This window comes from Terrapene carolina, unplaced genomic scaffold (assembly GCF_002925995.2).
Source record: "Terrapene carolina triunguis isolate 2854851 unplaced genomic scaffold, T_m_triunguis-2.0 Scaffold96, whole genome shotgun sequence".
NCBI classification, from domain to species: Eukaryota; Metazoa; Chordata; order Testudines; family Emydidae; genus Terrapene; species Terrapene triunguis.
Window position 1 is genome coordinate 27,467,726 of NW_020664447.1, and position 72,089 is coordinate 27,539,814.

At 44.7% G+C, this 72,089-nt stretch overlaps 1 protein-coding gene across 1 annotated transcript; it reads left to right on the forward strand.

The window, feature by feature from the left end:
- The first annotated feature begins 2,455 nt into the window (after nucleotides 1-2,455).
- Nucleotides 2,456-52,105, forward strand: ALKBH3 (alkB homolog 3, alpha-ketoglutaratedependent dioxygenase). The gene is made up of 9 exons (XM_029911507.1): nucleotides 2,456-2,572; nucleotides 4,780-4,892; nucleotides 6,411-6,445; nucleotides 9,382-9,429; nucleotides 12,386-12,489; nucleotides 19,851-19,939; nucleotides 23,014-23,223; nucleotides 47,727-47,825; nucleotides 51,637-52,105. The coding sequence occupies exons 1-9, from the start codon at nucleotides 2,494-2,496 to the stop codon at nucleotides 51,727-51,729; spliced, it is 870 nt and encodes a 289-aa protein (XP_029767367.1). The 5' UTR covers nucleotides 2,456-2,493; the 3' UTR covers nucleotides 51,730-52,105.
- The last annotated feature ends 19,984 nt before the right edge of the window (nucleotides 52,106-72,089 follow it).

A 72,089-nucleotide genomic window follows, 5' to 3' on the forward strand; every position in this document is an offset into this window, starting at 1 on the left:
CCTCTTTTTATCCTCCTTTTACGGGGATAGAGGCTAATAACTTGTTCAAGGCTGTAGCTAGTCTAAACTTAAAACTAGCTGCAGTACCCCCCAACTGCACCCCTTCGTGGAAAACATAAATAGCTTATCTAGCCGAGGTAGCAATGGGAAAGGAAATACACGAGCAGCCCTGAAACAACTTCTAGCTCTGGACTTTTGAAATGGGTTACTGAGGCCACAAGCCCCCATGCTCACTGCCCTCTGGAAATAATCATTGGCATGTAGTAGCCAGCAGCGTGATTACTGCTGTACAAACAGCAAGAGCTGCCCTGGCCTGAGGTTGTGAGCCTCCAGCATAGCTCAAATACACTAATTAGCTGCTCGGACTTTGCGGGCTACGCTCCCAGTTCAGTGGGCGATGGGGGTAGGGTGTGCCTGGCTGGACACGCGAGAGCCGCGCCGGCCCTGGGGGGGGCCGAGCCGCCGCCGTTTAAGGCCGGGCCCTGGGCAGGACGGAACCGGCGTGTGGGGAAGCGGAGCCGGGTGGCTCAGGAAGCGGCAGCAGCAACTTCCGGGCGGAGCGGGGCTAGTGCAGGCCCGGACGGTGCACTCGGATCCCCGCGCAGCTGGGCAGGGTGAGGCGCCGCCGTGCTAACCCCGCGCTGCCCCCCAGCAGAGCCCCGCCGGCCGCGGGCGCTGTCCCCAGTGGGGGCGGGCACACAGATGCCGCCCGTCGGAGGGCGCGGACTTGGGGCATCTCCCTGCGGGAAACCGCAAAACCCTGAAGGGAGCAAACGCGGGTGGAGCTGGGGCCCGGCCCGACCCTCAGCCAGGGCTTGGCGGGCCTCGCTACTCCAGCGTTACTCCGCGCTCATCCCGCGCTGCGCTTCCAAAACTTGTGATGACAGACCTGTAACCTTCTCCACCCCCACCCTCCTCTGCACCCTTCACCACCACCACTGCACGCACCCTCTCCTCTGCACCCCCACACATCGCCTCCTCTGCTGCCCCATGCACAAACTCAGCTGCACACCCTCCCTGCCACCCTATGCCCACTCTCCTCTGCAACCCTCAGACACCTCCTTTCACACTCCTGCCCCATTTCCCTCCACACACAATTCCCTTCATTTTGCTCCTTCTCACCCTCCCCCTGCCACACACAGGGGTGCTGGTACTGGGGGTGTGGCAGCACCCCCTGGCTTGAAGTGGTTTCCATCATACACAGGGTTTATAGTTTTTTTTTTTTTATGACTTTCAGCAGCCCCACTATACAAATTGTTCTAGCACCACTGCCCACACATGCTCTCACACTTTCACCAGTATTTATTCCTTCTTCTGTGCCCTCTCATGCACAAACACATACATAAACTCCTCTTTGCTCCCAATAGGCACACAACTACTCCTCCTTCCCAACACTCCCCTCCACCAACCACCACTCCCTTGCACCTGTGCGTGCACACACGCACACACTGTCCTCCTCCATGCACACGCGAGCAAACACTCTCCTACACATGCACAGATGTGCCCACTTAGCTTCTCTGGTGCTCTGGGTGCTGTATAGTAAAACTAGGGTAAGTTAAGTAAAACTTAACTGCAGTTAAGCACAGGCACAGCCTATTGCCCAGCCATTTGTTGGTTTGTTTTATTTAGCATCGTGTATTCATTCCCTCCTTCCATCTGTTAGTCTTTAAGGTTCCACTGGACTCCTTGTTGTTTTCATTCCCTCCCCATATTTCTTTTTCCTCTCTGAGGAGGTACCCTAGTTACTATGGCAACATAGATGTCATTAGACTAGGCGATGCTAAGGAACATCCGCAAGGCCAGCATAAATTCTGTTTATAGGATATTCTTACACAGCTAGCAGGTTTGCGAAATGTACTAACCTAAAGGAAGGCTTTCATGGTCACATGTTTGAAACAGGTGCCTGGCTGTCTGTCTAGAAAAGATGTGGAATGTTTGGACATGCATAGTACAATACTCAGATATAAAATCCCCCTCCCCCGTTGGGGGAGATGTGTAGGTCATCTCCCTGTAGAGTTTATGGATTAGAAAGCAGGGCTAGGTTAAGAGTGTAAGAAAAGGAATAAATAGTGAGGAAAGGGACATTATAGGAAATCAGAATTACTTACTAAGGTCTGCCTGGGCAGGTTTTGTTGGGAGGTAAGCAGTGCCTAATTTGTAATGAAAGAGGTACCAGGGCTCAAGAAAATTATGTGCCAGGGCTCAAGCAATTTTTTTACATTCATAACTGATGCAGCAAGCCCAGAGGTGCTGGGGCTATGAACTTTCAAGCCTAGAGGTTCAGGGGCTCAGCCCTGGAACAAATTAAACAGTGGGGGTAAGGCAAGTGACGAAGTCAATAATGTGTAATGCACCAGCTCACTAGAAAAGTGTTTCCATAAACTCTGTTGATATTTTAATACTGTACTTGGCTCTAAATTACCTAACCAGCTTGTTTATGTTTGAAACACAGGGAGGGAATTAGACCAGTGCTGGAAGATGCTGTGAAAAATCATGGAAGATAAAAGACGGAGAGCCAGAGTACAGGGTGGCTGGGCTGGACCAGTTAAGAGCAGAACAGCTTCATATGCAGGCAAGATATTGTGTATTTCTTTGTGTGTTCCTGGTTATGTTAATCTTTTTTCTCCTGTCTTTTTTTTTTAATAATTTTAATTATTTAAGTTTTTCCTAATATTTTATAGAGCTGTTCTAATCCTGAATGAATTTGATTTCTTGTGTGATCCTGGACACATCATTTGATTCAAATAGCCCCGCTGGAATATTGGAGAAAGTATCAATCCTCATGGAAATTATAGCTATAGTTTAGCTGAGTTGAGCTGCCTTGAGGAAATGAATTATATAAAGACTTACTGCTCATCTGTGACCCAGACATTTAGTATTCTAGGGGGAGCTGGTAGGAACACCTGTAGTTGGGCTGTCTAATGCTTTGCATTAGAAGCCCATGTTTTTTCTAGCATATAACTTTGCCACCTTGTAACATGAAGATTTGAAACTTTCCATGCTTGCCCTCTGCCTCGTGCAGATTTATTTATTTACTTATCTGTTTTTAAATTTCAGAAAAATAGATGATCCATTCTGAGAAAGAAGTTAGGGAAAACCAGGTAGGGTAGTTTTGCCAGTGTTCATTTTTCCCCAGCCATTTATTTGAGGAGCTCTAGTATTTTCATGCTTTGAATAAGAACTTGAAATTTGGTAAGGTAATAGTCCTGAGGGGTGAGAGAGCTTTTTGCTGCCCCTGTAGAAATGTACTGAAATTTGCAGACTTAGAAGGGAAAGTCTCCATTTGCACATGTAGGACTTGTTATAGACTTTCTTTTAAAATCTCTATACATTCTGTCTGCACTGAGGCTGCTCCCTACCTCCACTGAGCCTTGTGCATACTAAGCATAGAGCTAGCGATCCTGCCTTGGTGGACAATGCTGCAGCAGAAACAAAATACCGTTTGGCCTAGGGGAAGGTGTGCAGGAGGAGACCTTCCACTGACTCTAGTGTTAATAATTCCATGCTCTTCACACTCATTATTATCAAGAAGGTCCTTGTATCTTTCTTATCAAGCAGACAAATCTAATTCCCAAGATTCAAGATGGGATGACTGAGAGGTTGCACAAGGGCACTTCAGAGCTGGGAGTAGAATTCAGGTTTCCAAAATGGTAGACCCAGGTCTACTCCACAGCCTCTTTGCCTTTTAGAATGTTGTGCCAAATCTGTGTTTGGCTGTGCTCTCCATAAGTGTTGTCCATACTCCTCTGCAGAGCCAGAAATAGAATCCAGGATGCCTGATTCCCAGTATTCCTATGCTTGCAAAAAACTAATCATGTAAGTCACCCCAATGTATATTGTCTCCCACTAGTGGTTGATTCATACGGAGGATCACAGCTTATTACCAGTTTCTCCTGCAGCACAAATTGTAGTGGTCTGTGCTGGGTATCCGGGTTCCAGTCTTGCTGATGACCAATACCAGAGTGGGGGTGCTCAGTATGTTTCCACATGAAATGTGGGAACATGTGTAATTCTGTGGGCCAGTTAATGATAGAAAGGTAAGGGAGGTGTCATTTGATTGGTAAAAATCTACAGAATCAAAATGACACCTCCCTTACCTTGCTGTCATTAACTTGCCCACAAAATGAGATTTTACTACATTATGCTCCCAGACTGTGATGGAATTCTCTTTTTTTAGTTTTTTTTTTTTTTAACTTAGAAAATTACGCACGCAAAACTGTTAAAAGAGCATTGCAAACTGAAGTGCTCAGAAGGTAGGAAATGCTGGAATTAAAGTTGCCTGTATCACCTTAATTCAGCCCCCTGGTGTGTAGATTTTTTGGGTATGTAATAAACACATTTCCTAAATATCTTTTGAGTAGAACCATAATATTCCCTGAAGCCACGCCACTCTCATATTTTCAGCACCATAGGGGGATGAGCTCCTTGATGGAAAGCCTCTACTACCTTTAACTTACCATAGTCTAACATAAACAATGGCCACTATGATTTTAAATGGCTCACCTTTGTCAATTGGGTTACATTTTTATTTACTTCAGTTTATAAATTAGTTAAAAATGCTCCTGTCCTAGATTTTAGGTGCTTTTAATGATTATTAAAAACACGTCTGACTCTTCCCTTGCTCTTTTTTAAAACTTGGATGTAAGGGGGAAATCCTTGAAAACTGAACAGTGATTCCATTAGTTGTCCCTTAAAGGAATATTGGGTTTTCCACATAGTGAGATGTTCATTTCTCTGATCCCACTAGTTTGCTTGAGCCTGTTCTTTTCTTTGCCTTAGCTCCAGGGGCTTCTGCGGCCAGGAATCTTGTGTCAGTGGGCACTGATCAGACCTGGATGAGAAGAGAGCAGCTTCCACCCAAAAGACAATTTGTGTTTAAAGAACCAGCAGAGGTAAAAATGTAAATGGGTGTCCTGTCATCTCATCTTTTTGTTGATAAGTGGAAGAACAATTTATTTTTAAAATTAGTTGGCCTTACGAGGTGTAGTTCAAGAATACAGATATCTCAGTCCAAGCTTTTTGGGCCTCTATAACACACACTTTACAAACGTATTGCATGTGTGGCTTACAGGAAGCTAGGATCATCTTAACCGACCACAAATATTTTGATTTTCATTTGCTACCAGTGCCACTTTGTTCAGCAGAAGCAAATAAAATATTCTGGTCTAAAGCCAGAAAAATGAGCTCTGCCTATTGCTCCTTCTGCTGGGAATGCTTCATTGGCAGCATAGTCAACCTCTGATTTCTGGTGGGCGGAGGAGAGTAAGATCCAAGTTTCAACCCTTACCCCTTGGTCTGCCAGGGGATTACAGGGTAATGTGCTCATTCCCGTGGGAAGTGAGTTTCTTGCATGGAATTGGAGATTGGTTGCTTAGCCCTGTAAGACTGAAAAGGCAGTGCCTCACTTTTTTCTTGTAACTGTGCCAACATGCTCTCTGAATGGGACTACATCCTGCTTTCCTCACATGGAAGGAGGTTTACTATGATGAGGCAAACTGAAAATGGTATAGTTGAATGGGCCCTCCAAGAGTGACATTTACTTGAGGGAGAGAAGCTGGTATCACTGAGATAACTGGAATGATTATCAGGACAGCATGGTTGCTGATGACTTCCATTCTAGACTGAAGCCCTACTATGTAGGTGCAGACTGCGTGGGTGCTCTGGGGCTTAAGCCCCCACGGAAAAAAAATAGGGGGTGCTCAGTACCCACGAGCCACCAGTAGGTGGCAGGAGAATGTACATGGCTCACAGTGAAACCAGAAGATGGAAAGCATCCACGGGCAAAAACAAAAGTTAGTGCCTGTTCTCCCCCCCCCACCCTTCCTTTCTGTTGCAGTGGTAAAGATTAAACCACTTCTGGCTTTCACAGGAGACAACCATCCCAAGCTATGCAGGGGATTTTAGACTAGTAGCTCTTGCTGCCTAGTCTCTCTTTATATTTTTTGCTGCTTGTCTGAAACTAGAGAATTGCTCAGCCCCTTCCTCCAGGGAGTCGCTTCTGATTTTTCATCTGTGAAGGCAGGGAAAGCGATTCTCCAGTCTCAGCTGGTGTCCAGCAGCTATATGAGCAAACCAGTTCTCCTCTAGCTAGCCATACTTGCTGTAATTAGCACGTGATTCCAAAGAAGTACTAGCTGCTGGTGGGTGTTTCAGTGTGATAATGTCACCATTCCAAAACTGCCAGAGAATGTGTGTGTGTATGTTGATTAGCATTTCAGTACTGAGGGGCAGGCAGGTGTTGAAATCCCAAATCCATTCTACTGGAGGTGGGGCTGGGACTAGGATCAAAGTCCCTGTGAAGGTTTTGGTATCTACACAGTCACCACAGGGCTAGGAGTTCAGCCCTGTATAGCTGAGGCATGTCAGCCCATTGGTGTACTTACTTATCTGGTTTTCTTGTTGCCTGTCAGGTGGAACGCAAAGCTCCAGAGCCAAGAGTGATAGAGTGAGTATAATACTGGCTTCGCTACCCTCACTGTGTTACTTTCTCCTCCCGCAGCCCATGGTGGGATGGGCTAGATGGGTCTTCTGCATTTCTAATTGCTATATCTGTGGAAAGAATTTTCAGTACAAAATATGAGGTCCAGACTCAACTCTTTGATCCCAAACAGATTTTATATTCAGTAAAGTCCAAATCTTTTTTCACTTGTTTTAATTGTTTTGTTGGGTTTGTACAAACCAGTAGGAAAGAACAGTGGGGCTTTGTAATAAATTGGTCAGTTATACATAATGGTTTTGGATGTGTGCAAAGGTGGTAGGATCAACACACACAGCTTTCTCCCATCCTCTTTATTCTTGTGCCATGACAATGTTGTTTCTATGCTTCGGGTTTGTAACGTGGGGATAAGGTGTTAGGTTGGGTGTATTTGGAGGTTTGTAATCCAAAACTAGTGTGTGTTCGGGGGGGGGGTCTCCACACTGAAGAATTTTTCTGCTTTTCTATTCAGAACAGGAGCAGAATCAAGTAAACTGTTAGGTATATTTTTAATACTTTGGTCAGTGCGTTAATGGTGATGATGAAGGTCCCTAGATTTAAAACCTGTTTTTCCTTCCCAACAAAGTTAGGTTGCTGTGTGTGTATGTATTATCAATTCTCCCTTGTTAACATATTTATCTGGAATGATCCGTAATATAAACTGTTTTGGAAGTTACACTTGAAATCCCAAACTTCTTGATGTAAGGGCAGGTCCAGATGCAGTCAAAATTCCAGGCTACATCTGTCCCATGTTTAGTGCAAATATCCGGGATGGCAGATCAAACACTTTTTACCATGAGGGCTGAAGAATTGTAGCTGTTCGTAGGTGTCACCGTCAGACTGATAGTGGGGCTGTGTATTCAAGTGCTTCAGGCCATTGATGATCTTCCAGTGTGACATGGAGAGCTCATTCCCAGGATACGCTTATTCCTTGTGTGTCTGCATGTGTCATCCAATCATTAAATTACAGACTTTGGAATGGAGATTTGTTTGGGGTTAGAGGAGTTTCCTTAATGGGCAGTTCCTCAGAGTTGGGTTGTAGAGCTAACTCTTAATCTACTGTGCCAGTCATTTATTATTTCTTTCAAAAATTGTAAATATTTTTCCTTTTTGGAATTTTACATCTGCAGTTCAAGTAGTAGACTAGATAGCTATTGGTTACAGAAAACTAATCCAGGTGAAACACCCACGTGCCCAGCACTGGTGTGGTTGCGGAAATAGTTCCTCTTAATGTACTCTTGTTATGGGACGTGCAGAGAGTTTTCTGTCCTGATTCACTGAGAAATCATTGCTTTAGGATGTTACCAAATAGCATTTCACTAGAGGCACTTAGAGAAGCTGTGAAAGTAGCTGACCTTTCAGTCTATTTATTAAAGCTTCACAGTTCCCATTTCAGAGTGAGTGATAGAATAATAACAGAAAGGAAAGAAAGTACAGCTGTATCCAGATAACTTAATAAATACATAATTTTAAGAAATACATTGAAGGCCCACTGGCCCTTTTCAGTTGTTCTACTTCTGTTTAAGGGGGGTCAGGGTGGGGGAGACCGCAGCTGCCATTATGAAAATCTGGCAAGCAGGATAGAGTTCATATAATGCCCTTTTCTTCACTAAGTCGCTGAACATTATTGCACAGGTCTTTCGGGATTACTGCTTCGGCAATCCTCATAAACACCTCATGATGTGCAATACATGGTTCATTAAATATCACTTTTCTCACCATTATATAAGTTAGCCTCTGTGGGCATGCAAATGTGCACAGTGCTGTACAGTAAATAATTGTGCAGCACAGATCAGAGTTCCTGCTCCAAAGAACATACATTCTAAAGCAAGAGTGTGATGTAGTTGATAGAGCAGAAGACTGAATCAGGAGAGGTGAATTATATTGCTTGTTCTACCACTGACTTGCTCTATAGCCTTGGGCAAGTCGCTTTAACTCTCTGTACTTCATTTTCTCCTTTGTAAAATGAGGATGATGATATGTACCTCACAGGCAGCATAATTAATGATCTACGCTTTTAGATTCTTCGACAGAAGTGATGTACAAGTGCAAAGTCTTGTTTATTAATAAAGTCATTACAAAACATCATATATGGATTGGTGTGGATGCGAAACCAAATGTATGTGGAGGAAATGCTTCAGAGTACCATACATTTACTACAGTTCTCTGAGGGTGGGGAGGAGGTGGGTAATGGTGGTTAGTAGGCTGTTCAGGCGTATGGGAGAGCATGATGTTTGGAGCTAGTGAAAGAAACAATGGAAGTAGTTGAGAGACAAGCTCAGGCAGACCATTTGTAGACCAATATCTGCACTTCACAGCAATGCAGCAGGTAGCTGATAGAACAACTATTTTACCTCATGCAGCAGTTAAAATGTCATTTTCAAATCTGTCACTTGGTTTATATGTGGCACGTAGCACTTCCCACAGCATATTTATTTTGCTGGGCTAGGTAAAATGAGGGTAACTCTTCTAACTGAAGTTCCTGAGTGTGGTCTCCTCAGCATGAGTCAGACTGTGTGTGTTTATATTATGTATTTGGAAGGGGAATAGGGCCGTGAGGTCCTTTTTCCTTTAGCTCCCCTCCATCATCCCTCTCTACTTTTCTCTGGAGCCTGTAAACCCTATAGTGAGTATTTGGCCAGAGTGGAGGCTCCCACAAGCAATGGGAGGTGATCTGTGAGGGTAGAGCATGTTGTTTCCACAGCACTCCCAGCTTCTGCTGGCCCTGTCTCTGGCTTCCTTCTCCCTAGCCTCATTGCTCCTTCATGGTAGTATGTTGCACTGTCCTTAGACCACTTTCCTTAACCCAGGTTTGTAGGTGACTGGACCATGCATAGTTATCCATATGTATTATCTGTTTCTTGTATTTCATCCACCTGATGGCTGTTTCTTCTCTATGTCCTCAGTGAACAGGGCCTGTATGAGATCAGCACGTTGCCAACAGGAGTGTCTCAGTAAGTGGATCTTTTTTTTTCAGCACCTTCGTTGCTATTGAGTAATGGCATTCAGTCTTTCGAAGGTCTAATCTCCACTGGGATTTTGGTGATGCAGAGGATGGCTCTGGCAGGGATGTTGTTTCTCCCATGCCACCTTATGTGTCAGATGGCGCTGGAGGGGGATTCTGGCCCCTGGCATAACTGGTACATCAGGCTGCAGCAATGTGGTTAATTCTGAGCAGCATGGAAAAGGTTAGGAATCTATTGTTGGTGTGAGTGAAAATGAATTTATGCAGGTTATTATTGTGTTCAACTTCCAGTGGTGTAGTGGAATAGATAAAGTGGCCTTGATTGATTAGTCCATACCCTAGTGTAGGTCACTATAAACTCTTGGGACAGTAGTTTTCCTTTTAGCATTTTGGAATCATCACAACCCTGATGTTACCAGGATCAGGATGTTAGGTGATGCAGAGTATCTTCCCGTTACTGGGCTAGCACTTCTCTCTGACCTGGTAATTATCAAATACAAACCAAGAAGGGACACATCACTTTGTCAGTCAGGAAGGATAATTTAGCAGTAACAGAGTAGGCCCAGAGCATGTCCTGACCAGTAAAGGCCAGTTCATAGTATTATGGTCCAAGATACCTATTATCCTCAGCTGGTCGTTAGTCCCAAGGAAACAGCCCAGCCTGCAGTCTTTGTTAATCTAAAGGAAGATACCTGGGAAAGGTTTAACCTCTCTCTTTGTTCGTTTCATGTGTAAATGCCCTGTGTTGCTGCTTAAACAATGGGCATTTCCAGGGAATTAATGTCCAGTAGATTAGCCAATCTGGTATTGAGACTTTATTCTGTGTATCAGCTAAAAAGAACGTTTTAGGATTTTGGGCTGAAGCATGATATTTCAATAAAGTGATTTTGGAATCTATCAAGTCAACTTTCTCAAAGAGAGAATCTCTGTAAAAATGTATATATTATACAGTTTTATAGACATTTACAAAGTTCTCTGTACAGCCGCCACACCCCCTGTAAATGTGTACATACTTACAACTGCACTCCCTATCTCTGTAACTGCATGTGTTCCTGGGAGTCACAGCAGTGTAACAGAGGGGCATACTAATGGCTAGAGCCCTGCAAATCTGTGAATATCCGCTTTATATCCACCAATCATTTTTGTGAATCGCGTATCAGATGTAGATACAAATTTTGTATCCATGTAGGGCTCTACTGATGGCCTTAGGAGCCTTGGTGCAACAGGATCCAGCTTTTTAACAGGCTGCTAGTAGTTGACTAGCTATAGCAAGGAGTTCAGGCTTCTCACACTTCAAGATGACTACCCCTTTTTATTGTTGATGGAATGTAAGTATATTTCAGCAACAGTTCCACTTGAAACTGGTATATCTGGTAGCAGTAGGTGCTTATTTGCAGAAAATACTTTTTAGTACTTCTAATCCAAAACAGAAGTCCACATTTCCAGTGATCTGTGATCACAACTCTGTGCTAAGGAAATGAAACTCATTCCATACACAGCCATCTTGCCAATAAAAAACTTCTAGGTAGTCCAGAACAAGAACAAGGCACTCCATGGCTCGTTGTATCACATAGGCCAAGCTTACTGCCAGTCCAGAAATGCCTGCAAAAGCCATGAGAACAGTCCTGATGCTACCTTCTAGATTCTCTACATGGAAGAATTCAACAAATCTCTCAGAGCCTCTTTGGTTAGGTAGCCATTCTTGTTTGTCTGTGACTAGCAGGAATCATCTTATCACAGATGTGCTTGTGTGTGGATGCAATTCTCTTGGCTTATGCTTTTCAGGTGTTTTGCAACAAAAGTACTGAAAGAAACAAGGGTCACAATTCTACCTGTTTGTTATTCCATTACTGAAAATGTGGGTTGTAACTGCAGACACTGACTTTAGATCCTCCTAATTCTTGGTGTCTAGCTTCTAAAGCATCCCTGGGAGGCTCCCCCTCCTGGCTCCTGCCTGCCCACTTCTTGTTAGGATTCTAGTCTTTTCTGATTAGACAGAGATTTAGGTGAATTAGGATGGTAATACTCTATGCCTCTAAACTGATCTCTGAATATTATTTATAATCTGACCTGCCAGTGTTGGAGCAAAGACAGCTATTCTCTCTTCTTTACTTATATTAGGATTATCTATCTAGTTCTACTTTTCATTCATTTATATCCTTTTCCTGGTCAAAGTTGTGATATCATGTGACCTAATAGGAAAGCCAGACTGGTAACTTCACTCCTATTTTCCGCTGACAAATGAATGCGTGGTGGCTATATTGTATGGTTAAAGAAGCAATGCTGAAAATTTTTAGGTATGAAATTTGACTTGCTTTAAAATAATGAAAATATGAACAGAGAACAGTCTTGTGGAATTTAAGGCACTAGTTTAGTAAAACATTTAAGCACATGTTTAACTTTAAGCCACATGAGTTTAAGCATTTTGCCTGATTAAGGCCTAAAATGTTACTGCTTCAATACATTTTAAAACAAAAGCTGCTAATCTCATGTATTCAACTAGCTAAAATGCTTTTCGTTTCCCCTGCTTTATTTGCTTCAGAGTTAGCAGTAATACTTCCCAGATTTTTCTGCCTATCGATAATACAAAAATGTGTGGGGCATGAAGAGGCACTGTATACACTTGAAGGTTTTCATTTTGGCTCCATCTAAAAACTTGAAAAACATTTACACCTCTACCCCGATATAAAGCGTCCTGATATAACATGAATTTGGATATAACACGGTAAAGCAGCGCTCCGGGGGAGGGGGGCGGGGCTGTGCACTCCAGCGGATCAAAGCAAGTTCGATATAACACGGTTTCACCTATAACGCAGTAAGATTTTTTTTTTGGCTCCCGAGGACAGTGTTATATCAGGGTAGAGGTGTATTTAATAAAAAAACAGGTATATGCACAGTGTACGTTTCCCGCTTCCTCTCTTCAATCTGTAACTTTTCTACAATAGGGTTCATTTGATTCCTGGCTTCATTGACTCAAAACAAGCAGACTGGATGTTTGAACAACTGCTCCAAGAGATCCCCTGGAGGCAGAGGACTCACCTCAGGCAGGGTAAATGTGCAGTACTTAATGTAATTGCCTTGACTCCTATGTCAAAATCCTTACTCTTGCTTTCATTTCCTATCACCATGACTATTAGAACTCCCTTGTCTGTTCCCTCCCAAGTCTCAGTTTTCCACACTCACGGGTGTAGAGGGTGCTGCTGCGGCTCGGTTTTTACATATCTAAAGAGGCATGTCCGCATCATCCTATCCTCAAACAACTCTGTGATGCCCCATTAATTCCAGATCAAAGTGAAAATTCCCCTCCTAGAATTGCTCTGCTCTGTCCCTTCAAATATTCTCACCACTGATGTTGCTAGAGTCTTCTCCTCTGCAGTCCCTGCTTTTTTCTTTCTCTCCACATATCATCTCTCATTTAAAATCTCAGCAGTAAATAATTCTCTTCTCCCTTGTCTTTGCCTATATCATTTTCTTTTTCTGCTTTTATTCTATTTTATTTAATTCTGTAAAGCATGTTGGTTGCAATTTGTTAGACTGAAGAACACAGCCTTACTTTAGACTCAGGCACACTTGTGTGCAGTAAGCATGTGAAATGCCTGCTATTCCAGTTGTGTTCACTGGGAGGCACCTGTGCTATTGCTTAGCCGCTGTTACTCAGCACTGGGCATAAAGTTATAATGTTATCTAACTGGTATAGAACAGGCCCAGAGAACCCTTGTCCTAGTCCTGCCAAGCAAGCCATTGGTCCTGAACAAACCTGTTCAAAGTCTGCATTTCTTCTTTGAATGCTTCATGTCCATTCCATATTAGGTGTGTATGCTCGCAGTGCCGGAAGTTTTTCACTCAGCAGTATCCATAGGGGACCGGCTCTGGTGCTCTCTGGACTGGCGCCCGCATGGCGCGATATAAGGGGCGCTGCCAGCTCCCCCCACCCTAAGTTCCTTCTTGCTGCCAGTGACACTGCTGGAACTTCTGCTGCTTCGGCTAGCATTTTTTCATTCTCAGTTCTTGTGAAATTTGAAAAACTTGTAATATAGTTGTATATAGTTAGTAGTTCTCAACTCTTCGTTAGTCCTGAATGGGACTCAGCCAGGTGATGGGGCATGCCCCGCTCCCCTGGCTTTAAGTCCTGCGATGGCTGCAAACGGCCTACGCCCGTCAGTGATCCACAAAGCAGCTGCCTAAGGTGCTTAGGCGAAGGGCACATAAGTGACAAGTGCTGTCTCTAAGTCCTTCAAACCTAGGACGAAGAAGGAGCATGATATCCGTCTGAAAGCGCTCCTGATGGAGTAGGCAGTGGAGAGGGCTGGGGGCGAGCCACGACCTGTGTTGGGCAGTTCAACACCCCCATTGGGAACTTGGGCCTCAGGTTGAGCGGTGCAGCCCATCCCATACTTCGCCTGCAACTCCGGATAGCAGTGCAGGCCCGGGCCAGCTTCAGGTGCTGTTGATGCCCGAAGCCCTTCAAGTGGCTCAGGAGATCCTGACCCTCCCAGTGCCGCCCACACCGGCTCCAGCAGTACCCCAGTTTCAGAGAAAACCCGCATTGGGACCTATATGTGTGTCACTGCCTCAGCGGCACCATTCCCCATCGAGAGGGACAGCCCGCCATCGCTCGCCCACCTGAAGCCGTCATGCCTCAGGATGGGAGAGGCAGGCTCAGTGGAGCCCTCTTTGGTCCCCGCACCAGGGGCACCGATTGAGGGACTCGAGGTGCACCTCACCAGTGGAATGGCGCAGACCCTCTAAGGCACGTGCTACCCAGCAAGAACTCCAGGACCGGCCCCGACCGTCTCCAAGGGCCCAGTACCAATCCTGGGACCAATCGGACACCAGAGACCGCCGATCGCCAGGCCGTCTCCTCCCGTCTCCAAGAAGGAGATTGCCCTACTCAGGACGATCTCCCAGCAACTGGCCCGTAGTAGCTCCCAGTCCCGTTTGGCGTCCCGGTACTGGTTGAGTATGTAAGGCATGGATCACTGGGTATCCGATGCAGATCCACTGAACGCCATTGGTCCCCGAGAGCCTGACCAAGACAGTCTCGTTTGGACAGGTCAGCTTCAGGCCGCAACGACCAGCACCGATCAGACAAGAGCCACCACTCAGCCAATCCTGGTCAACCGGTACTGACCACTCGGCTGGTAGCTCCATCTCGGAGCAAAGTTCTCTGACTGCACGACAAGCCCCAGTATCAATGGTGCCGACTACATTATCAGCACCAAAACCTGCCCCATGGCCCCAAGAGCAGTGGCCGGTGCCATGGTACCCGTGGAACCCCTGGGGGTTCACCCAGCCTTCCCAGGCTGCCCAATCAGTGTCAGGAGCCTCGGAATCCCATCCCCTTCTGGTGCTCGAGGCTTCGGGGGTAAGACCCTGCAGGTTCAGGAGGACCCAGGGGAGCAAGCTGCTGGACCACCAATGGACGTGGCAGTTCCCGTGGCACTGGCATCGTCCTCGTCGTCGGCAGACGAGGCGGTCACGGGGCCCCCTTACCCAGTTCCTCAGGATGACGCCAGGGCTCACCAGGAACTTTTGAAGAGGGTCACTTCCAACCTAGGGCTTCAGGCAGAGGAATTAGAGAGCCTGAGGACTCTTCTGTTTAATGTCCTCGGCTCCCGCCATAGTGGCCCTACCCCTTCATTAAGGGGTCTCCAAAATCACTAATGCCCTGTGGCAGACCCCCACTTCCCTGACCCCATCTTTAAAGGGACAAACATAAATACTTTGTGCCAACCAAAGGGCATGAGTACTTATATTCCCACTCTGCCCCCAGTTCCCTTGTGGTTGAGGCAGTTAACCACAAGGAGAGGCAGGGATAACCCCCAAAAATAAAGACTCAAGGAGGATGGCTCTTTTCGTATGTAACTTTATTTGTCTTCCAGCCTTCAGCTGAGAGTAGGCAATCACCAAGCCCTCCCTGGCCGATATGACTTCAATATATGGCAAGCCATGGCCATGTTCGAAGGGTTGCTCCCCGACACTTCCAAGAAGGAGTTCCGAGCAATCATCGATGAGGGCACAACTGCAGCCAGGGCGGCCCTCCAGGCAGCATCTGATGCTGCTGCCCACACCATGGCTTCCGCTATCTCCATGCAGCGAGTCTTTTGGCTGCTCCTCTCTGGGTTGTCCCCCAAGACCCAGCAGTCATTGCAGGACCTGCCCTTCAATGGCAGGGCCCTATTTGCGGAGCAAACAGAGAGCGAATTGCATGGCCTCAAGGACTCCCGTACCACCCTAAAAACCCTGGGTCTCTACACCCCAGCCCCGGCGCGTAAGCAGTTCAAACCACAGCAGGGCCAGGGGAGTCAGCCTCGACCGGACCAGCCCCATAAATGAGCCAAGGGTTACAAGCGCCGCCTGAGCCACTTGCCACCACCCTCTGCCCAGTCGGGCTCGACCTGTAATAAGCAGGGAGCCAAACAGTTGTTTTGAGTATGCGCCCGGGGGCGACCTTCCAGACTATTCCCCGGATCCATCTTTCCCAGTGTTCTCCGACCACCTTTCTCCTTTCCTTCCAGCTTGGACTGCTATAACTTCAGACTACTGGGTCCTCAACACAGTGGAACGGGGTTATACCTTCCAGTTCCTTTCTATCCTCCCTTCCCACCCACCTTCCCCATCCCTCTTCAAGGACCCCTCTCATGCGAGTCTCCTCGCACAGGAGGTAAAGGGGTTACTACAGTTGGGTGCGGTGGAAGAAGTTCCTCTTGAGTACAGGAACAAGGGGTTCTATTCCTGGTACTTTTTAATCCCAAAGGCCAAGGGCAGTCTACGGCCCATCCTGGACCTGCAAGACCTCAAAAAGTACCTACAGAAGCTAAAGTTCCACATGGTCTCTCTGGCTTCTATTATCCTCTCTCTGGATCTGGGAGACTAGTATGCCGCCCTCGACTTGGACTCATACTTCCACATAGTGAGCTTTCAAGGACACAGACAGTTCCTCCGGTTTACGGTAGGGCCCCACCACTACCAGTTTACGGTCCTGGCGGCGACAGCACCGAAGGTGTTTACCAAGTGCATGTCGATGGTAGCAGCTTACCTTAGGTGCTAGGGTATCCAGATCTACCCGTTCCTCGATGACTGGCTCATCAAGGGTGGCTCCAGGTCTCAAGTCCGAAGGGATGTTGTGGTTCTTCAAGCCACGTGCCACTCTCTGGGCCTGCTGGTGAACGACGACAAGTCGACGTTCGTGCCAGTGCAGAGGATAAAGTTAATCAGAGCAGTCCTCGACTCTACCTGCACCAAGGTGTTCCTGCTGCTGGAAAGGTTCCACACGATGGTGAACCTCATAGAGAAAGTCTCCGCATTCCCTCTGATTACAGCCAGGGTCTGTCTGCGCCTGCTGGGCCACATGACAGCATGCACTTACGTGGTCTGCCGTGCTAGGCTCCGGATGTGTCCCCTGCAACAATGGCTGACGACTGTCTATTCCCAGTCCCAAGACCCCCTGGAGAAGATTGTTACATTCCCCAGGCGATACTTACCTCGCTGCAATGGTGGACCAACAAGACAGTCCTGAAAGGGGTTCCATTCGACAACCCTCCTCACTCCATCGAGTTGGTGTCAGACGCCTCAGCTGGGGGCACATCTTGGCAACCTTCAGACACAGGGGATGTGGTCCCCAGAGGCGGCATGGTTACACATAAACGTCAAAGAGCACCGAGCAGTCCGGCTGGCGTACAGAGTCGTCTTGCCCCACCTGTCGGGCAAGGTGCTACGAGTCCTGGTGGACAACACAGCCTCGATGTTCTACATCAACAGACAAGGGGGAGCGTGCTCGTCAGCTCTCTGTCAGGAGGCACTCCATCTGTGGGACTTCTGCATCAGCCATGAAATCCAACTGGAAGCTTGTCACCTTCCTGGCATCAGGAATACACTGGCAGACCAGCTCAGCAGGGACTTCTCCTCTCACCACGAGTAGTCACTCCATACCGAGGTAGCCTGCATGATCTTCCAAAGGGGGGGAACTCCCCAAGTGGACTGTTCGCTACCAAACAGAACAGGAAATGCCACCAGTTTTGTTCTCAACAGGGTCTGAGCAAAGCCTCCCTCTCCAATGCCTTCCTCCTGTCATGGTCAGGGAGCCTGATGTATGCGTTCCCTCCGATTCCATTCATCAGGAGGGCCCTGGCAAAGATCAAGCGAGACCAGGCACAGATTATCATGATCACCCTGGCGTGGCCTCGCTAGAATTGGTTTGGCATGCTCATGAGCCCTGGCCCGTGCCCAACTGACCGGACCTGCTGTCGTAGAACCACGGTCGGCTCTTACACCCCAACCTCAGGTCCCTCCATCTCTCGGCGTGTATGCTGCAGGGCTGAACCCGGAGGAGCGGACCTGTTCAGAAGGAGTCCAACAGGTCCTCCTGGAAAGTAGGAAGCCCTCAACTAGACTGACTTACCTGGCCAAGTGGATGAGGTTTTCCCGCTGGACGTCCGAACAGGGCATCTCTCCCTCGCTTTCCTCCATACAGGCTGTCCTGGACTACCTGCTCCATTTGAGGAACCAGGGCCTGGCACACTTCCATTAGAGTGCATCTTGCGGCCATCTCCGCTTTTCACCCGCTGATCCAAGGACAGATGGTGTTTTCCCATGACATGATGGTCAGATTCTTGAGAAGGCTGGAGAGACTCTTCCCGAGGTGCAGGCTCCCTTCTTGCAGTGGGATTTTAGTTTGGTCCTCTCTAGGCTCACTGGCCCGCCCTTTGAACTGCTGGGTTCCTGGTCCCTTTCCCATCTGTCATGGAAGGTCGTGTTCCTGGTGGCGGTGTGGTCGGCGAGAAGGGTCTTGGAAATTAAAGTCTTGACCTCAGAACCACCATACACAGTCTTCTACAAGGATACGGTTCAGTTGCGGCCCCACCCGGCCTACCTGCCAAAGGCGGTCTCCACCTTTCATATGAACCAGGACATCTTCCTCCTGGTGTTCTGTCCCAAACCTCACAAGACCAGTGAAGAGAGGCATCTTCATGCCCTGGACATCTGGAGGGCCTTGGCTTTTTACTTAGAACATACCAAGCCTTTCTGAAAATCGACTCAACTCTTCATCTCTACAGCGGATAGGATGAAGGATTGTCCAGTGTCCTCGCAGACGATTTCCAATTGGATTACTTTGTGCATAAGAACCTGTTACGACCTGGTGGGGGTTCTGCCACCGCTGGTTGTCAGAGCCCACTCGACGAGAGCCCAGGCATCTTTGGCGGCCTTCCTGGCATACATCCCTGTCCAGGACATCTGTAGAGCCGCAACGTGGTCCTCTGTTCACACGTTTACCGCTCATTATGCCATCACTCAGCAGGCCAGGGATGATGCTGGGTTCAGCAGAGCTGTGTTGCAATCTACACCTCAGTGAACTCCTACCCACCTCCAGGGGTGCTGCTTTGGAGTCACCTAATATGGAATGGACATGAGCAAGCACTCGAAGAAGAAAGACAGTTACCTTTTCCGTAACTGGTGTTCTTTGAGATGTATTGCTCATGTCCATTCCACAACCTTCCCTCCTTCCCCACTGTCAGAGTTTCTGGCAAGAAGGAACTAAGGGTGGGGGGAGCCGGCCGGGCCCCTTATACCACGCCATGCGGGCGCCACTTCAGGAGTGCCAGAGCTGGTCCCCTGCGGATACTGCTGAGGGAAAAACTTCCGGCACCGGTGCATGTGGTGAGCACACACATCTAATATGGAATGGACGTGAGCAACTCATCTCGAAGAACACCAGTTACGGAAAAGGTAACTGTCTTTTATTGAGGCATACTAAAGGGAGTGCAGAATGGTAACAGTTACCTATCGAACACGTGAAGTAACCACTAAGCTAATTCTGCCACAAGCTGAAGATGCTGAAAGTGCTTTTATCCTGTTTTAGGATCAAACCACACACTAGGGATATCTGGCAAAATGTTCCGGTTCAGCCCAGCTGCACACAACTTACATCGTACCTCAGCAATGCTCCACCTTCCCATTGCTCCATCCTTTTCAGTAGACATTCCCTAAAACTGATGTGAATGTTTTGGGCAGCATTTAAACTAACAGAAAGCAAAGCAACCAGAAGCTACAGGTAAAGCTTAAGGTTGGCCTCACCATCCATACCTCACCCCAACATGCCTACCTGTTGTAGCCCAGAAGATGAGAAATTTTGCGTGGTTCTGAGACCTCTGCAAGGCATGGACCCCACACAGAGGGACGATTAGAATTTTAGGCCTATTTCTGAATTTACTTGCTTCATTGGGTACCATTTAGACTCTTCATGGAGGGGTGAGCACTTTTTAGGAGCCACCTTTTAATTTGGGGTGAGAAGGTTATTGTTTCTTGATCATCACTTGCAAGAAGCTTCTTGACAGTCTTGCACTTTCACCTCTTCACTTCCTAGCCAGTTGATACCTGATTTGTAAAGTTTTCCTATTGTTCTTTCTTTAGATCTATCTTGCAAGGAGCCCAGACTTACTTCCTGGTATGGGGAACTTCCTTACACTTACTCCAGGTTAACGATGCAGCCAAATCCTAATGTATGTACTAATTTATGATGGCTTTTTCTTTGTAGATTGCAGTAATAACAACTTTTTAAAAGATAGACAAACATTTGCACTGTGATCTGATCTGATTCATGATTACCAAAGTAGGTCAATGGCATATATGCCTGCTTTATGGAGTTTCATTATTTGTGGATGTATTCAGACTTATAATTTATCACTTTGATGAGGAGCCTTTTCTGGTGGTAGGGGACTAGCAATCACTACTCTTAAATTCTATTCCAAGTTCTGCTTTTGACCAAGTTCTGACGTTGGGCATGTCTCTTAACCATTCTGTATGCCTCAGAGACAATATCATATTATTTATGATAATAAACTCCCTTTAAGAAACTTTAAAAATAAACACTTCTTGATTCTTCTTTAGGCAGCATTCAGGCATATTCTCTCTGCGTGTCTGAGTGTGATCAGATTGTACCGTATAATTTCCCACGTCATTTTGCTATTTTTTGAAGGGTCAGAAACCTTGCTAAGTGACTTGTTGACTTTTTGTTCATGCTCAGTCACACTCTGTCAACCTGTTGTCCATTTGGACTGTCTCCGGACGTTTCTTTGTTTGGAATTTCCATGGCAATAGATTCCCATGTTTTAAGCCATAAATTAAGAATAACTAGTGAGAACTAGGTTACATGAGAGAGTGCTTCTGTCGAGTCCCAGATATCTTCACTGCTGCCAAGGAAAGATGCGTCCCAACAAAACAGAATTTGAGGGAAATTGGATTTTGCACACAGTGCTTGAGTAAACAATCTGAGATGGAAGGGTCTGGCAGTCATGATAATGCTCTAGTAAAGGCTGTGTAATTTAGGATGGAAAAATACAGACAGCCCATGGATTGGGATGTATTCAGTTACATAGTGTTTTATTTAAATGTTTTTCTAGAAAGAGGTGGTGGAGTCTGGATGGCTTTGGAGGTTGGCAATGCCATATGGAGCCTTTCACCTGCAGATTGGTTGTTCAAATCCAGCTCAGAATAGCTAAGCAGTGAAAGCTATTACCAGTTGGTGGGGGGTTAGTATGAGGTTAGAGATGAGGCAAGGTGGTGGGTTAGTATGAAGAAAACTTGCCTACCATTGTGTGTGATGTACTTCTTCTATGGAAAGGCAAAGACCCTCAGTCTTCAGGACTGTCAGTCTGATTCTCTCTTTCTCCTCCCCTTTTCTGACTCCTTTGCAGCTGGGGCTTTCCCTGGTGTGAAGGACTCCCCATGTGGCATAAAGTCTGCATAGCTCTGGCGATCCCTGCCTGGCAGAACGGGACCATTACCACCAGTGTATCTTAAAGCAACCTCAGGATCCAGGTAGAGGGATAGAGGTTTAGAGCATAGCTTAGCCGCACCCAAGTATCAGGCCCTGAAAGTTTGATTTGTAACAGAAGCATCACCCCTCCTTTAAAAAAAAAAATAATAATAAAGTAAGTGTGAGGATAATAGGAACTTGAAATCCTAATAAGTGCTTATGGTTGTGTGAATCATGATATTAGAAAGATGTTTCCTTGTAAGCAGTGAAATATTTGGTAACCTGGTAACCTTTCATAACAAGAGGACTTCAGTTACTGCTCATTTACAGTGGAGTTCCTATTGAATCACACATTCGCATCCACATTTCTATCTGATGAGGTTGCCGGTAGGAATATTGTCAGAGTGGAAATCAAAGAAATCCAGTAATGATCAGGCAGTTACTAGAAAGTGGTGCTGGTAATTCCTCGTAAGCCCTCTCCTGTCAGTTCATTTCATATTCCTCACAAACTGTAATCCTGGAGATCCAATGGTTTTCTCTTCAGGCAGCCCACTTGTTAAATGTGACACTTCAATGCAATAATCTCCCTGAACTACAAGCTATTTTCATAGATAATCATTCACATGGCACCTAGGTATTGAGGTGGTGACTGAACTAGAAATACATAGGATAGATAAGAATGTTGTGATTAGGTTCCAATGCCAGAGCCAGTAGACAAACGGACCCCGGGTGAACATGAAGGAGGCATAGAGGAGGAGACTGGGAGCCGAGTCTCTTGGGTTCTATTCTGTCCTCTGCCACTGACTTGCTGTGCAACCATGAATAAATCCCTTAACCCCATGTGCCTCAATGTTTCCACTTTTATATAATGGGGTAATGATTCTGACGTATCTCACATTGGGGCTAGAAACTTAGTTACTGGCTAAAAGCACTATGAGATCCTCAAATTAAAGGCATGATATAAATGTGTAAAATCATTATTAAATACCCATGATGCATTGGAAGCAATTACAGTAGAATCTGTATAATTGCTATAGAGACTGGGCACAGAAATATGTTAACAATACAATGGCTGTAGTTCATGGAGCTTGAGATCCACTTATGTCTTGAATCACTTTATAGCATAAACTATTAGAACATTACAATCAAAACACAGAAGGTGAGCTGGGCTCATTAAGCAGTACTATTAGGGCAGGGAATGCAGGGACACAGAGTGGCAATGTTATGCCAGCACTCACCGTGTACTCCTGGTGAACAACTCCAGGCTTCATGTGCCAGTTAGCCACTGGTTCCAGAAGGGCTGACTTCCTCATGAGTTGCAAAACTGAGGTCTTGACCATTTGTGGTCATAGAAGATTGCCGTTCAGTGTTCTTTAGTCATCATCTCAGTTAGCACCCATAATGTTTATCCCTGGGCCCCTTAAGCAGATTTCATTCTCATAGTTAACCAGGAGGGCTGGAACAGCCACAATGCTATGAAAGGCCAGATGGCCATGCGAAGCAGAATGGCAGCATGGCCTTGGTGATGAAATAGCAATGACTCAATGCTAACATGACCACACAGAGCAGAAGGGCTGCACTTCTGCTGCACTGGAAGCATGTACTAAAAGTTTAGGAGAGGCATAGGGTCAGTTGGCTTCACGTTTATTATGCAAAAATATTGTGGGCCTTGTACCCCTTCTAATCCCAGTGATTTTGCTTTTGCTTCGCCTCTCTGATACGCTGAAACTTTTCCCCTTCTGTACTGGCACTTTCTCCAGTGCGTCTACCTCACCTCCTGCTCTTCTCCCTATGACCACTTTGCTGTGCTGATTGCAGTGGCATCCTCTGCTGACCATGCTGAAGGAGCACATCGAAAAGGCCACCGGTCACACCTTCAACTCTCTGCTCTGCAATCTGTACCGAAACGAGAAGGACAGTGTCGACTGGCACAGTGATGATGAGCCATCATTGGGGAGAAACCCTGTCATTGCTTCGCTCAGCCTTGGTGCCACCCGAATCTTTGAGATGAGGAAGAAACCCCCACCTGTGAGTGTTTTCTTACTCTCCCCCTCATTCTCATTTTCTCAATTCTTGGGATCTAGATAGCAGTGTGAGGTTCCCATCACTAGTAATACTACATTACCGTGAAATGCAAGATCACCAAAAGGGGAGGACACTGTATCTGCTTTCCAATGTATTATGTCCCACTCAAAATGATTCCAAAACACACCATATCCTGGATACAATAAATACAGGAATCACTTCACCTATCTCTGAAATGCGGCCATTCTGAATTGGAATGCAACAATTGTTTAACAATGCACAGGAACATTTCACTACAGTGAAATTACATTTTGAGGATTCCTGCAGCCATGGTAAAGACCTTCCAAGTTAGCTAGAGCAGTGGTTCTCAACCTTTCCAGTCTAGTGTACCCCTTTCAGGAGTCTGATTTGTCTTGTGTACCCCAAGTTTCACCTTACTTAAAAAATACTTGCTTACAAAAATCAGACATAAAAATACGTAAGTGTCACAGCCCACTATTGCTGAAAAATTGGTTACTTTCTCATTTTTACCATATAATTATAAAATAAATCAAATGCAATATAAATTTTGTACTTACATTTCAGGTATAGTATATAGAGCAGTGTAAACAAGTCATTGTCTGTATGAAATTTTAGTTTGTAACGTTGCTAGTGCTTTTTATGTAGCCTGCTGTAAAAATAGGCAAACATCTGGATGAATTGATGTACGCTCTGGAAGACCTCTGCGTACCCCCAGGGGTACATGTACCCCTGGTTGAGAACCACTGAGCTAGAGCAATGTCAGGAGACGCCCCTGCAAGAAGTGGGCACATAAAATTAGAAGGCGGTTCTCGCAGGGTAAACACACACAGACTTACCGAACTACCGTTTTTGTCACCAGTTAAGTGATGCCTAACTATAAGGTATGTGGGGTAAAGAGCAGCTCCAGTGGATGTCCAGTACATAAAAAGACCTCTTACCAATGGCCACTCCCTGGCTCAGGTGCATGAGTGAGTAGTGAGAGATAATGGACTGGGGGCAAGAAGGAGGAGAGCAATTTAATTTCTTTCTCTGTGATGCCAAACTGCCTCCTCATACCTCTCAAATTAAGCAGAGTCTGAGCCAGGCCATTACTTGGGTGGGCACCTCCTTGGACTCCCCCTGATTCTGCAGGAAATGGTATTGATGATTAAGTAGATAACACTCTCCCTTCTGAGTCAAGGCTGACTCAACTGTGTTGGGAATGCTGTGCTTTCAGAAGGGCTAACTTCCTCATGAGTTGCAAACCTGAGGTCTTGACCATTTGTGGTCATAGAAGATTCCCTGGTAAAAGTAACGAATCAGTCCGGTATCCTGAGCTGACTGTATTTTGACTTTGGGCAGTTATATTCTGCCTTCTTCTTCCTCCCTGTCTGTCCTAAACTGTTATGTGCTATTATTGTGTAATGTTAAATTGCTTCTGCATTTCAGTGGTGGGTGGAGTGGTTTTATATAGTTTGCAAGCACTTTGGGATGGAAGTTGCTGTCGGCTTTGAATACATTGATACAAAAAGCAATGTAGAAAACTACTAAACTATCAGGAAAAACCTCTTCATATAAGTACAGGGGCTATTAAAAGCTGCACTTTGGTAGTCTGCATGAACAGTCAAGTTCACAACTGGATTCTGCTTGGGAGGAGTAAATTACGAGTCACATTTCATACACCTCTACCCCGATATAACGCGACTCAATATAACACGAATTCTGATATAACGCGGTAAAGCAGTGCTCCGGGGGGGCGGGGCTGCGCACTCTGGCGGATCAAAGCAAGTTCGATATAACACGGTAAGATTTTTTGGCTCCCAAGGACAGCGTTAGATCGAGGTAGAGGTGTACTAATTTCCCCCACTCGTCTCTTCCTCAGTTCAGTATTTCTCTGATTCCAAAACAGGTGAGTCACACGCACCAGTGGCCATATTAGTGTGTAATGTTCTGTTTACAGGTAAAGTTAACAAGAGACTCCTTTGGGAAGCTTTAGTTAGTGGCAGGATTGACTAGATGCAGGGAATATTTCTTTTGGGAGGGTCAGGGTTTAGTGAAGTTCACTGTAATTCAGTGTGAACGGTGCAGTTTTCCCTTAGCACTTGAAAGAAGCATACTAAATGTACATAGCCTGTGGGGAAGCTTTCTATTCATTCTCAGCTTCTGGAAATTTGTTCACTATGGGGAAAGGAGAGAATCGCGCCCACTCCATACAAGTTTGACTGTTGCCTTTAACTTGATAGAACAATTTCTTATACAATGCAGCGTGAAGCAAAGTATGATTTCCTAATAGAGATATCCCTGAGGGCCACTCATTCCTTTCCTCAATATTCCTATCCCAAGGCTCCTGAATCTTAGTTTGTAAATAAAGAGTATTCCTTTGCTTTGAAAGTGTGACATTCCTGGCAACATCACTTGCTGGAAACATACTGGAACTGTTTACATCTTAGAAGCAGATCACCGTATCTTCCTAACACCCTCTGCTTTTTCTGCTCCTTGTCAATATGTCTTCATGAGATCTGCTATGGAGCTTTTCTGGCATGGTGATGATCTATTGGGGCCTGGGATTTTGAGTGGTATAAAGTTTGGCTGTGCTCTCAGAGAGGTTGGAGCCGGAATATAAACGTTGTAATAGGAGAGCATTCTTCTCTGTCTCTCCCGATTATAATATTTGCATCAGTGAATGCTAGAGTTAATATTGCAAAGGAATCTTCACTATAACACCTTAGTTTCATTTAGGCATAGCTTTCCATATTTGATCTCAGCTTAAACATCTGTACTCTTGGAAAATTTCAGAGAAATTCAGTTCAGCTGGCTTGTGTATGAAACAAAGACACATTTCCAGCTGTAAAAAGAAAAGTTTGGGTTACTTTAATTTGCATTCAGATAACTGAAAAACAGCGTAAAGGTGTAAGTCAACCTCTGCTAGAGAAATAAAATCAAGTCAAGTTAGGAGGTGGAAGATTTGGGAGTTTTTTAAAGTAAGACGTGCAGTAGGAAAACTTCCTTTTTGTTCATTTGGGGTTAAGGAGGATCCCATGAATGGCAAAGCACTGTAGACTGCTGGGCCTACTCTGTCTCTCGAGAGCAGTTCTTGTGTCAGAATATGTTCTTCGCAAGCAGAGGAGAATGTGTTGTGGGAGGCTGCCAGGGATCCTCCTCAGCCTGGTGGTATTGTGCAGGTTGTGCACCTGTGGGTGAACACTTTTCACAAAGTGATCACTCCATATCTGACCTGTCAGTCCTCATCCTCAAAGGAATCACCTGCACAACACCTTTAAAAGTTGAGCATGAGAATTTAAATTCCTAATTCTGCTAGACACTGAGTTAAGTCGACTTAAGTTATGTTGACAACCATATGCCGCTTTAATTGCATCGGGTTGTGCACAGCCACACAACGCTCCTTCTGTTGGCGGAGCGCATCCACAGTCGGTGCTCTTGCATCGACAGAACGTTGCATTGTGGATAGCTATCCCATTGTGCAGCTTGCCACCCTCTGCCACTGGGAGATCTGAGGATGGATCTCAGTGCATGATGGGGGCATATTCGCCATCCCATGATGCAGTTCTTTCCATCCTATCATTCCATGGGCTACCAACTTCGTTTTGTGCATTTTTTGAACAACCCTGGTAAACTGTGTGCCCGCCATCTCTGCCTGAAAGCATGGATCCTGAACTGCTGACCAGTCTGGTAATGAGCATTATGAACACAATGTGGCTGGTCCTGCAGTATTACATGAGCTGGAAAATGGAAAGTGAATTTGTGGTGCCTGCCCTGCTGTGTGCAATGGAAAGAAACAATTCACGATTGCTTCTGGCATTCACGGAGCAGCTGCACATGGTGGACCGTCTGTACTGGGCCTGGGAAACAAGCACTGAATAGTGGGATCACATCGTGATGCAGATATGGGATGACGAGTAGTGGCTGCAGAACTTTCAGATGCCAAAGCCACTGTCCTGGAACTCTGTGTGGAGTTCACCCCTGTCCTGTGGTGCAAAGACACCAGAATGAGAGCTACCCTCTCAGTGGAAAAGCGAGTAGCGATTGCTGTGTGGAAGCTTGCAAATCCAGACTGCTACTGGTCAGTCTCGAATCAGTTTTGAGTTGGAAGGTCCGCTGTGGGGGTTGCAGTGATACAAATGTGCAGGGCATTAATCGCCTCCTGCTACGAAGGACTGTGACTCTGGGTAATGTGCAGGAAATAATCGATGGCTTCGCAGCAATGGGATTCCCTAACTTCAGCGGGGCGATATCCCAATTTTGACCCCAGCCATTTTGTGACAGAGTACATCAATGGAAAGGGCTATTTCTCCATGGTCTTGCAGGTGCTGGTGGCTCACTGGGGCCATTTCACTGACATCAATGTGGGTTGACCAGGGAAAGTTCATAACACACACACCTTTAGAAACACTCGACTGTATAGAAAGCTGCACGCTGGGACTTTTTCCAGACTAGAAGATTCCAATGGGGGATGTGGAAATGCCCATAGTGATCCTTGGAGACCCTTCCTACCCCTTGCTTCTGTTGCTCATGAAGTCTTACGCTGGGAACCTAGACAGCAATAAGGAGCATTTCAGTACAGGCCCAGGAGGTGCCGAATGACCATTGAATGTGCCTGTAGCTGATTAAAAGGTTGGTGGCACTGCCTTTTTGGCAGTTTAGACTTCAATGAGGCAAATATTCTGATGGTCATAGCAGCTTGCAGTGCTCTGCATAACATTTGCAAAGTGAAGAGGGCAAAGTTTCCACAGGGGTGGAGCTCTGAGGTGGATCGGCTGGCTGCTGACTTTGAGCAGCGGAGTGGCTGTTAGAATCAGGGAGGCTCTGAAGGAGCATTTTGACAATGAGCACCAGTAATGTGTCTTTATGTGATGTATTCGGTCAGGCAGTGTTACTTGCCACCTTAAATGGCCCCTGTAATGCTTGCTTTCTGAGCCTTTAATGGAAGGGAGCCTATCCTGCCTATAGCCACTTTGAATTTTAGCAGCAACTACCATGTGCGTGCCACAAATCCTAGACTTTAATAAAAGGATAAAACACTTTTTTTCTTTTTGCAAATTGGACATGGCAATGAGGAGCAGTCTCTTGGTTCAAGCTTTAACAGCTGTGTGTGTAACTCCAGCTTTCATCACTAAACCAGTCTCTAGGGGTGGATTGCAAAGGGTGCTGTGATGGAACAGGAAAATGCAAGAAATGTGTTGGGGGAGTTTGGGGAGGGCATGGAATGGCATTCTGTTTTGGCTGCAGGGGGAGTCATGCATAGATGTGCTCAGACTGCAGCAGTATGAGGGACTTGAGCATCTCTCTCTGTCCCTCCCAGTAGCTTTATCATCTCCTCCTGTCCATGTCTCCTTTCCAGGCTATCTACCCTGAATTTTTCATTGTCTCCTTCCACACTCTTGTTTCGCTGTGTGCTGCATGTGTTGATTGCAGCACTACTCTAAAAATCTCCTTCTTGTGGTTCGCCTCCTTATCTGACAGAAGCGCTTTGCCAGTGTGTAGGGGTTGGTTCTCAAGGGCACATCTTCAGAAGCTAAAGAAACAATGAATAGAGAGGTGTTGAGTGTGCACTCAAAGCCATTAATCACAAAAGTAACATACACCTCTTTCTCACTGTCCCTTCGCTAGCACACAGCTCAGTGAGAGTCCCAGATATGGTGAGTTTGTTGGGGGGTAGAGGTTGGGAATGGGCAAAAAGGGACAAAGGGTCTGAGTGGTTTGCGAAGAGGATCACTGTACACACCTGGGGAGAGTATTATGAATATTGGCACCCTTTTTCACAGGCTGGAGTAATCGAACCCGATATCTCACTCCTGAGGGTAACCCAGGATGCAAGGGTGCAGCTCCTGCATGCATGCGGCTTCAGACTGGGTCCGTATGCTGCTCACCTGCATGTCGCTTTGGTCCCTGCAGTAATAATTTCCAGTTGGTGCGGCAAAGTTTCCTATAGCGAGGGCAGAAACAAGGCAGCTCTGCCAAGGAATCTTCGGCAGAGGATTGCAGAGTATCTACACAAAAGTGTCCTAGAGATCTCTATGGAGGATTCCCCGGGACATCCCAGTGTACATTAACAAACTTTTCTGCCGGGCCCCCACTATGTAGCTGCATAGGCTCTGTTGTTAATTTCTATCCCTTATCCCTCCTTTACCATATAACAAAATAAATGAGACCTCAGTCTCCTATCACTGTGCAATATCAAAGCAAAACGCCTGCTTACCAGCGCTTGCCTCTCCTGCTTCATGAGTGCCGGAGCCAGAGTGCTGGGACTGGCTAGACACCTCCAGAGTCAAAAATAGGCCTGGGGTTGCCACACCATCAATGACCTTGTCACATGTCCCACATCCTCACCCACCACTTTGTCATTGGGGTTGACTCCGCTGGCTGCTGCTTCCAGTTGCCCCAAAGTATCCATAGGGTTCTTGGCGATGGGGTCACAGCTAAGGATGGCGTGCAGCTCCTCATAGACACAGCATGTCTTCAGCCATCACTCTGGTGCAGAGCTGGCCTCCCTTGCCTTCTGGTACCCCTGCCTCAGCTCCTTGATCTTAGCATAGCACTGTTGCCTGTCGCTTTCATGTCCCTTCTCCTGCATGCCATGAGCAATCTGCCCATAGATATCAAAGTTCCTACAGCTTGAGCGAAGCTGCGACTGCGCAGCCTTCTCGCCCCACAGACCTAGCAGATCCAACAGCTCCCGTGTATTCCATGTGAGAGTTTCTCTTGCGGAAAGCTCGCGTGCTCAGCTGGAAAGATGGTATGTGAACAGTCCATGCCATGTAAACAAGAAGACGAATTTCAAAAATGCACAGGCCTTTAAGCATGGAAGAGGGGCATGCCTGTGTACCTGCAAGGCAGCGGAGTTCAAACTGCTGACCAGAGCGGTCATGATGGGCATTGTGGGACACATCCTGGAGGCCAATTAGGGTGACAAAAGCAAAAACACGATCTACATTGGGGGGCATCGCAAAAAGCTCTATGTGGCTTGTCGAGGTGTTTTTATTTTGTCGGCATAGCAGGGGAGTTAAATCAGTGGGAGGAGCATTGTTGTGTGTACATCTCCACTGCTTTATCGATGAAAGCTGATGCAAACCATGGTCTCAAAAGGGCAACTGGTACTATGGCTCACAATTGATACTATTGCTAATCCTTCTTTGTCTGTAAAGTCTGCAAATCTTTGACAGCAAAGGTGTTAATTGCCCACTTCATTTCAAGTGATTTCTTACAACCTGTGTTAACCCCTTATGCTTAACAATCGGTCCCACCTTGTGTTTAGTTGTGACATTCTAGTTACCTTTTCCAGACCTGAAGAAGAGCTCTGTGAAGCTTGAAAGTTTTTCTTCTACCAACAGAAGTTCGTCCAATAAAAGATAGTACCGCACCTACCTTGTCTCTTCCATTAAAATGGCAGCCTCATCTGGTATGATAACATCTACTATAGGGGAGAAATAGACCTGTTCAAAGAGTAGTTCGTGCACTAAAATTATTCATTATATAGGTATAATGTTTATGTTTACTACATATGTCTGTGGTTTTATATTGTCTAAGCTAGACAGGTGATGTCTTTTAAAATTCTTTCTCTAGTTCTATTTTGCATTTAATGGAGATGTCTTTTGGAGGCTCTTGGGTTGGCTAAAAAGGAAGTACTCAATAGAATGTTCTAAAGTGTAATCCCCAGCCCCAAGATAACCTTTGAATGAGTTTCTGTAAACAGTATCGTGCCTGAATGGTAATCAAGTTTAACATCTTATACAGCACATGATGCATGTTCTTTTCAAATTCTAAAAGCTGTGCTATTTTGACTAGCTTTGCAATTTCCCTTTGAGCTTCCTCTGACGCCAGAAGCTCAGTCAAGCAAGAATTGCAGGAGTCTGATGGAAATTATAGCCTTTCAAAATGTACCATCAAGACGTGATTGTCATATTTTAATGTGCTATCCCTATTTTCTTGAAAAGATATAAACTTGACTTTAGGCATTTGGAATCTGATTGCTACTCTGTACACAAAAAAGTTACGGGTCAGTGAACATAGTTTAGGAAGGGGAAGGAGAATTCAGATTAATAGCTTGAAAGCCTGTGACAACTATCTAGTTTATCATCTGCTAGTATTAGAACTTCAGGTTATCCAGAGTTAATCCTGAAGCCCTTCTGAGGGGTGGATAAATAAATAAATCACTTCTCTCCAAAAATCAAATACCCAAGTGTTCTGTAGGTGCTTGTATTTTTGAGCTGAGCTTCTACTGAAGGGGTGTTAGGAGATTCTAGTAATTTATTATTTGGTTCAGGAATTTCAAAGCCCAATGTGCCTCTTTATATTTTGCCTCCTGATGCTGCCTCCAAAGTAGAGCTGTCAGAATGGAAGGTAATACAGATGTTAACCTCGTGTCCTGGTTAGATTGGAACTTAGATTATGTTCTGCCAACCTGAAATTCCACCTCCATTTTCAATTGGATAGTCTCCTCTTCATGCTTTAACTCATGTAATGTTTCTGTGCTTAGGGAAACTGCTACTGGATTTCACAAGAACGTAAAAATGGCCATATTGGGTCAGACCAATGGTCCATCTAGCCCAGTATCCTGTCTTCCGACAGTGGTCAATGCCAGGTGCTTCAGAGGGAATGAACAGAACAGGTAATCATCAAGTGATCCATTCCCTGTTGCCCATTCCCAGTTTCTGGCAAACAGAGGCTAGGGACACTTCAGAGCATGGCTTTGCATCCCTGCCCATCCTGACTAATAGCCATTGATGGACCTATTCTCCATGAACTTATCTAGTTCTTTTATGAACTCTGTAATAGCCTTGGCCTTCACAACATCCCCTGGAAATGAGTTCCACAGGTTGACTGTGTGGTATGTGAAGAAATACTTCCTTTTGTTTGTTTTAAACCTTCTGCCTATTAATTTCATTTGGTGACCCCTAGTTCTTGTGTTATCAGAATGAGTAAATAACACTTCCTTATTTACTTTCTCCAAACCAGTCATGATTTTATAGAGTTCAATATCCCCCCTTTAGTTGTCTCTTTTCCAAGCTGAAAAGTCCCAGTTTTACTAATCTCTCCTCATACGGCAGCCATTCCATACCCTTAAATCATTTTTGTTGCCCTTTTCCAATTCCAATATCTTTTTTGAGATGGGGCAACCAGATCTGCACACACAATTCAAGATGTGGGCATGCCATGGATTTATATAGAGGCAATATGATATTTTCTGTCTTATTATCTATCTCTTTCCTAATGATTCCCAACATTCTGTTAGCTTTTTTTGACTGTCGCTGCACATTGAGTGGATGTTTTTAGAGAACTATCCACAGTGACTCCAAGATCCTGTTCTTGAGTGGTAACAGCTAAATTAGACCCCATCATTTTATATGTATAGTTGGGATTACGTTTTCCAATGTGCATTACTTTGCATTTATCAACATTGAATTTTATCTGCCATTTTGTTGCTCATTCACCCAGTTCTGTGCGGTCCCTTTGTAATTCTTCGCGGTCTGCTTTGGACTTAACTATCTTGAGTAGTTTTGTATCATCTGCAAATGCTGCCACTTCTGAGGTGGCTTCATTTCACTTTTGGGTGAAGTAATCTTTGTGTGTACTCTGTATAAATGGCTTTGGAACCCTTTGGGATGAAAGGTGCCATGTAAATACAGAATGGTACGTGGCATATTAAGGTAGAGACTTGCCTTGATAGAGGGAAAAAATAAAAGCAGCCCCTCTCTGTTGCATGCATGCACACACACAACGTGAGGGCTGCAAAACAGTGTAAGCTACTGAGGTGGTAAAATAGTGCTGCTGAAAGGTGCTAGATTGCTGGCCCAAGTTTTCATCCACTTAACAGATACAGCATAATTAGTAGCAGTGCAAGTGTTTCCCATGCTGCTCCACCGGTGTGTCTCAAATCATTAGGAGGTAGTGGCTTAGCCTCTGATGCATTCAGTCTTTGCCTCTCTTCTGAGACAGCTGTCAAGGATACCAATGATCTAAAAAGTGATTTATTGTGAAGTTGACATTTGTCAGCTAGAGACTGGGACCCTTCAGTTCTTTTCATATAGGCCACTGAAGAACTGTCACATGGTGACATGTTCCTAGAGTCATTGAGTTTTAAGGACAAAAGGCACTACCAACTCATCTAGTCTTATCACCTGTATATCACAGGCCTCCAACACCGCTCAGAACCCGCACACTAAACTCAGCAACTGAAAATAATCAAAATATAATAGTCCACAGACAACTAGACTGCTTTGAGCCATAGGCAGACAGTTTTAGGAACCAAGGCACACCAGTGCCCGAGGTCTCAGCAATGGCAAGGAAATAATTGAGAATCCTGACAAGTGACCTGTACCCATATGCTACATAGGAAGGTGAAACCCCCCCCCCAAGGTCACTGCCAACCTGACCTGGGGGAGAATTTCTTCCTGAGTCTAAGGGCTGCTGAGCCTTGCCCTTTACCCTCACAAGTGACACCATCATACAGTTGCACTTATAAACGTGTCCAGCTCTCTTAAAATTAATTAAGTTGTTTGACCCTGGAACTCCTATTGGGAGGGTATTCCACAACCTCACCCATCTGATAGTTAGAAATCTTCTAATTTCCAGCCTGAATTTGTTCATGGCCAGTTTATATCCATTTGTTTTTGTGCCAATGTTCTCCTTTACCTTAAATAGCTCTTCACCCTCCATGGTATTTAGCCCCTGGTGTATTTATAGAGACTAATCATATCCCCACTCAGTCTTCTTTCCGCTAAACAAGCTAAGTTCTTCCAGTCTCTCCTCATAAGATAGGCCCTCCATTCCCCTGATCATCTTAGTAGCTCTTCTCTGCATCTGTTCCAGTTTGAATTCATCTTTCTTTAGCATGGGTGATCAGAATTGTACACGCTATTCCAGATGAGGTCTTACCTTGTGCCCTGTACAATGGCATTAATGCTTCTCTATCTATACTGGTAGTGCCTTGCCTGATACTTCCTAGGTTCACATACGCCTTTTTCACAGTTACATCACATTGGTGGCTCATCATCCTGAGATCAACCCACATACCCAGGTCTTTCTCCTCCTGTCATTTCCAGCTGATGAGCGCTTAGGTTGTAGCAAATTCTTATTAGATCCTGTGTATGTGACCGTGAACTAGGTACTCTTGAATTACATCCTGTTTCTGTACTCCAGTCTTAAGTCATCCAGATCTTTCCATATAATATTTCTATCCTCCTCTGTATTGATGATTCATCCCAACTTGGTAGTATCAGCAAATTTCGTTAGCTCATTCCTACTTTTTGTGCCAAGGTCATTAATAAAGATACTGGATAAGATTGGTCCCAAGACTGATCCTTGAGGAATTCCACTAGTAATTTCCATCCAGTCCAGTAGTTCCCCTTTCAGCACTACTCATTGCCTTTTGCTCTTTAGCTGTTTCCTTATCCACATTACATTTCTTATACTGAGTACCATCTTCCCTAATGTAACTAATGGTTTCCCATGTGGTACCATGTCAAACACATTACTGAAGTTCAGGTACAGTAAATCTTTCCTTATCTAAAAAAGTTATTTTCTCAGAAGGATATCGAGTTAATATGGCATGATCTGTCTTTGATAAATGCATGTTGCATTACATCCCCTTTACCACTTACCTCCATGAATTATTCTTTCCTTCACAATTTAGTTTTCTCTCTGACAAGAAATTAAAAGTAGAGTAGATGCAAGTAGTATTCTTTGTTTGTTTCCCTCATTTGCTGGAGGGCAAACGTGTTTGCCCACTTATGGCTCTCCCTCCAGCGAAAGCTGTACTGTGTGAACAGTGTCAGTTATGTAATAGACTGAAGAGGAGTTAGAGAGACGTGGATAGCCTGTTTGATTTCTGCTAATACAAGAGTGAACTGTGTGGGGAGGGAAGACTGTCTCATTCAGATTCTACCCAGTACTCATAATTAATAAAATAAAATAAAAAAGTGTGCATTTCGGAACCAAATTTCCCATCAGGACTGTTACGGGGACTTGGCATGGAAACAAATTTTGTTTTAGCCCTGACTACGTTTTCAAGATCTTTTAAAAAAAATTCTCTGTGTTGCTTTCCATTGGTTTAGAAATGGGACAGTTTTGTGGCTTTGTGCATGATGCTTTGTCTCTGCCTTGAAGCCTCTGTGTCCTGCTTGGCAATATGAAGACCATTGTGACGTGAACTAGCCACTTTTGTCTTCTAGTTGTAGGTCCAATAATTTGAAGAAACCTCCCTTGCCACTGCCCTTTTTCTTCTGTTGCAGTTTCTCCCTGCACAGAGACAGCAAGTGAGTGCTTTGTTTTGGAATCCGTGCCCACCCTGTGATTTAAGACAGCACATACTGCTGCATGAATTAATATGTTCAGCTCACTCCCCATACCAAACACATAACCTCTTCAGTCCTTGCTTTTGTATTTCTTGATTGTATCTTTCTGGGATGAATGATTCCTGAATGTCTTGTTTGGATACGTCTTTCTGACACATGCTTATCTAATCAAGCTCCCCCTGAAATTGATCATAGATCTTAATGAAAAGGGTTAAAGGACTTCCTGGAAGGTGTTTCACTGAGGATTTACCAGGCTCCCCTGCCCCTTCGGAGCTGTCTTGCTGCAGAGAGCCTTCAGTGTGCTGTAAGGATTATTCTGGTGCAGTTACCCTGCTAGCTGCAATGTGAGCTGTGAAGGGAACTACAAAAGCCAGTTGGCAGACTATATCTCAGTCTGTAACCAAGGAAACTGATGGCTGGGGTGTGCGTGATGTGTGCGTATGTTAGATAATTGCAGAACGTTCGTGATGTTCTGAAAGTGTTGATACCAAAACTTTGTTTTTATAACAAACAACCTTCAAGTGAGATATTAAAGCAAGGTCCTTCCCATATATGTGTGAGTTGTGTCCTGACTAAAGTTAAAGATCTCATAGTTCTCTTTGGAAAGAGCAGAGGAATTAACCCTTGGTGTCCTGACTACCACAGATTGATGTAATAGCAGGAGGAGCCTGGAACTGTCAGAGTAGAGTAAGAGAGAAAATAAGTGTAATTGACAGTGGGGGAAAATAGATTTTTCAGATGGGATTTGAAAGGGGATAGTCAATATAGAGGAGAGATGCAGGAAATGATGTTCCAAGATGCCAAGAGCTGCAGAGGAAAAGGCTTCTTGCACCAGTATTGGCAAGACTTAGGACAGAGAGGAGGTTGTGGCAGCTGGGGAAAGGAGAGAGGAAGAGAGAAACCCTCCTCGAGGCATGATACTCATTCGTGGGCATACTAGACATGACTAGATAGGCAGTCTGTGAGGTCAGCTGGAGAAGAACTATGAAGATATTGTTTTTAAATGTAGGTTGTTTTAACTGTATCCTGAAGCGAATGGGACACCAGTGGAGTTATGTGAGGATGGGATCATGTGATTGTATGTGTGAGAGGGCAAACAGCAGTATTCTGCAGGAGTCTGCAGAACTGGGGAGGCTGTAGAGAAGGAAACTCCAATAGTGAAGGCAATGAGGAGTTCAGCAGACGTGGTGTTGAGGCAATGGAGTACCTGGGCAATATTGCAGAGCTGATGATAGATCAACGAACTTGAGTGTAGAAGTGAAGTCAAAGGTCAAGGTCGATGCCAAAACTCTTGACAGTGGAGCCAAATAGGAGATCTGAGTTGAGAGTTAAAAATAGATGAATTGGAGATGTTTGAGATAACCATAACCTTTGGCAAAACGAGTAAGGCTATGATTCTGTCACAGAGGTTATGGATTCTGTGATTTCTCCAGGACCTCCGTGACTACTTCTGGGGCAGGGCTGAAGGCGCTACCAGCCCCAGGACCACGGAACCGCGGTCCCCAGCGCTGGAGCAGCAGCTGGGGTTGGGTCAGCCCCCCTGGGACTGGAGCAGCAGCAGTCAGGCCCTGTCGCAGGAGCAGCGGTGGGGCTGGAGCAGCTCCAAGCCCCTGCAGTGCTCGGTTAGCTCTCTTCTCTCCCCTTCCCCCCCGGGGTATTTTTGGTAAAAGTCAGGGACAGTTTGTGGGCTTTGGTGAATTTTTGTTTATTGCCCATGACCTGTCCCTGACTTTTACTAATAATACCCATGACAGAATCTTTACCTTAGTTATGGTTAGAGGAGGAGATGGGGAGTCAGGACTCCTGGGTTCTATTTCGGGCTCTGCAACTGATGTTGGTCTTGCGCAAATCACTCCACCTCTTTGTGTCTCACTTTCACTGGTTGTAAAATAGGAATAGTAGCCCTGACCTCTTTTAGATGCCATGATATCCTCAGATGAAAAAACACCATCCATTGCAAAATAGGAATAAGTATTTGTATCTGATTTTCAGTATATGCCCTGTTCATGAGTGACAGAGAAAACTGTTTGGGAACAAGCATATGCAAAAAAGTGTGTAGAGCACAAGTAAAACAAAGTAGCAAGCACATCACAGAATTCTCTGAGGGGACAAGAGCTACCATGTAATAGACAAGGCTGAGTCTTATGAGATCGAGAGACATTAGCATAAGCATAGATCACTCAAAATAAATATCAGAAATGGAGATTTCTGAAAGTTGATTCAATTTTCTAGACATTTCTGGAATCTTTTCCAATAAGCAGCTCAGTTTCATTATTATAAAGCCCTTCTCCACTCACTGAGTGCAGTCAAGAAGGTGGTGGAGATTTTGGTTGTTTGCTTTTCAGAATGCATGTTAAATGGCTGGTTCCCGGGGTGCATTCTCACTCTGGGGTTTTGAATCCTATGTCTGTTGCTTGAAGACGCAGTAACTGTTTTCACAGAGCTGAAGGCATTTGGCACTGTCCCTGTTAGGGGAATTTTGGCAAAGGCGTTACTGTGTCAGAGCCAAACCTTATTTTCCAAAACAAATGTTGCCTCTGTCCTTGCCCAGCCCTGACTCCCAGAGCAGGGACAGAGCCCAGTTGTCTGCACCATATTTCTAAATCTCCATGCTGCAGCCTGTTTTCTTCCTCTTTTCTATTAACCACTTGCCTTCTGCCAAATGTTCTGGGCACTTCCTAGCATCCCACTGGTTTTGAATTCAAGGTTAATTGGTCATTGACACAGCTAAGCACATGACATGAAAGGCCAGCAGCATAGGGAAAACTGAGCAAGCTCAGTACTTCTGACATTCCTTGTTGGTGTAATGCTTTTCAGCATACTAGCTACAGTACATGGTTGTGGCAGGCTGAGATTCTGGGCTGCATGGCTGCCCTGTTACCATCATGCTGCCTACTCTTTTTTTGTTTGGGGGTGGGGGAGGGATTCCCATTGTAAATTCTTCCTTTCCCTTGCAACACAAAACATTTCCACCTCATGCTGGGCCCATCTCCTGCCACTGTCCTGACTAACTTATAGGAAAACATCAAGAACAATGGTATACAAGTGACTTGACGATCTGCAGTGCTGTGTTGTGGTGCAACTGCACTATGGGGGCAGGAGGATCCATACAGGAGAGAATTTCTGCTGTAAGTCTGAGTATTCCCCAGAGCTTTAGAAACTCTGAGTTAGGGTATATCTATACTACCCGCGGGATCGGCAGGCAGCAATCGATCCAATGGGCGTTGACTTATCGCGTCTAGTCTAGACGCGATAAATTGACCCCCATGCGCGCTCCCGTCGACTCCTGTACTGCATCAGCGCGAGACGCGCAGGCGGAGTCAATGGGGGAGCGGCAGCAGTCGACTCACCGCAGTGAAGACACCGCGGTGAGTAGATCTAAGGACGTCGACTTCAGCTACGTGAATAACGTAACTGAAGTTGCGTAACTTAGATCGATTCCTCCCTCACTCCTGTCCCCCTCCCCCCCAATGTAGACCAGGCCTTAGTGTCATTGCATGAGTTCAGTCCCTTGCTGGGTTGTATCAATGGGATTGTGTGGCTTCTGTAAAATAACATTGGTGAATCTACTATAGGGAATAATGCCACACTGTCCTCAGGTGTGCATTAAGATTTAATAGATCTTTTCTTTCTCTAACTTCTCTGATTCTGTGGAATTGTTTTTAGGAACAACTCCAAGGTCATATGAGGTTCAAGAATGTGCTTTTAAGCTTTACATTTACTGCTTCCTACTAGCTAAGCCAGCAGCTTTCCTAATTATAAACTATATCTAGTTAAAGAAGGACTTGAAACAATTTTACCTGTTTGGCTGGGGTAGTATAAACCCAGGCTTTTATTGAGTGTGCAGCTGAAAACTATTAGAGCAGCTAATCTCAGTGCACCAAAATGCAGGCCAGTTCCTTTTGTAGGCCTGCGTTTCAGGGGCTACTCCTTTTCTAAGAGTATACAGAATTGACCAAGCTGATTATATAAAAGTGACCATGTGTTTCTCCAGATTTATTTTCAAGTATTTAAAACATCACATTTACTCACCTTAAAAATCAAAGAATCACTTTTAAGTGCCAGCACAGCAAATGGTTCTGAAAACCCACCTGGATTGTTCCTCTAACATCAGCTCCAAAGGTAAAGGTTCTGCAATGAGGACTTTGCAGACAATGTTGGTGATAGCGTAGGAGGCAGAATAAAGTCCAGTTAGGGTGCTCATAACTATTGGCTCTGCAGGGATAACAGGAATGCAAACCTGTTTTTTGTGAGTAAAGTCAACAATTTTGGCTCAGAAATGCACAATGTAACATGGTAAGAGGGTGTTGTTTTTACATAGCCACTTTCCTGACAATACTTCAACAGATAGGGTCTCTTATCAGATCAAATCTTCCAATCCATTTTAACCAAGAAGATCAGGAGGCAAAGATGAAGAGTTTGTTCTTGTCCAGACATAAAATAACATGATGTAATCCTGTGAAATGAAACAGAGCTTTCATAATGGTATTTATGTATCTGCTGTTTGTCAGCAGTCATGGACTTTTTATAACGTCTGTTTAAAAACAAAAAACCTTCTCTCTCTCTCTCTCTCTCTCTCTCTCTCTCTCTCTCTTTGAAGTTAAAAAACCAAACCCCTCAACCCCAAATCTTTATCTTTGCATATGGATTGCTAGGGATGCTTCTAACAGATCAAGATGATTGTCCAAAAATTCTTGGGTGCCTCATTATGCCTTTTTCAAATAAACATTGTCCTTGCAAAGAGCATGCTAAGCTCTATTCTGAGCAGCACTGAACACCTTCAGCACTCTCAGACTTCAATAGGAGCCATGTATACTCAGAACCTTAGAGGACTGGGCCCTTAGAGGCCACAAAGAGAAACACTAATGGTTCCATTATTCCCAGCACAAACACTGTGACAGTATGAATGGCCTCATTCTGTCTCCGTTACTTCCTGGGCATGAGGAAATGTGGCTGCAGTTCTGAGTCAGTTCTATCATGTCATGCTTTTTGTTTTTGGGAATTGATCTGAGACCCACCAAACTTATTTCACTTAAATCTCTCAGTGGATTTAACACTCCCATTTTAGAGGTGAAGGCTTTATCTGCTAAGCCTTTCATCCATATTCCTCTTGTCCTTGCTGGTTTTGCATTAGGAATTGTTCATACCCAAATTTACTCTCTCATTTAAACTCTGAGGCCTACGTTTTCAGGTGATATTGACCAATACTCTGATTTTCAGAAAGCACTGGGCACTTGTCCTTGTAAAGTGAGTCAAGTTGGGCACACTAAAATGAAGCACCCAAAATAATGTCCTTTTTGAAAATGTAGACCTGTGGTTTTTTTTTTTGTTTATTTGTTTTTAATTAATGGAAAATAGCTTTGGATTGTAGTGATTTTTAAAATAACACTTTAAAATACCATGTTCTTCAAGTACTGTAGTTGTCCCTGTGGGCGCTCCACGTCAGATGCACATGTGCCTATGGACCTTTGATTGGAGATTTTCAGTAGCATTGTCCACAGGTTTGCCCCTGTGCCATATCTATCCTTGGGCTCTGGTCTGAGGGTGCATAGGGAAGGTCGGATCCCCTGCTGCTGCAGTTCCTTCTCAGCCGCCTGCAGCCTGAGACTGAGCCTTGCTGTATCCTTAGTTAGCTTGTGAACTTTGCCTTCTTACTTGATTTATTCTTCTTTTACTTATTTTGAATTTAATTGATTTTCTTTGTTTTCAGACTTTTTGTTTGGTTTTTTTGCACTGTATGTATTCCTCCTTCCTTGACAGCCAGGGCTTCCTGCCACCTCAGTTCCCCCTTTGTTTGGGGCTGCCTCTGTGTCCAAAGTATGGACAAAACCCCAGGATTTAAACTTTGCAAGGTCTGTTCCATCTTCCCTCCCTGTACATTGGTCTCAAGAGACCCAAATGCCCCATCGACCTCCAGCATCTAAGCTCTGGCAAGCCGTTTCAGAACCCCCAAAACATGCTAAGAAGAGGCCCAAGTTGAGTACAAAGGAGAAATCTCCCCAAAGATCAGTTGCTAAAGAGTCCTCGTGTCCCAGTGTGGGTACAGCGGACGCTCCTCTCCTTCCTGATACTGAGTCTCGCCCACCATCAAAGAAGACTTCTGGGTCTTCTCATGCTGAGAAGCCCTGTTTGGTACCAGTCTTGACATCCAGTACAGAGCCCTTTTGACATAAGGACTCTGCAAGGAGATCAGCATCAACACCAACTCCCTTGGTACTAGCTCTTCTGGTACCGCATACTCTTAACAGACCAAGAGCTTAGAGAACATACAGATTGCTTGCTCATGCCACCTCTGGTACTGGCAGCTACATCACAGCAGGCAGCCCAACAACTCACTTCACCGGTACTGAGCTCATTGCTGCTCCCACAAGACTTCTTTATCCTTCAGGAACCCAACTCTCCTCTTTTGGCCAGTACCAAAAGGGATCACCTGATAGTACTGTTAAACCAGCAAGTATCTACCAACCTGACCGCCAGTCTTGGCACCATTCCCAGTACAGATTCCACCTCCAGTACCAAAGTGGCTTCCAGTCCCCAAGAAAAAGGGAAGATGGGGGCCAATCCTACACCTCAGGGTGCTAAATCTGCAAAAATGGAAGCGCTTTCACTTCTGATTCACCCAAAGGAGGACTGTCCCCATCAGAGTCCCACCTCACTTGCATACTCAACTACCAGTTGAGCTTAAGGACCTCAGGCCTGTTGGTGAGCTCCAACGAGAGCCACTTTTAAGGCTTTTCACTGTCTTGCGGGTGGAGTTTCCACATTCACACACCCCACAACATACAGATTCCTTAAGAGCCCAAGGATATGTACAGCACAGGTGCAGACCCACAGACACTGTTCCCAAAAATCTCTATCAAAAGCACATGTGTATCTGAAGTGGAGTGTCTATAAGAACAACACATTTTGAAGAACTGCAGTTACTGTACAGGTAAGTAGCCTCTCCTGAGTATTTATCAAACTATTTATTGTCCTCTGTGACTTGTCTGCAATATGGAGTTATTCTGGAATAGCTATCTCAATAACTCTGTGTGGGTGCTCTAATTCTGCAATAAATGTCCACACGTGGCATCATTCAAGGACATTTATTCCAGAATTAGAGCATCCATACATGGAGTTTTTTGGGAATAGTTATTCCTGTATAACTCCATGTGTAGGTATCTGAAAGTTGAGGTCTTCCACCACTATTTGTGAAACAGCAAGTGTTACATCAGTGTGAGGCAACTATCCCTTTGCTTCAGGCTGGATAGAATCTTATTCTAATAACCGTCTTCTAGTCTGAATTGTGCTACGATGTTTCAAAATGACATGGGCTCCACTTGTCTTGCAGATGATACAGTAGTCTTTCAGATGACACAATAAGTTGTGGCCTGTCTTATCTCTTTCCCCTGAAGCACAGCTCCATTTCATCTGATGGATTCCATTCTACTAGTGACAGGCTGTGTTTAATTCACTTGGGAGTAATTGCCATCTTGAGCAAGGGCTGGAACATTTTAGCAATGCCTTCCCTAATCTCCTCCAGGCCAACTGCAATGAGTGTGATTTTAGGAGCCTGCACCAACCATCATAAGAAACAGGAAGAGAGACTGCCTCTGTAATTATAAATAAATATGTGAAATGGGGGAAAAAACAACTTGAGCATCTGTTCTGTATGATTGTGCTCTACAGCAGTGGTTTTCAAACATTTTTTCTGACGACCCAGTTGAAGAAAATTGTTGATGCCTGCAACCCAATGAAGCTGGGGATGAGGTGTTTGGGGTGCAGGAGGGGTTTCTTGGTTTGGGGGGGCTCAGGGCTGCGGTTGGGGGTTGGGGTGCAGGAGGGGGTCAGGGCTCTGGGGTGGGGCCAGAGATGCGGGGCTTGGGGTGCAGGAGGGGGCTCCGGATTTGGGGGGATTGGGGCACGGGGTTGTGGTGCTGGCTTACTTCGGGCGGCTCCTGATCAGAGGCGCAGCGGGGGTGCTAAGACAGGCTTCCTGCCTGTCTTGGCACCGTGGACCGTGCTGCGCCCCAGAAGTGGCCAGCAGCAGGTCCAGCTCTTAGGCGGAGGCGTGCAAGCGGCTTCTCACGGTTCTCGCCCACAGGCATCGCCCCCCAAGCTCCCATTGGCTGGGAGTGCAGAGCTCGTGCTTGGTGTGGGGTCAGCGCGCGGAGCCCTGTGACCCCCCCCCCTGCCTAGGAGCCGGACCTGCTGCTGGCCGCTTCCAGGGCGCAGCGTGGTGTCAGAACAGTTAGGGACTAGCCTGCCTTAGCCAGTCAGCACCGCCGACGGGACTTTTAACGGCCTGGTCGGCAGTGCTGACCAGAGCGGCCGCGACCCAGTGTCTTGCATTCCCGCTGTCGCGACCGCAGTTTGAAAACCACTGGTCTACAGGAACACTGTCAACGTTTAGAATCTTAAAACATGACCTACATTTTTTCCTTCTCTGTTTACAGTCACAGTATATATTTTTCATGAACAAATAATTGATTCAGTGTTTTCTCCCTTGCTGTCTTCTCCTACGCTCAATTCCTATAGGGAAAAAAGCCAGTAGCTCAGTCCTCAGAAGTGACCTTACAAGCCAACTGTTGGAAAGACCCTAAAATGAACAATTCACTATGTGAACAGTGTGGGGAAGCTGCAATAATAGCCTAGTCCTTGGGACTGAACCTGCAATGACAAACTAGTACGTGTCTTTGCAGTGCAGCACTTTTTTTTTTTTTAAATTATAAAGACAGATTTCAGTTTCATGCTTCCCAACGTGTGTTATAAACAAAAAATAAAAACACCTTGAGTCTGTCCTTTTAATAGTAGTTTTTCAGTTTAAAGCAGACACTCTGTAGCTGAATTTCTACCTTAAACTTCCCTGACTATCTCATTTCAGAAAAGCTTTACGCATTTATTAGACAGGGATGGTAAAATTGTCAGTAGTGGTGCAGACAAGGCAGAAGAGTTCAATAAATATTTCAGTTCTGTATTTGCGAAGAAGCTGGATGATGTCACAGTTTGCAGTGATAATTACACAGTTTCTATTGTAACCGTAAGTACAGAGAATATTACACAGACTGCTAATGCTAAACATTTTCAGATCTGAAAGACCAGATAATTTGTACCCAAGAGTTTGAAAAGAATTGATGAGGAGCTCTCTGAGCCATGGATGTTGATATTTTACAAAACTTTTGGAATACTGACGAAGTCCAAGAAGACTGGAAAAAAGTTAATGTGTCAATATTTTAAAAGGGTAAACAGGATGACCCAGGTAACTATAGGCCACTTAGCCTAACATGGATCCCAGGTAAAATCACGCTAAGGCTGATATGGGGTACAGTCAATAAAGAATTAAAATATGGCAGCATAATTAATATCTATCCATGTGGTTTCATGGAATATAGGTCTTGGCAAACAATCTTGATAGCATTTTTTGATGATATTACAAGTTTGGTTCACAAAGATAACTGTTGGCATAGTAGACTTCTGTAAGACATTTGATTTAGTACTGCACGACATTCTGATTTTAAAAATTAGCACTATACTAGAGTTCAAACCGATGACCAGAGAGGTGAGAACAGGCATTGTGGGACACCTCTCAGAGGCCAATCGCACCACTGTAATCACCACGGTGTCTACACTGGCACCGCAGCGCTGTAGCCCCGGCACAAAGCTCCATGCCTCTCGGGGTGATTTATTTAGAGCACTACAACTGCATAGTTTCTGCACACAAAGTGGCTTGTCCGTGTGTACACCTCGGGAGTAACGGCGCAGAAAGCTGCTTTACTGCCCAGAAACTTGCTAGTGTAGACGGGGCCTAAGAGCTTGTCTACACTGGCACTTTACAGCACTACAACTTTCTCGCTCAGGTTTCAGCGTAGTGTTGTAGTGCTGTAGTGTAGACCAGGGATCTCAAATAAGCTGCACCATCTCCATTTTGTCTTCAATCCTGCTTCTTACCTCTTGAGTAACTTTGCTACAAACTGAGTCTCTGAACAAAGGACTGAATGACCCATCCAAATTGTGAATGTATTCCAGAGGGACTTTCAAGCCAGCAAACTCACCAATACTGCTAAGAACCTGATACATGGATGTTGAATCTTTGTATGTATGTAACTGTTTTACCATTTAACATCTCTCTTCTTGTTCTTTCCTTTTTCTTTAGTCTCTAAAATTAAAGGTTTATTATAAAGGATTGGCTGGAAGCATGGTATTTTGGGTAAGATCCAACCTAATACTGACCTGGCAATGTGGCTGGTCCTTTGGGGTCAGAAGAACATTTTATATAGTGGAAGAATTTTAAAATAGGTCCAGTTCAGTGAGAAGTTGTGTTGACTGGGAGCCAGAGAAGTGGAGTGCAATAAGGGGGCTGTGTGATTTCTCTCCCCACCCTCCGCTTTTTTTTTTTTGGGCTTCTTGATAACCAGTGTGGATCAGAAGCACAGTTTGTGACTGTTGGGGAGTTTAACTTCATTGTTACCCACCAGTATTGGGAGTATCTGCACAGCTTTTCGCAGCCTGTCCTGACCTTGGCATTTCCAGTGAGGGCTACCCCAGGTGCACACGGTCACATATGCGTCTTAATACAGATAAACCCATGTCCTGCATTGAGGAACCAAGAATGTAGGTCACTTATAAGATGTAGGACTGTATTTTGGAAAGCAACAACTCAGACAGGTGGATAACCAATTGAATGTGAGTTAGCAGTGCAATGTGGTGACAAAGAAAGCAAATACAATCTTTGGACGTATAGTCAGGGGACGAATAAGTAGAAGTAGAAAGGTGTTACTACCATTGTATATGGCATTTGTGAGACCAATGCTAGAATAGTGTGTCCAATTTTGATGACCACTCTTTTAAAAGAATGTTGATAATGGAATGGCTACTATAAGGTGGGTGCATAACTGGCTGGATAACCGTACTCAGAGAGTTGTTATTAATGTATTAACAGGTGTGTTGTGAGCAAGACACGAGAAGTCATTCTTCCGCTCTACTCTGCTCTGGTTAGGCCTCAGCTGGAGTATTGTGTCCAGTTCTGGGCACCGCATTTCAAGAAAGATGTGGAGAAATTGGAAAGGGTCCAGAGAAGAGCAACAAGAATGATTAAAGGTCTTGAGAACATGACCTATGAAGGAAGGCTGAAAGAATTGGATTTGTTTAGTTTGGAGAAGAGAAGACTGAGAGGGGACATGATAGCGGTTTTCAGGTATCTAAGGGGTGTCATAAGGAGGAGGGAGAAAACTTGTTCACCTTAGCCTCTAAGGATAGAACAAGAAGCAATGGGCTTAAACTGCAGCAAGGGAGGTCTAGGTTGGACATTAGGAAAAAGTTCCTAACTGTCAGGGTGGTTAAACACTGGAATAAATTGCCTAGGAAGGTTGTGGAATCTCCATCTCTGGAGATATTTAAGAGTAGGTTAGATAAATGTCTATCAGGGATGGTCTAAACAGTATTTGGTCCTGCCATGCGGGCAGGGGACTGGACTCGATGACCTCTCGAGGTCCCTTCCAGTCCTAGAATCTATGAATCTATAAATTGAAAAGGATTGTGGAGAGTTACAAGCATGAAATGAGATCTGGAAAACCTGCCTCACATAGAGAATAAAGAAACTTAATCTATTTATCTTAACAAAATGAAATTTAAGAGGCAACGTGGTCATGGTCTACAAGAACCTACATGGGGAGATTTTGCATAGTAGAGGGCTCCTTAATCTAACAGACGGACAAAAGCAGAATAAAATATATAATGGATGGAAGCTGAAGCTAGACAAATTCAGATTAGAAATAAGGCATGATTTCTTTTAGAGAGGTTAATTAACCATTGGAACAACTTACCCTAGGGATGTGGTGGATTCTCCATTACTTGAAGTCTTTAAAGCAAGGCCGAATGCCTATCTAAATTATATGCTGTAGTCTAACTCAGCTGGAAGTGATGGGCTTGATGCAGGAATCACTTGGTGAAATTCTAGGTGTTATGGATGAGGTCAGACTAACTAATCATAGTTCCTTCTGGCCTTAAAATTATGAACCTTGGTGAAATATAGCTGCTGCCTGACAGTGACACACGGAGTGGTATAACTGCTCTTCAATGAGAACCTTATCAGACCAAAGTCTTAATTGATAATCTGTTGAGGGACCCCTTTCTTGTTTTAAGCTCTGATGTGGAGTCCCCTAATGCAGTGTTTCCCTCTTCTGCACACACTTCTGTATTTTTATTTCTTCTTTCTAGGAAGAGAATGGGGACTATACTTATGTGGAAAGAGTGCGGATCCCATTGCCTCATGGAACTTTACTGATGATGGAGGGAGCTACCCAGGAAGACTGGCAGGTGAGAATATTTGGGCAACATGAACAAGCTTTTTCCCATTATGGTATAGTTTTCACAATTTCCACAAACTACGCCAGTGGGGACATGAGTTACTGGGAAAGCTATTGGGAGATGTGTGTTATGCAATAACATGGCGCTTCACTATATATTAACAGTTCTTTCCATAAAGAATCTCAATGCATCCCACAAAATTAATAGCTTAAGCTGAACAGCATCTCTGCAAGATCAATAAGTGCTATATATCAGGGGGTAGCCGTGTTAGTCTGTATCCACCAAAACAACGAGGAATCCGGTGGCATCTTAAAGACTAACAGATTTATTTGGGCATAAGCTTTTCTGGGTAAAAAAAACACTTCTTCAGATGCATGGAGTGAAAATTACAGATACAAGCATAAATATACTGGCACGTGAAGAGAAGGGAGTTGCCTTACAAGTGGAGAACCAGTGTTGACAAGGCCAATTCAGTCAGAGTGGATGTGGTCCACTACCAATAATTGATGAGGTGGTGTCAATACCAAGAGAGGGAAAATTGCTTTTATAGTGAGCCAGCCACTCCCAGTCCCTATTCAACCCCAAATTAATGATGTTAAGTTTGCAAATGAATTGTAGCTCTGCAGTTTCTCTTTGAAGTCTGTTTTTGAAGTTTTTTTGTTGAAGAATTGCTACTTTTAAATCTGTTATTGAACATCCAGGGAGATTGAAGTGTTCTCCTACTGGCTTTTGTATGTTACCGTTCCTGATGTCTGATTTGTGTCCATTTATTCTTCTACGTAGAGACTGTCCGGTTTGGCCAATGTACATGGCAGAGGGGCATTGCTGGCACATGATGACCTATATCACATTAGTAGATGTGCAGGTGAATGAGCCCTTGATGGTGTGGCTGTTGTGGTTGGGTCCTCTGAGGGTGTCGCTAGAGTAGATATGTGGACAGAGTAGGCAACGTAGGCAGAATAGGGGTTTGTTACAGGGATTGTTTCCTGGGTTAGTGTTTCTGTGGTGTTGTGTGTAGTTGGTGAGTATTTGCTTCAGGTTGGGGGGCTGTCTGAAAGTGAGGATTCGCCTGCCTCCCAAGGTCTGTGAGAGTGAAGGATCGTTTTCCAGGATAGGTTGTAGATCGTTGATAATGTGCTGAGGAGGTTTTAGCTGGGGGCTGTACATGATGGCCAGTGGTGTTCTGTTATTTTCCTTGTTGGGCCTGTCCTGTAGTAGGTGACTTCTGGGTACCCGTCTCACTCTGTCAATCCGTCTCCTCACTTCCCCAGGTGGGTATTATAGTTTTAAGAATGCTTGATAAAGATCTTGTAGGTGTTTGTCTCTGTCTGAGGGATTGGAGCAAATGCAGTTGTATCTTGGGGCTTGGCTGTAGACAACGGATCGTGTGATGTGTCCTGGATGGAAGCTGGAGGCATGTAGGTAAGTATAGCAGTCAGTAGGTTTCTGGTATAGGGTAGTGTTTATGTGACCATCACTTATTTGCACTGTAGTGTCCAGGAAGTGGATCTGTTGTGTGGATTGGTCCAGGCTGAGGCTGATGGTGGTGTGGAAATTGTAGAAATCAAAGTTACAAAGCTCAGCCACCAGGTGTGCCGTGGCCCCATCAGGGATACTGTTCCTCACAGCTTGTAGGCCATCCTCGTGTTGAATATTGGTGTAAATAGCTTCCTCATCCATGGTGGCCAGGATGGTGTTTTCAGGAAGATCACCAATGCATTGTAGTTTCCTCAGGAAGTCAGTGGAGTCTCAAAGATAGCTAGGAGTGCTGGTAGCGTAGGGTCAGAGGAGAGAGTCCAAATAGCCAGATAATTTTCCTGTAAGAATGCCAAAGCCTGAGATGATGAAGTGTCCAGGATTTCCAGGTTTATGGAACTTGGGTAGCAGATAGAATAGAATAGCCCTGCTCGGGGCTCTAGGGGTGTGTCTGTATAGATTTGTTCCCATGCTATAGAGGGAGTTTTTGAGCAGATGGTATAGTTTCTTTTGGTACTCCTCATGGGATCGGAGGACAGTGGCCTGTAGACTGTGGTGTTGGAGAGTTGCCTGGCAGCCCTCCTGTTCATAATCCGACGTGTTCATGATGACTACAGTACCTCCTTTGTCAGCCCCTTTAATTATAATGTCAGAGTTGTTTCTGAAGCTGTGGATGGCATTGCGTTCTGTATGGCTGAGGTTATGGGGCAAGTGATGCTGTTTGTTCACTATTTCAGCCTGTGCACATCTGCGGAAGCACTCTTTGTAGAAGTCCAGTCTGTCATTTCAACCATCAGGAGGAGTCCACGCAGAGTTCTTCTTCTTGTAGAGTTGGTAGGAGAGTTCTTGTGGGTCAGTGCGCTGTTCACTGGTGTGTTGAAAATAATCCTTGAGTCGGAGATGGCGAAAGTAGGCTTCTAGATCACCGCAGAACTGTATCATGGGCATGGTGGGACAGAAAGAGAGTCCCCGAGATAGGACAGACTCTTCTGCCAGGCTAAGTGTGTGGTTGGCTAGGTTAACAATATTGTTGGGTGAGTTAAGGGTACCACTGTTGTAGCCCCCTGTGGCATGTAGGAGGTTAGTTTACTGTCCTTTTTCCTCTGTAGAGAAGTAAAGTGTGCGTTGTGAATGGCTTGTCTCGTTTTTGTAAAGTCCAGCCACGTGGAAGTTTGTGTGGAAGGTTAGTTTTGTATATGAGTCTCCAGTTTTGAGAGTTAATTCTTGATCTTCTCCTGTTTGCTGTACAGGATGCTGATCAGGTGGTTCCACAATTTCTTTGAGTGCGCGTGGCACAATCTCTCACCATAGTCAATGTAGTACGTCAATTGCAATGGATTTTTTACCTTCAGTCCATTTGGTATGATGTCCATCTGTTTGCACTTGGAGAGAGAGATGTCTGTCTGTACAATACCCACCTGGGGAAGTGAGGAGACAGATTGACAGAGCGAGACGGGTACCCAGAAGTCAGCTACTACAGGATAGGCCCAACAAGGAAAATAACAGAACACCTCTGGCCATCATGTACAGCCCACAGCTAAAACCTCTTCAGCACATTATCCGTGATCTACAACCTATACTGGAAAACGATTCCTCACTTTCACAGACCTTGGGAGGCAGGCCAATCCTTGCTTACAGACAGCCCCCCAACCTGAAGCAAATACTCACCAACTACACACCACACCATAGAAACACTAACCCAGGAACCAATCCCTGTAACAAACCCCGTTGCCTACTCTGTTCCCATATCTACTCTAGCGACACCATCATAGGACCCAACCACATCAGCCACACCATCAGACCACCCTTACTGAATTGGCCTTGTCAGCACTGGTTCTCCACTTGTAAGGTAACTCGCTTCTCTTCATGTGCCAGTATATTTATGCCTGTATCTGTAATTTTCACTCCACGCATCTGAAGAAGTGGGTTTTTTACCCACGAAAGCTTGTGCCCAAATAAATCTGTTAGTCTTTAAGGTGCCACCGGCTCCAAGTGATATATAGAGATCACTCCACCCACCACTTAAACTCCTATGTAATGGTCCTGCATTTAGGAGAGGCAGTGACAAACACAGTATGCATTTGAAAGTGCATAGGCAATTTAGGAAGACAGAACTTAATGAAGTTGTAATTTGGCCCAACCACTCTACTGTTACAAAAAGTTCTGTGGGTTTCTTAATGGCCCTGAGCAGTCAGGACATGGGTTTTATGACTTATCGAATTATTATGAAAAGTGAGTAATGTCACCATCCTGTAAAATGAGGATACAAAATATTTAGTATTTGAATATTAAATGTGTTTTTAATTATGCAAACCCATATTCTTTTTGTTCATAATGTTTATAGCATCGGATACCTAAGGAATATCATGCCAGGGAACCACGGATAAACTTGACATTTAGGACCATTTATCCACACCCTGAGGGAATGCAAAGGTGAATGAAGACAACTGTTTTGGATATTACTGGATATAACATCACAGCTGATCCAAAGCCTCAGACATGGTGCTGGTTTGGAGCAAGAAGCCATAATGGATTCACAGTTACTGTCAAACATCTGATGGGGAGAGGGGAACAGAGCTGTCGTCATGGAGAACTGTGACAGTCACAAGTTTCCTGTAACATGCAGATGATACTGTCATATTTTCAGACGTAAGATGCTATTTGATTTTGCTAATTCATAGACTTTGTTTTGTTTGATTTTAAAAAACAGTAGTGACCTGTCCCTTTTGAGAGAGGTGAAAATGCTTGCATAAAATTAAAGATATGAGAGTTCACCCATGGGAAAGTAGCTTCAGTGATCAGTGCTTTTTTACCACCACCCCACTACCCTGGCAAAATGTGAATGGGTTTTTATAGCTGAGACAAGTAACAGAAAATAATCCTGTCGTGCTGGTGTACATTAAACCATGTAGGTGTGTCTATAAATAATACTTTGCACTTACATAGCACATCAACTCAGAGGCTCTTGGTGCACTTATAATTAAGGCTACGATTTGGTCATGGAGATTGCGGAAGTCACGGATTCCGTGACTTCCACAGACCTCCATGACTTCAGCCTGCAACAGCTGGGAGCTGCAGGGTACCCCACCGTCCATGGTGGCCGAGAGCTGTGGAGTACCCCTGCGGCCCAGAGTGGAGGGGAATCCCCCACTGTTCCCAGAGCTCCCCAGTTCCTGAGACCCCCAGCAGCTCCTCAGTTACCGCTGCCAGCAGGGGAACCCTCAGAGCTCCCCAGCTTGGGGGGGGGGGGAGGAAATCCCTCAGAGGTCCCCGGGCGGCAGGAGCTCCCCAGCCTCCATGGGCTGGGGTCACTCCCAGTTACTGGGCAGGGGCCGCAGCTTCCAGCCACAGCAGGGCAAGATGCTGGACCCTTCTCCCTCCCCATTGGTCATGAACATTTTTAGTAAAAGGGACCGGTCACTGCTTCTGTGAATTTTTGTTTATTGCCCGTGACCTATCCGGGACTTTTACTAAAAATATCCATGACAAAATCATAGCCTTCCTTAAATACTATAACCTAGCTCTTACATAGTACTTTTACTCTGTAGATCACAAAGCACTTTACAAAGGAGGTAAGTTGTATTGTTATTTGCATTACAGTAGCACCTAGAGGCCCCAACCAAGATCAGGCTCCTTTGTGCTATGTGTTATACAAACAGCTCTTGCCCTAAGTGATAGGTGAGACAGACAAGAGTGTGAGGGGAAACAGGCACAGAAACGAGAAGGGATTTACCCACAAGTCAATGACAAATCTAGGAGTAGAACTCATGTCTCCTGACTACCAGTCCGGTGCCTTACCCCCTAGACTATGTTGCCTTGCTACTTCACTATAAATAATAATAATAAATAAAGCCTTACACCACCCCAGCAAGGTTGAGGAATATTATTTCCATTTTATAAATAGGAAATCTAAGCTGCAAAGAAATTAAGGTCAACATTGTGAAAAGTGGCCAAGGATTGTGGGTGCTTCAGAGACTCTGTATTTGAGACTCTGTATTTGAGATACTTAGGGTCTGATTTTTCAGCAATACTGAGTACTTGCAACTTCCATTGACTTCAGTTGGAGTTATGGGTGTCCAGCACCTCTGAAACTCTGGCCTTGGATATCTCAAATTGGGTGCCCAAAACTACTGACTACGTTTGAAGATTTGAGCCTAAATTATTTCCCCATTGTCATGAGAACCCACCATTCCTGACTCCTCATCCTGCTCTCTGACCATTAGAAAATTTTTCTGTATATATATGTAATCTCACAAATTCAGGTTATAGTGAAAAACACTTCCATCAAACCTCTTGTGTTCCAGACAGGCAAACAGCAGCTAAAACCCAATTCTAGGTAGTCTTGCAGGAACTCTTAAAAGCTTGCCTTGCCTACCTGTCTTGCTTGCTATTGTAACCAGTGAATTCATGGTCACTGTTAAGCAAAGCCAGATATGCCCATATGTGGCTAAATACTCTCTACAGTTACTTATTCGTCAGCTATGCTAGGCTGCAGGATGGTACATGTTCATTTTCTATATAATGTGGGACCACAAGCATTGATAAACATTCTCTGTATTGTCTCACATCAGTTAAGCTAAGCTTGATGATGCCCCTCTCTCTTGTCAGAGTAAGTCAGCATTTAGAAAAAGTCTGCTTCTGATTAGTCAGTGCTGTGTCCTGCATTATGGAAGAAGATTGTTCCCTGCTGACAACAGTCAAGTGACTAATTGTCTGCTATGCGTAAATTTTCATTTTTATTGGTGATTGTAAAGGATAAACTCTCAAGCCACTGCGGTACTCAAGCTCTAAATTGGGCAGAATTGATTTCTCAGTGAATCACACGAGTATAATAGTTATGATGTCTGCCTAAAGCACTGTACAGCATTTAAAACTGTATTTCTAAAGTGCATGAATGTTGATGGGAAAGAGTTATTAAAATGAAGAGGTTATGTAGATAAACCCAAGGTTTTTTTAGATGCTTTTGGGGGGGGTTTCACCCTGGTTTCCTGATGTTATCCTGACTCGGTTTCTTACTTTCAGATGGAAGGGTCTGATAAAACTATAAGAAGTTGGTGTTGAAGGATACAGCCATTTGCTTTGCTTTGCTTTCTGTTGTCATCTGGTGCTGTGCGCAGACTCCTGGTGCCATGTTGGGTGATGTAGTTCCTACAAAAAGAACTATTTCTCCTTAACCAGGTGCCTGAGTTGACTCCTGCCAGAGGCTTGTACTTATGTATGTAACTTTCATTGCTGCCCAGCACTACATCCAGGCAGAAGCACAGTCCAGTGGTTACTTCAGATAGTGAGCCGCCTTTACTGCTGCCTGTAAAGTGTGAAAAAGGGAAAGGGGACATCAGCCTATTTGAATAAACTGCAAGTGTGTGTTAAGCCTGACAGAGTCCTTACCCTGCCATGTCCAGAGACAGGGCCAGATCCTCAGTTGTGTAAATTGTTGGAGCTCTGACATTTTATTGTAGCTGGAGGTCTGACCCATGGATTCTAAACCTACCACTGGCTTCTCTATGCCCATTGATTGGGGTTTTGATACATTAATGCATGTTTCTCTATTAACTAGTAATATTAAGGTTAGGAATTTAAATGCTCAAAAAGTGAGGAAATGGAAGAAGTTAAAATTTCTGTTGTAACATTAACTCATCCATGCTACACATCCTGTATATTTTGTGGTTTCTGTAAATTCATATTTATGTAGACATTTAGATACCAATCCAGAAATTGACAATACAGCACACATGCAGTATGTGCAAATTAATAATTACTACAGTATGAGAACCACAGTTTTTGCACTTAAACTCTAGAAGTCATGAGATTTGTAACCTTAACATAAGTTATATTTTAATTTCCCTGTGGGATTCCCAGGAAAAAGAAATCCTTCTCTTGAGGTGCTGAAAGCTTCACGGTAGAGAGGTCAACTCCTACAGACTTTAAAAGCCATGCATAAGCACCCAGATCCTCTCCTGTGCTGAGATTCAGTTGGTACAGGAGAGCTTAGGGGCTGCTCTAACTTCTGTGCCAGCTGGCTGTTTCCCTTGTGGGACTACACATCAGTTGAGAATTGGTTGAGTGAAAGTATGCTGTGTCATGCTCTCTCCTGTCCCATACATCGTGTGGGTGGGGTAGTTGGCATAAAGGCTGCTAATGCCTCTCTATGCCAGGTGAAAACTTCCCCACACTGGAGAAATAATCAGCTAGCCAGGAAGGGCAACTGTCTACCATTTTGCACTACTTGAGCAGCAGAAAATGGCCAGAATAGGCAGAGAGAATCTGGCTCAGAGTCTGTTTCTACATTGAAATCTATCTACAGAGGAAGTTTTCTGTGTAGATACTAGCCCTGATAGTTCATGGCTTCCAAAGTTACCATGCACAAAGATAAGATTTCAGTGCTCATAATGCTGGTTTAATGTGGATGGGAGGGTGGGTCCTGACAGCAGAAAGGCCTAGGCCTCACTGAGGATCAGCAAAACTGAAACTTCAAGTAATAAACTTCAGCCATATTTCTTTTTCATTCTTTGAGTATAGCAGTGGCCTAAAATTTATTTTAAATGGAAAATGTCGTATTTTACCTTTTGATAACTCAAAGGCAGTTGAAGGGATTTTGTTCTGATTTTACAGATTTGAAAAAAAAATCCTCTCTGAGACTGAATATGAAATATTTCATCCCAAAGACTTTTTTTAGAATTAGAGTATACCCCTCACACGCCAGTGTGTCTTTCTCTTTCATCCTAGGCCTGTATAATAGACTACATAGTATTCCCAGGCAAAAACTACAGTAAGAGGGAGTGAAGGTTGAAAATACATATCAGTAATCTAGGATAAAATGTATTGTAATTATCCCCTAAATAAGCAGAAGATTCAGAGGCAAGGTTAAACTTAAATCCAAACAAGATATGTAAATGCTCAGGGCATCCTTAACTTTGCCCTCTAATGACACCATGCAATAAGCATGTGATGATAATCAAGACATTGCAGTGTTTGTGGTCCCAGATTAAAATTGATTTTTGAAGACTTTAGATTTTTTTCTTTATTTTCCCTTATATTTCTGTGATGGAATGTCCATCTTTTTTTAATTAAAAATTTCATACTTGGTCACAAAACAAGAAACTCAGAGAATCTAGCCATATGATATTTATAACAATATGAAGATAGGTACTTATCTAAAAATACGTCTACATTTTTTTTAACCTTTTAGGGCCAAATTCCTTAGGATGCATTGGTTGCTGTACACCACTCTAGAGAAGCCTGAACATGTTGGCCAGTTAAAGTGGGTTTACAGCTGCTTTAGATTGCAGCACATTGTGCATAGTGCACAACACATAGTGCAGCACAATGGGTATTTTTAAAAATATATACTTAGGATGCATGGTAAATTTTTGTGCCTTTTTTTTTTATATAACTGAATGCTTATCTGTCAGCAGAGGCTACTTCATTAAAATCTTCTCCTTTAGAGAAATGTGAAGAACGCATTCTTTCAAAATGGCCATCATCTCACGCTTTTTTCAATTGAAGTGAGGCTATAAGTTGTCCTCCATTAAGATGCCCTCTTTCAAAATGGCTGCTACCTCCTATTGTTCCAGATGCGTGAAACCAAGCTCCCCTGAGGGATGGTGAAGAGAAGTAGGATAATGGAGGCAGTGGCCAACTTTGGTATGGATGAGCTCTGGCCTCTCTATCCCATTGAGAACAATGCAAAATGGTGGCCATTTTGAAACTAGCACTGATTGATCCACAGTCATACAGCAAGTTAATGGCTTAGATCACAGTAATACCTCCTGTCTCCCCATTCTTTGCTGTAACCCTTATTCCTCTAGTACTTGCATTGAGTATTCCTGTATAAACCTCTTGATGAGGTTTCGGTTGCATATGAAACTACCTTGGGGTTTTATATTGTTACCCATCACTGTAGTATCTGAGCATCTTCCATGTAAAATCTATAGTAATAGTATGGTTCTAGTGGGCTTCATGGAGCCCCTGACGTGTGTCTTTTTATGGAAAAATCTCTGTTCGAGGGTAGGGTGTTTTTAGATTTACTTCATTTGTACCATGTCAGATTAATTCCCTCCATTTTTATTTTTCTCCCTTTGGGTCTGATAGATGTGGCCAAGTTACCTCCTGAACACTAATTCACAGAGAGGTGGGACAGCAGTGAAGGGGTTACGCTGAAGAGCCCCGTGCAGCAGTCCTGGCAGAAAGGGGTAGATTTTCATCATAGGGTTTAGGACAAGTGACAGATGATAGGTGCTCGTGCAGCCCAGAATATCCTCCTCAAGTGTTGGCACCATTGACTTGGCTAAAAAGCATTTAACACCAGCTTTGCCTTTTCGGGTCATAAACACTTTCAGCCTCGAAATGGAAGCTGCATTCCTTTTTTTTTTTTTTTTTAAATGCTCCTTTTAAATGCTCAAGGTTTCCATAGCAATCCATTCAATTTGTTTAAATGGGAGCTAACTGGCCCATCCTCCCTTCAGCTTCTGCTGAAAACATGCCTGTCGTCCCATTTTTTGCCAAGCCGGAGGGCGACTTTGCTGCATTTATTGCGTCAGCAATGAAGGCTCTTTGTGAAGGGTTCACTCTCCTCAGGGTTGCTTCAGAAACTGCTCAATCATTCAGCTGGGCAGATGTCAGACTTCTATTGCTTTGCTTGTTGACCTATTTGATCTGCCTATTTCTTGATCCTTCTAACGTTCATCTCAGCTACTTTTAAAAGGAGGTTGGGGCTATATGCCGATGGCCTTTGAGCAAGAAGGAAACGATTCCTTCCTTAATTACAGGGAAATAGGGCTGTAATGAAGTTTAAGGAGGGGGAAATATGAAGGGGAGGGTCTTGCACAAAGTAGTTGTTTGATTTAGATTCCTTAGTTGAATGATTTGCTATTATACCCCTAGAAGCACCATTATGGCTAATCAATACTAGTCTCCACTCTGCAATCGCAAGGTATTGATCACATGGGATATGTTCACCTGATCTTAACAGAAGAGACTGCTCTGATGCGCTACTAGAAGATTTCTTCCCACAAAGCCCCTGTGCACGCAGTTTAACCCTGTGCATTTGAATGCTATTATTATTTGTATCATAGTAGTGCTCAGAGGTCCCAACCAAGAGTAGGGCCCCATTCCTTTAGGTGCTATATAAACACAGTAAGAAACAGTTCCTGCCCTGAAGACCTTGCACTCTAAAGAAGACAGATAAAGGGTGAGAGAAGAAGCAGAGACACAAAGAGAAGTGACTTGTCCAAGGTCAGAGCAGATGAATTGCCAACACAGGACTCCTGAGTGCAGTGCCTTGCCCACTAGGTCACACTGCTTCTTACGTGCTCAGGGTGTTTCCCTCTGCACCTTGCTCTCTCAGGCAGCGCTGTGCTCGATATCTAGTCCATGGCAAGAAAAGAGACAGCTTATCTTTACAATGCTCGTTCAAAGTGAAATAGCAGAAGGAAATAAACCCCAAAACGCAGGCACCTTGTTTATTTGTTGAGGCAGCAGAAGGGGGATTAGCAAACCTTGGTTGGTGGTGTTTTCTGGGCGGAAGTGATGCGCAGAGCTGGGCTCCCTATGTTATATAATCAACATGCACTTAACCCACCTACTTAACATGAGTAGGGGAGGGGGAGGAGGCAAGCGTGTGGGTAGGAAGGTGCTTTACAATCTGTGTGCATGATGGAATTTGCCAGCAACTGCACTTACCCAGTGAGAATGAGGCCTTCCTAGCTTAAGAGCTAGAGTAGGTTGCCTCCCTTGGTCAGCCTTACAAACCATTGTGCTTCCAGCCCTAGCACAATGAAGGCTTTGAAGTAAGGTTTTGCCTGCTGCATGCAGGGGTGAGCTTTCCTCTTCCTGCCTTGATGGTGCTGTTAGCAGTCAGACAGAGAACTGAAATGTGCTGATTTCAATCTCAATAAATTGCTCTGTACAGTACTTTGCAGAGCGTAAGATGTCAATCAGTTAATTTTTCAGTGGCCCAGTCACCTCTTCGGCCAGCTCCTGGCTTGGCTTCCTCATTTAGATCAGAATGGCTCTATTTCATCTCTATAACTCCCCTCTCCCCCAGCCCCTGCTATTCTTATCAAGCTGATTTTAGAACTTGGGGAGCAATGGAGTTTCTAATCTGACTGTTTTTTCATTCCTGCTTGTCAGCATTAGCCTCACACTAGATGCTCTCAAGGCAGGACTTTGGTTGCCAGAGCCATCATCATTCAGGTATTTACTTATTCTGTTTTTAGTTCTTTAAAGCTGCTGCTGCTATTTGTAAAGTGCATTAAAAATCTAAAAGTTTTAAAGAAGGAGGGGAGGCTCAACCACAGTCCATGGGAATTGATTCATAGACTCCGTCATCTCATTGTCAGGAAATTTCTGAGGTTTTTATCACACACAACAGTTAATTTCTCTTCAAATAAATCAAAACTGCTTCAGGCCACTTTTACATTATGTTTTGAATGCTAAATATGGTCTATTATGTGTCGAGTGCTCTCAGGACTCAGCATTGTGCAACCCATGGAAGAAGACATGAGAGAGGCACTTTTGAAAAGTTTAAGATGCATTTGCAAGTGACTTAGGAACCTAAGGCCTTGTCTATAAGGGAATTTTTGGGGATTGGGGTATAACCTAAAGTGTGAATTTAATCCAGCATAGTTTTATACCAGTATAAGTCCCCATCTGGACACCCTTAAGGCTTGTCTACACATACAGCACTGCAGCGGTGCCGCTGTAGCACGTCTGGTGAAGATGCTCTGTGCTGACAGGGCTCTCCATCGGCATAATAAAACGACATCCACGAGAGGCGGTAGCTGCATCCGCAGGAGAAGCTCTCCCACCAACAAAGCACTGTGCACACCGGCGTTTGTTTGTGTAACTTATGTCGCTCGGGGTAGTTTATTCACACCCCTGAGCAGGGCCGGCTCCAGGCCCCATGCGGCCCAAAAAAAAAAAAAAAAGCTGCGATCGTGATCTGCGGCGGCAATTCGGCGGGAGGTCCTTGGCTTCGAGCGGGAGTGAGGGACTGTCCGCCGAATTGCCACCGAATAGTTGGACCTGCCGCCCCTCTCCGGAGTGGCCGCCCCAAGCACCTGCTTGGCAAGCTGGTGCCTGTAGCCGGCCCTGCCCCTGAGTGACATAAATTATGCCAAGATAAGCTGTAGTGTAGACATAGCCTAAGCCTGGTAAAAGGTGCCTTGTGTTTGGTTTAGCATAGGGCAGAGGTTCTCAAACTGGTCCGTGGACTATAGGGTGACCAGATGTCCCAATTTTATAGGGACAGTCCTGATATTTGGGGCTTTGTCTCATATAGGTGCCTATTACTCCCCGCACCCCATGTCCCGATTTTTCACAGTTGCTCTCTGGTCACCCTAGTGGACCACCAGTGGTCGGCGAGCTCTATTCAGGTGGTCCGCGGATAGTTCCCTCTAAGGTGCACGCCTGGGCAGCCACACACGAGAGAATGAAGGGCCACCCACTTAATTAGTGGAGCCGCACAGGTGTGGCTCCACTAATTAGGTGCCTGGACCCTGGAGAAGACACACATATAAGGTGAGGTGGTGGCCTTGGGGGGAACAGGGGGTAGCTGGGAGGGGGCAGTGGGGTGAAAAGAGGGGGTGGGGGGAATTTGAGATGTGCAGGGTTGCGTTGGCCAGAGAAAGAGGGGACTTTCCCCAGCTCCAAGGCTTCGACTGCCATGGAGAGACCCCCCCTCCTTCCTAGCCCCAGCTCGGGGGTTGCTGCAGTGGGGGAGAGAGGGCACATCCATTGCATTAGAAAGGTAAGACTACTGATATTAAAATATGAGTTGTGTGCTTTTATTTGTAGAACAAAAAAACGTTTATTAGTAAGGGTTTTTTTATATAGCGCTTTTATCTAAAAGGCTTTACAATAGTTAGCTAACAGTACAAACAACATTTGGAAAGATCATTAAGTGGTCTGCCGAGACCCTCAGCAATTTTCAAGTGGTCTGCGGGGAAAAAAGTTTGAGAACCACTGGCATAGGGATTCTCAAACTTCATTACACTGCAACCCCCTTCCGACGACAAAAATTACTACACGACCCCTGAGCCCACCCAAGCCCCACCACCCCAGGCACAGGGCCAAAGCCCAGGGGCTTCAGCTCTGGGCAGGGGGCCTGTAACCTGAGCCCTGCCACACAGGGCTGAAGCCCTCATACTTCGGCTTCAGCCCCGGGCAATGGGGCTCAGGCTTTGGCTTCAGCCCTGGGCCCCAGCAAATCTAATGCCAGCTCTAGTGACCCCAATTAAAATGGGGTCATGACCCACTTTGGGGTCCCAAACCACAGTTTGAGAACCCTGGTTTAGCGTATGTCTCTTGGGGAAAGGATTTAAGCTAAATCATAAAAAGCCACTTTTGTACTGGAATAAGAGTGCCCACACAGTAGGGTTATATCTGTACTACTATACCGGTATAACTGGTAAATCTTTCCTGTGTAGGCAAAGCCTTAGGCTTCATCTACACTGGAACTTCGGCAAAACTTTTGTCATTCAGGGGTGTTTAAAAAAAACAACCTGTGAACGACAAGTTTTACTGACGAAAAGCGTCGGTGTGAACAGCACGCGACAACGCCGCTGCCGCTCGTTGGGAGTGGAAGTTTTTTGTCGGCGGGAGAGCTCTATACTGCATGCCTTTTAGTGACATGGCTGTAGCGGCACAGCTGTGTCGCTAAAAGGTGTGTAGTGTAGACAAAACCGTAATCCCATTGACTTTCAGTGAGAATTAGGCTCCTGAGTCACTTTGATGCTTTTGAAAATATTACCTGCCATCCCTGTTTTATGTGATATCTCTCCCTATGCCTAAAGAATTATTTCAAAGGCACCTGTGACTATGGTATCCAAGTGTAGCACTGAAAAGTCCCTAATCAAGAGGCTTACAATCAAAATTATACAAACAATACAGTTCAGATACATGCTATGGCAGATGCCTCAATAAAGGGCCAGTCTTGTAATGTTGCAATTTGTTTGTTTCTTCCAACAACTATATTGTTAAGAAGCTATTTGAGTGGAGAAAGGTGCTCGGTTGTTAGAGCTGATGGGAAATTTTCTGACTGAATAATTTTCCATCAGAAAATGTTGATTCCAGGGAAATGTTTCAATTCTGTCAAAACCTTCAACGGAAACCAGACATGTTTCCATCAGAAACCTGCCTCATTTCCTGCCAGCTCACCTCCCATTTTCCTAGATTCCCTGGCTCCTCAGTAGCCCTCCTGGTGGGGAGCTGGGGTTTCCAGGCTCCTCAGTAGCCTACCTGGCTGACTGCCACAGAGCTAGGGCTTCCAGGCTCCCAGCTCGTCGGCAATGCATCTGGCTGGCAGCCAGGTAGCCCAGGGCTCTGCGGTTGGCTGGGTTCCAAGGTTGCCCAGCTTCCTGGCTGCTTGCTGGCCAGCTCACTCAGCGAGCCAGGTGGCAGCTTCCTCAGGCTGGGCAGGCAGGTTGCCCAGCGCCCTAGTTGCCAGGGCTACCTAGGGGTCCAGGCGGCTGGCTGACTGGCTCCCCTGGCTGGCTCCCTGGTTACTTGCTCTGCCTGGCTCCCCGGCTGGCTTCCTGGGTACTAGGGCTGCTTACCAGGTGAGCAAGTGGCTGCCCAACTCTCCGGCTGCTCACCTGGCAAGCCAGTTGGAGCCAGCCCAGAAAATTTTTAAAAATCTGTTTTGGCTTTTCCATAAAGGAATTTTTTGAAAATTTCCATTCCATGGGAAATTGTGCATTTCCAACCGAATCCGAACAAGCACTGTTTTTGGAAATGTGAAATTTCCCATCAAACGGAAACGCCAGGTCCCACCCAGTTCTATCGATTGTAGTACAAAAACAGTACAATTACTAATGGCAATTGTACAGCTAAAGCTATGAAGGGTTAATACTACATGTGTCTATAACTGATACCAAATGTAATGGGAGCCATCCCAGCAGGTTACTCAATTCAGTTTAGTTAAAACCCATTGAATTTATAAAAGTACAATTTACTTTTTAAAAGTCTGCACTTTTAGAAATGAACTCGTCTCCAGTTGGCTGTATCTCACTCCTACCTTGTATTCCCTAAGCCAATGAGCATGCAACATTACAATAACAGTTGAGCAACAGCTGCCACTCATTCTGACATCCGTCAGACCAGTTAAACTAAATATGCATCAATCATTTGGTAAAACAGCGTCTCTGTCATGGAACATTTTACAGATCTTTTACTTTGAAAATAAATATCTCAGCTTTGTCTCTGCATTTATTATTACTACAGAGTAGCAGTCGGAGACCATTATCCTGTGACACTGCCACTTAAACACCCACTTGTGTCTTCTGCTATTGCTTTACTGTTTTAAAACACTTGGTAAGGAGAGTATTATTGCCATTTGCATAGCGCTGTGAAATGCAAAAATATCACAATGTGGCTGGCTTGGGATCTAATGTGATTAAGATTTAAGTATATTTAAAGTTCCTTTGGGAGGGTCTGTAAACGAAAGAGAGAAATCACTGAGCAAGTCCATCTCAAGGGTCTCAGAAGACATCTGAATACTGAGAAAGAATAGGGCTTCTTGATCAACAAATTAAATTTTGTTCCAGGTTTCACAAATCTTTTGCTCTAGTTCATTCATCAGATGTCATCACAGGAATGTGACCAGTGTAATGATGTTTAAAAGAGACAGTCAAGGTATTCAGAATTTTTAATGCATCTTTTGTTCTTAGAGTAGTAGTCAGAACTTTTTGAAGACCTATTGTAGACTATATAGGAAAGACTTTTTGATCCATGTATATAAGAAATGCTAAAGCAGGAATAGGTATGGGACAAATCGATAGATATCAAGAGACAGGATCCTATTTTGGATAATCAAGATTATAATGTGGAGTACATTTATTTTGTATCTATATGTATTTATATAATCCTTATCACTATACCATCTGAGCACCACACAATCATTTGTGGATTTTGTACTCCTAGTCCCATGTGAAAAAGTGAACTATTATCTACATTTTAAAGATAGGGACCTGAGATACAGGGTAGCTCAAGTAACATGCAGAAAATCTGTGGCTAAGCTGGGAACTGAACCTGGGTTTCCTTCCTGTGCCTACTCTTGCACAAATGGTGCACAGAGTTCAATGTTAATTATAGGTGACACAAGTAGTGATGCCTATTGTCAAGGTTCCCAAACCTTTTCATTTTAAGACCCTGTTTTCAGTTGTTTACAGCTTTGCCAAACAAACGGTTTGGGTTGAAATGTCCCATGCCAGACGTCTGCCTTGGGCTGTTTTGTTTTGTTTCAGTTAAAACAATTGTCAGCTCTAAGAATGAGGTTAGGGGGGAAATATGTTGTTTTTTCCATGTTACTAAAGTTCTAACAACAATTTTCATTGAGAAGCTCTAGAACCTCTGTAGTTTGTGGAAGAGACATGAAATTTGGCATGGGGTTGTCTTGGTGGCCAGGATGTGCTTTTAGCTATCCCCATGAAAATTCACCGAAATTGGGCCAAGTTATAAACCTCTGAAAAATCTCAGCTCACATGTGCTCAGTGGAGGATTGTTAAGAGTTTGACAACTACATTCTTTGAAGAGTCCATCTCTATTAAGCATGCCCTCTCCCCTCCCAGCTCCTACATGTGATTGGACTGCATGTGCACCATCACCACATAGTGACTACCATGCTCGTGCTGGGCCTGAGCTGGACTTTCCATGCATTTGTTCCTCCCAGCAGCTGAGGGTTGCTATGGTGCTGGGCAGTAGAACAGATTTTGCTCTCAATGCCCCTGCTGGTGGTGCCCAGGCAGCCTGGAGTAGGTGCAGGAACAGCCTGACTTGAATGCACAAGCAAGGTGAGGAATAAGATGGGGAAGAGGTGCTCGGTCAGGAGATCAGAGCACAGTAACTCCTCACTTAAAGTCGTCCCTGTTAACATTGTTTCGTTATTAGGTCTTTGATCTATTAGAGAACATACTCGTTTAAAGTCATGCAATGTTCCACTCTGCCCGCCCGGCATTCCAGATGGGGAGCGGGCAAGCCCCCGACCCTGCGCCCCGGCTGGAACACTGGGTGGAGCAGAGCAAGCCCCCACGCCCCGACCCCGCTATGCCCCTGCATCAACCAAGCTTCACAATCATCATTGGGGAGTACAGTATTAAATTGTTTGTTTAAAATTATTTAAAACTTATACTGTAGATGTATATAATGTCTTTTGTCTGGTGAAAAAAAATTTCCCTGGAACCTAAACCCCACTATTTGCATTCATTCTTATGGGGAAATTGAATTCGCTTAACATCATTTCGCTTAAAGTAGCATTTTTCAGGAACATAACTACAACGTTAAGCAAAGGAGTTACTGTATATAGGGGCAAGGGGTTGAGGCAGGAGCAGCAGGAGATGGAAGTTGGGGCGGGGGGCAGAGATCAGAGCAAAGCGTGTGTGTGGGAGGATAGGAGCAAAAGGAGGTGAGGGCGGGAAAGGCACGATCCGGTAGAGGCAGGGCAGGCGCAAGAGTGAGTGGAAGGAGTTAGAGACTGGGACATGGGTGGGAACTGGGCGGAGGCTAAGAGCAGTGGGTGGATGGGAGCAGGAGTCAGGTGTGGGGGGATGGGCAGGAACAAAGGGATGGGAGAGGGGTAAGAGTTGGCGTTAAAAGAGAGTGTAGAAAAAAATATGTGATCATGTACTTCAAGGCTGTATCATAATACATATGCAGTGGGACTAAACTGAGGTTCACAGACAATGAATGATATTGCTCATGGACAAGCTGGGTTTACACCAATATCCAAGTATACTGGGCTGCAAATGCAGTGGTTTGTTCTTGAATAGTGGGGCCATACACAGGCTTCTTGTTGCATTAGTTTGTTACAGCACTGAGGAGCTAGCAGAGGCTTGGCTGAGTCACTCCTTAACAAAACAGGCATTTGGACCTCATCCTGGAGACCCTCGCATTTCGGTTATTAAAAGAAAGTTTCTAGCCCTTTCCCCTGTGAAGAGTAGCCAACATAAACTGATACAAACCAATCGCAAAAAGCTGGGCTCCACTTCTGCAGGAGGAGTCTGGGGGAGACATAAAGATCCCTTTAAAAACACAACTTTGTGTGTAAAATGAGTCAGTTTGGAGGGATGTCTCAGAGAATCAACTCACCGACCCTCCCCAGAAACCACACTGTATGTGCACACACTGATGGGATCATGGGGGACAGGAATTATTTGTTTGGAAGGACAGCGACAAAAAAGCTTTTTCAAAAGCCCACCCCAGAATGCTGTGGCTGGTTTGTTAATTTCTGCCCATCCTAGGGCTGGGACTGAGGGGGCTGCTGTTCACTTAGGTGGCTCCCATGCCCTGGGTGCACCTCCTATCACCATGACAGCAATTAAAAGGGAGACTTCCCCACTGCATCCGCTACCAGTGACTAGGATTTCATGGAAATGCACCATGTAGTGCCCACAAATCTATATCTGCCTACAGCTCTAGCAATGCATGAAGGAGAGGAGAGAAGACCAAGGTGCTGCTGCTGTGAATGAGAGACCATTGCCCACGGCAGCCTGCTAGTGCTTGCACACTGAGCCCCAGCCCAGAGTCTGAAAAGACGGTACAAGGAAGAAGCCTGGCACCTTTCTCCCCTCTACAACTGCCCAGAGTAAGCCTGCTCCTTCCATGCCTATTAGAGCTGACCCACTCCTGCAGCCTACCACCTACAGCAGCTAGGGAGACCCACCCATCTCAAAAACAAAAAGTGGACACATTCCCCAACCGACCAGCAAGCCCCAGAACCGGCGGTGATTTGCTTTCCACCTGACCAACCACAATGTGAAGCCACAGGACGCTGACCTGTCATGAAGAAGAGCTGCCAGGTAGGGGAGCTTCCAAGGACAGGGAAATATGATGGTGAGGGTGGAAGGATTGATGGATTTGGGGGAGTATTTTGCCTAAGGGATATGATGAATCTCTCTTGTTGGTGGAATATTGTGAGGGACCCTCTAATTATTAGTATGTTGGCAGCATATCACTGTATTGGATAGTTGATTGTGAGGGCTGAGCTATGCACAATGATTTGTTATTGTAGGGTGTCCCTCAGAGCTGGGTTGCTGGCACTGATTACTTTTTAAAGAAAAACAAAAGCATGTAGAAGCTAACTAACAATACTGTAAAGGAATATAAGGGCTTTCCAAACATATACATGGGGAAAGGGCATGTCAGTCATGGGCTGAGCAACCTTGAACGAGTGTGTCCCTTGCAAGTAGACAGTGACAAGGAAAATGATGCGAATACATCCAGGGTGTAAATCATTCAATGTAATGGGATTATGCAAGAGTTTTCATTGAAGATGTCTTGTGATTGTAAAAATGTGGTGACATTTTGCATGTGAAAGTGCAGATGTCTCTTGAAGGCCATTTGAGCTCTCGTCAGCTGAGCTGAAATGGGTTTGCATTACAGCTTGTTGAATAACAGCAAGTCTCCCAGTAGCAACGATATGACTCAAAGTTTAAGGGAAGAAAAATAGCTTTCAGCTTTAAAATACTGTTTGGATTGTTTTTCTCTCTTGATGTTTGTAGGGTAGTGTCTGTTAGGTTCCAGCAATTGAATTCTTTATTATTTTTCTAAATGTGGTTGTTCCATAACAGGAGTGATACTGAAGACAAGAAAAGGTCAAAGCAGACCAAAGCCTTCCAGCCCTCAACACACATGGTCAATAAACACAGGAAGCAGAATCTCTAATAGATATGCACAGTGGATCACCAAGTTTTGATGGCTTTCAAAACTAACTCTGACCTTGACAATATGTTGTGGTCCTACTTAAAAGCCACCTGGCTGAAATGTAAAACATGCTGCCATTCTTGTATTTGTTGCTAATGCAGGTGCATATTGCTGACTAAACACTACTGAGCACAGGACTGGAGGTTCAGGAACTTGATCGTTCTGATCGAAGTTTAGATACTGACTCCCTCTATAACCTTGGCAAGTCATTTAACCTATTTGCTTTAGTTTAGCATTCTATGAAATAGGTATGGTCATATGGGACTTATTTACTTTACAAGCCAGGACTGTGAAGATCCAGTAGTTCTTCTTTGTAAAGTGTAATCAAGAAGCTAAGGGTTTGTATCTCATTCTCATTAGTCTCCAAGACAGAATAAAAGGTAATCTAAGATGCCGCAGAGAAAATATAGGTTACATATTAAAAAAAACACTGCCTGACTAGAAGAAACATTTGGCAGTAGAGCAAAATGCAGATTCCCCCTCCACAGAGATGTTTGAGGGTAGATTTGGAACGTGCCTATCAGGGATGAGTTAAATCAATCTTGCCACAATGCAGGGAGATGAACTAGATGACTCATGAGATCACAATCCCTACCCACACTAATCATGCTATTGCAGAACTGATTTCTTTGGTGGCATGAGCTGCAGGTATGATGGTTTGCCTAATGGAAGGCAAGATTTGCCTAATGGAAAGTAATCTGTTTGCAGTCTTTTCCCTTTAAAATGCCTCCTTTCTTGCAGGAAAGGAAGAGTCTCCCCCATTTCCCCACCCCCCAAACTTCCTGTTCTGTGCAATTCTCCCTGATGGGAAGAAAGAATTTGTAAAGGGTCATGATGGTATTTCCCTTGATTACATGGCTGAAAGAGTAACTTGTTGTTTGCACAGTGGGTGACATGGAATTTCTGTGATATTGTTTTAACAATGCCAGCAGTTTCCTCTTCCATAAAGATGGGTTTTGGATTGGACAAATAGCTCAAAGGCCCTAGAGAAGTTGAACGGACATTTAAAATATTACCAGCTATAGATAGAAATGAAAAAAACCCTCCTAAGCAGTGCCCTAGTATACAAGTGACTTCAACTCCTGCACTATGTAGCGAAGAAATCTGCTCATATGATATGCATAGCAGGGAATATCTGTCATCTATACGGCAGGGGTCACATTTCAAATACCAGGGGCAACCTTGATTGAAGCCAGGACTTAAACCATTGGAATAAATATAGTTTTTTACATTAGCGAATTCCAGGCCTAATTTAGGAGATTGTCACTGGATATTTTCACTGAATTGTCTCAAATAAAATCTTAAAGCCCTCTAGTTATTACCATGGTGATGTTGCTCCAACTCTGCAGTGAAATTATCCAGAGCCTTTTATGATCAGAATTGTGAGGGATGAAATGCCCATTCCAGATGAAATGAAGCCAGTTTGCTCTAATGCTGAACTTTGTTTATGAAGTTGTGTGGTCTGTTTGTGTCCTGGGAGAATGTTTAATTGCAGATTTAAAATCAGTTGCACTTTTTGCAGAGTCTCTGGTGCCCATTGTGCACATGTTGCTAAGGCAGGTCAAAGATACCTTGGTATATACAAAAGGGGAAATGCTCTTCTTTCCGTTTGAAACAGCGCTTTGTTGAGGGATCTGGTCACAGAAGGGCTAAAACACAGTTTGCTCTTGCAGGGTAGACAGGCCCAAACTAATGTATTCTCCAAACCATGCTGCATTCTTGACCTCTAGAAGGATTGTGGCACAATGTCTGGTTCGGTCCTGACTAAACCAAGTTGTGTCAGGGCTGATGACTGTGCTGTAAGTGGGATCTTTCAGAGAGAGACTTGTTACTGTGCAGTGAGTACTTTAGAGATAAAATTTAGCCATTTAAAATCAACAGTGAAAACAACCTCTTCCCCAAACTGGAATGACTCAATTAGACCAAACAGAGAATTGTTCCCTTATTAAGCTAATTTTGTCTCCCAATAAAAGGGCTTCATGTTGAATCTGGCCCAAATGCTGCTTTTCAGAGCCAAGGAGCTGGTAGATTGAAGCAAGGCACATTATAAAGCTAGGGCTCTTAATGGTTATTTTTCTTTTAAATTGGCAGACGGCAAAGCAGCCATCCTTCAAGAAACATGCTAATAAGGGGGTGGCCGCAGTTGCCTCTCTCCCAAACCACAGGAGAGGGCCCTTGGTTTGTTTTAGCCAGCTTTGTGAAAGGGCCCTAATTGAAACTCTATTTTCCAAGCAATTTTGAAGTGGCCATTAGCCCCGCCTGTGTGTGTCCTTGCCATTGATTAGGAAGTTTGGTGTGGGAAGGCCTGAGCCCTCATGAAAAGGAAACAAGAGGCGGTATGATTGTGGCCTCACAAAAGCAGATGGCTTTCTGTGTGCTGAGCAGCTGCAGTGGGAGCAGGACACCCGTGTTGTGCACATGCCACTCTGCTTCTCAAGAAGCACTTGCCTGCCTTTGCCACAAACACATGAGGCTCCTCCCACTAGGCAACCCCTCTGCTAAAGAGCTCTGAAGAACGTGTTTTCTTTCCTCTTCTAGTCACAGTTTGAAATACCCAATATTCTTGATAAGACAGAATCTCCCTCCTTCCCACTTCCTAGCTAACTGGATTTTGGAAACTCTCCTAGCATGGGACCTGCACTGGACCAAAGCTACCTGAGAACAGACTGTAGGGAACAATCCTGCATCTGTCCTAGAGAGGGACAAACTGACCTACTAGCTCTTTCCCCCCCTGAATTCTAGCTCCTTTTCTCTTTCTTTAACCCTTGGTGTTTTTCCACTTCCGATAATCCTTAGCATGTACGTCTTTAAACCAGGGCTCCAACCTTCACTAATTCACAAGCTCCTGTTTTATTTTAATAATTGTAATACTAAATGTGATGGGTTCCCTCCGGGGTGCCACCTGGAACTGGGGTAACACTGAGCCCCCTGACCCACCAGCCTGGGTTCCCTCTCACACTGTACTGCTGTGACAAGCTGCAAAGCCCTCCAGCCTGCACTTTCACCAGCATACGTACAGGTAGGGACACACCCAGCTGCAGTTACATGCAGGCTTTCTGACCAACCCCTGCATAGAAACGCTATAGCTAAGGCAACTCCCAGTTCCTCAGGCACGCACCCCTTCTGGAGTATAAACCCAAAATTATACTGTCTAGCACTGCACAGGGACCTGTGCAGCCTAAGCTCATAAAATTTGCCCCCTCCCTCAATGTGGAGAGAGAGATGCAACAGCCTTTTCCCCTGAGTTATGATTCCCACACACTTCATTCCAACTCACTGGTTTAGATAAAGCAAAAACAAGTTTATTAACTACAAAAGATAGATTTTAAGTGATAGCAAAGAGATCAAAGCAGATTACCTAGCAAATAAACAAAAAACGCAAACTAAGCTTAATAAATAGATTGAATATGAATAGCAGATTCTCACCCTAAGAGATGATACAAGCAAGCTGCAGATTTTTAAGGGACAAGCTACACTTGCTTTACAGCTTGGAATTCCCAGGTGTTTAATTCACAGGCTAGAAATCCCGTTAGCCTGGGTCCAGCACTTCCTCCAGTCTTTGTTCCTCAGGTGTTTCTAGGAGTCTTCTTGTGTGGGGAGCGAAGAACACCAGATGATGTCACTCCCTGCCTTATATAGCTTTTGCATATGTCGGGAACCCTTTGTTCCCAAAGCTTGGGTCCCAGCCCGGTCTGTGGAAAAATACTGGCATCTCAAGGTGGAGTCTAGAGACATGTGGTCTCATCACGTCCTTGTAGAGTCATAGCAGCCATTACTTGGAGGCTGTCTTTAGCGTTTTCAGGAAGGTTCCCCAGGTGAGAGATAAGCTTCTCCTAAAGCCTATTCTTTTTTCCTAATGGCCCATTGCCCTTAATAGGCCCTTCCCCACCCACTATCTAGACTGAAACCATCTTGTCTAGTGGGCATTACCCAGGTGTAACTACATTTGAAATACAGATACATAGTCAATATTCATAACTTCAGATACAAAAATGATATATGCATACACATAGGATAATCATATTCAGCAAATCATAACTTTTCCAATGACACCTCACATAACTGTCTTACATAAAATATGTTATAATTATGTCATAA

Excerpts from the sequence above, each read along its gene's own strand:
- ALKBH3 (XM_029911507.1), top strand. The coding sequence starts at position 2,494 with ATGGAAGATAAAAGACGGAGAGCCAGAGTACAGGGTGGCTGGGCTGGA. Across the intron at positions 9,430-12,385 it reads TTGCCAACAGGAGTGTCTCA|GGTTCATTTGATTCCTGGCT; the intron begins GTAAGTGGATCT and ends TTTCTACAATAG. Across the intron at positions 47,826-51,636 it reads CTACCCAGGAAGACTGGCAG|CATCGGATACCTAAGGAATA; the intron begins GTGAGAATATTT and ends TAATGTTTATAG.